The sequence below is a fragment of the Cavia porcellus genome, unplaced genomic scaffold, assembly GCF_034190915.1.
Source record: "Cavia porcellus strain 051 isolate PalLab524CR breed Dunkin Hartley unplaced genomic scaffold, mCavPor4.1 scaffold_4, whole genome shotgun sequence".
In the NCBI taxonomy this organism is placed as follows: Eukaryota; Metazoa; Chordata; class Mammalia; order Rodentia; family Caviidae; genus Cavia; species Cavia porcellus.
In genome coordinates, this window is record NW_026947487.1 from 22,609,268 (window position 1) to 22,681,356 (window position 72,089).

General features: G+C 34.4%; 1 long non-coding RNA gene across 1 annotated transcript; it reads left to right on the top strand.

The window, feature by feature from the left end:
• The first annotated feature begins 8,550 nt into the window (after positions 1-8,550).
• Positions 8,551-47,212, top strand: LOC134475572 (uncharacterized). Its single transcript, XR_010046740.1, has 2 exons — positions 8,551-8,688; positions 46,613-47,212. It is a non-coding gene; the product is annotated as an uncharacterized LOC134475572 (long non-coding RNA).
• The last annotated feature ends 24,877 nt before the right edge of the window (positions 47,213-72,089 follow it).

Here is a 72,089-nt window from a genome sequence, read left to right on the forward strand (position 1 = left end):
ACACAGAATATTGTTGGATTCTGTTTTGTGATGCATTCTGCTAGTCTGTTTCTATTGAGTGCTGAATTGAGAACATTTACATTGATGGTTATAAGTATTCCCTTATATTAGTCAATTTTCCTGTTGTTGGTTCCCTGATTTTTCCCTCTGTTTAATTGCTTGGTATGTGGTGGTTTCCTTTTGTCATTGTTCTTGAAATTGTGGTCATTTTTGTCTCTGTCTAGAATATCTTTTAGCACTTTTATAGGGTTGGTTTTGTGGTCATGAATTTCTTCAATTGTTCTTTGTCATGGAAGTATCTTATTTCTTAGCTAATTTTGAAATATAGTTTTGCAGGGTACATAAATCTGGATTGGAAGTTGTTTTCTTTCATTAAAATTTATTTCCTACCTCTCCTTTCTTTGAAGGTTTACGTTGAGATGTCTGAAATGATTATGATGGGATTTCTTTTATAGATGATTCATCTCTTTCCTCTAACAGCTTTTAATATTGTGTTCTCATGATGAATTTGTGGGATCTTATTATATGTCTGTGTACAGATTTATTTTTAATCATGACTAATTGCAGTTCGATGTGTTTCCCTTACCTGTATGTAAGATTCTGTTCCCATGTTTCAGAAATTTTCTGTTATTATTTCTGCAAGTAGTCTTTTTGTGTCATTTGTGTTAACTTCTGCTATTTCGTTTGTTATTTATCAAACTTTATTGTTTTTCCTTGCATTGTCTTGTGGCTGTTGAATAGTTATTTCTCAATTCTTTGTTATTTTTAAGAGTTCTTTCCTTTTGTGATCACTAGCTGAGATCCTGTCTTCAAGGTCTGAAGACCTTCAGCTTCATTCAAGTGGTTTTGTCAGTTTTCAATGGAATTTTAAATTTCCTAGATGTGTTTTTGAATTCAAGTGTTCTATTTCTTTGTATATTGCTCTTTTACAGTTTCCTTCATTATTCTACCATCCTCTTATTTTTCTCTGTCTCTATTCTAGATTTAATGAGCAGTTCCCTGGCAGTTATTGTGATTTCTTTTTTTTAACCTGAGAGATTATTTCTGATCTGATTTCCTCCATAGCCTCATGGATTTTTTTTTCCTTTAGTTGCTAAGTTGCTATCATTACAGAAATTTCAGGTGTGTGTCTTTCATTTTCTCTATCTCATTGTCTCCTGGACTTTTTCTTGGTGGGCTGGAGTGCTGAGATTACATTTTGTTTCTGTGTCTTGTCATTTTCAGTATCAAAATTTTTGTCTATGTTGATTCTTGAAAGTTTTTGTAGTAGGTAGCTACATCACTATTATCAAGTCCTTTCTAGGAAAAAAATCTGTTCTTCAGGGATATCTTCCATGTGTAGGAGGGCCTTGGCTTGTGTCTGTCCCAAGATCCTACCTTCCCAGTTTATTAAAAGAGAGATGTTGATATTTGTTTGTCTCTGTTCTCAGGACTTTGGTCCTGAGGTGCTTGGTAGAGTGATTTTACCATGTGGTGCAGAAATTTAAGAGGAACAGTAGATAAAACAAAGATAGATGAAAAGAACATTGGAAGTAGGGTTGAATGACAAAGGATGATAATACCTACTTTGAGAAACTAGAGGAGAGGGTAGAGGAGAAAGAATGAAAGAGGAAACAAGGGATTATTCTAATTTGCTCTCTGGGTTTTGGGGATAGGATTGGTTTTCTGTGACTGGAGTTCTCAGCCATTTAGAAAAGAGAAAAGAAAACAGAAAAAGAAAGACAGAAAAAGAGAACAGGTGTGGCCCCACACACCCGTGTGTTTGTCCCCAAACACAACACTGGTTCACCTACCTTACCACCTGTTGGCCCATATTGTTAACTGTTGCTTTGGACTTTTGCATGCTGCTCGTCTCACCTGTCCTGTGTGTCTTAGGTAGAGTCTACTGTGTGGCTGCATTTCTTCTTATCTCTAGGCCTTCCTACCTGGCTCATCCTGGTCATGACCACAGTGAGGGGAGGAACTGTTTTCTGGGCTTTCCCATCCAGGTCACCTGGATTGCAATGGCAGCTATGAGAGGGGCCTCCCTCCACACAATTCACCTGTACTGCAGGACCTGGCAATTAAACCTTCACATATAATGTTAAGATTTAAAACCTTATGCTTCTTATAATCAGATGTGTTTTATATTCATGCTTATTATAAAGAACTAACACTATGTCCAGCCATATATTCTTTAAAAAAAAAAAACTAATATTTTAATGAATATTCTAGTTCACTTCTTAAGAACATTAGGCATTATTAAAATTCTCATAGAGCTGGTATCCTTGGAACAGAGATTGAGGGAGATGGATTTCATGGATGTCTACTTAAGAATGGCTTACCTCTCACTTCTTCGCTATAGTAGGTACCAAGATCTCTTGTATAATGTGAACATCTTTGCGCTATTTTAACAATATACCTGACATGAGCAATTTATAAAGAAGATAAATGTATTTTTTCACAATTGTATGGCTATGAGTCCCAAGATTAGGGCACCAGCAGATTTGGTGAGTGCTTCTTCTTGTTTTGAAGCTAGCATCATGTCCCTGAATTTTCTGGAAGGAGAGAATATTATGTTCTCATATGGTGCATGTAGAAGAGCAGATTAGCTGGATGGTGCAGGAAGCTTCTTGTATAAGGGCCTCAGTTCCATTGTGAGGGGGAAGCTCTCATGACTGATACACATATTTGAGGTCCTATCTTTTGATACCATCACCCAGACCATGAAATTCCATCACCCACATTTTAGAGAGGATACATTCAAACCATAACAGTGGGTAAGATGAGATAACGCAAATGTGAGAAACCAAGGCAGAAAAGGTCGTTAGTGACTAGGTAATGACAGATCTTTCATGCTCTTCTCTGGTTTGGACTCTAGTTAAGTTATGGAGAACAGGCACTGTCAAGGGAAAGAGTCACAAATCTTTTGTCTTTAGAGGTAAAGGAAGAAAAATGACAAGCATAAATATTTCAGAAAATTGAGAATGTGAACATAAAAAGAAAAATTGATCAATTGGAAGTGAAAAACTAAACCTTCATCAAAATTTCAATGAGAGTGAGTCCATGATTTAGATATGGATAAGCTCAGGTTTTTCTCTTTTTACTTTTTGATACAAAGGTCTTGGAAGATTGTTTTGTATGGACTAGAATAAGATAGAAGTTTTGCCAAAGGCAAAATCTAAAGGAAAATGAACCTAAAGCAAAGATTTTTCTGTGCATGGCTGGTCTGCTTTTAACTGCAAAGTTCCTTCAGGAACAATCCATGATGTTTATGTTTAAGTCCGTAGAGCTGTTTCTTTGTGTGCTTACAGTATTTCACAAGAACATTATTTATATGAGAGACAGCATTACTGCTATTAGGCTATTGAGTAATCTGTAACTAAAAGTATTTTTATTCCAGCTGAAAGATGAAAGAGTTAAGCTGTTTACTTTGATTATCTTGCTTACATTTTCAACTCAAGCCACAAATGGTGTTGTTACAGAAAATAAGAATTCAAAACATTATGCTAAGCAAAGCTACTAGTGAGCGGCCTCCTCTTAAAACTTGTTCTCAATTGTAGTGTCTTCACATAGGTTTTACCAACTATAAAGAAGACAAACTTTACAAATGTTTTCTTAGGAAAGAGCATTGTAGCCTCCCAAAGACTGAAATCATACCTGTGTGTTTCTACTTCTTTTGTAGACATGGTCTCATCAAAATATTTTTACATTTGTAGAAATAAGTGTACCCATTTAGTAGCAGAAAAATGTCTTTAGAATTAGATACCAACAATAAATGAAAATGAAGATTTTATATTTGACTTTATGGAAAAAAGAAAGGAATTCTATATTTTCTGAATTATGAAACAAGCAGTTTCTCTGAAAGATATAGTATTTTCTTACATTATTGAACTGAAAAAACTATATTAACAGAAATTTTGTCTATACTGCTTTTATGATTCTAAAATACAGATGTCACTGATTTGTTGTCAAATGCAATGCCCTATTTACTTTTATCACCAATTGAAAGAAAAAAATGCTAAATGTTGTATATTTCCAAAACACAAAGCAGAAAGTACTCATAAAATAATTCATATCACTTACAATTTCTAAAGAACCTGATTTTGCACCTGCCTATTCCTCTAAAAGTGGTATGAGGGGTAGTGTACAAAAATTAACTAGGTTAAAGTAGTTAGAAGATACATCAAAGTTTGAGAAACACCTGTAGTACTGACTTTTACAAATGTCCTCCTCTAAATTTGACATAAATTACAACTTCACCCAGAATGTAGAATACCAGAAATGTGAATTCTTTACAGGTAATACTATGATTGAATCTTACGAGTGATCAAATTCAAGATACTTAGGTAAAAATAACCTAGCACAGTTAAACTGAAAGTAAGTGGAAAAGTAATTTCTATGGTAACCCAGATTTTCTAGGTATTTAGAATTAGGAAATTGAAATCAGCAACAGTTGCTAGGGGACAATCACAATGGTTGAAACCCTTCGCCAAATGGCAAATGAGTGAATGGCTACAATTTGGCACCAAACTGAGATCCCTGCTGCTTTTTCAATGGTGGCCATAAAGTACTTGCTATGAATTTTGAGGTTTCTGTGGTCTGATAAAATATAAAATGTAATCTCAATGTCAGAGAAAAATGGTGTCCAAAATGTCAATATTTGTATTTTAAGAGTCTTCTAAAATCTAGCTAATTTATAATGATCAAGAATTCACAATCATGGCTTACAGTTCAAACACACACACATCTGAAATAGATAATTCATGATCATTAAAATACTATTTAAATTTTTAAAATTTATTTAATTCTAATTATATGTGCATATATATGTTCATAATTAATTATCAATCTGTTGATCTATCTACCTATTATTGCAAATCAGAATTTAACCATAGTGAAAATTAATCCAATTTTATAGAGGTTATTATTTATAGTTTGACTTATGAGTGAAAGTTACAGGCTAAATTAAAACTCACTACGCAAAGGCCAGGATGCTTGAATTAAGCAAATGAGTCTGTTGCTGCTTTAGACATTAAAGGCATTCAAAATTAAAGGAACAAAAAAAGAAATGATTTTCTTTTCATTATGTGGAAGGCATTGTTCTCTAAAATATATATCCCCTTCCAAAGATGCTTTAGTGCTGCTGTTTTCAGCGCTGAAAAAAAACCCACCAGATTTTAACAGCATTGAAATTTGAGTGTCCTTTTGTGTTTCATAATCTTTGGTAAAAATTCATTTGTCAAACTTCGTTGTTGTTTTTTGAGACAAGGTCTCAAAACATAATATTATACTTTAACTTCCTGCAATATCCTTGTCTCAGCCTCACAAGTGTTAAGATTATAGGTCTGCAGTGACTTGTCAAACTTACTTGTGGCCCCACTGTGTGCTGTGTGCTGAAAGATATGCCAGTAATTCAGGGATACAGCAGTCTGTTCAAGGCAAGAACCTTGATGTGTGGCTTTGCCCTTTCGATCTTGAAGCATTTTTTTTTTAAAAAAACAACAGAAAAAAAAAGATAGAAATGATACAGAATTTTAAAAAAACAGTAAGAAATTAACACTAGTTAATATATTGCATATTGTTATCTTAGAAGTAGTTGTTCAGGTTACAAGATTTAGGCACAAAAATAATAGATCAAACAATGACAGCACAAACTATTTTGATGAACTAGCAGAGGTTGATAGTATAGCTAACTATCTTGCATACAAATACATACTTACTTTTATATATGTTTGCCAGCATACACATAATCTTTTCCTTTCTTCCTTTCCACATCCCAGTTGTTCTTTCCTTTTTATCACGTTCTTTCTTTCATTATTACAATATCTATTGTAAATTTTGTATCTTATTACTCTTTCAGCCCCATATTGAAGATTTAAAAATATTGTTACATAAATCAGTCATACTTCTGATACCTTGGCAATATGAGTTTCTCAAAATGTTAATGCTGTCCTTAAAATTTAGTAGGGAGTAAGATCTCCATCCAACTCTTAAAAATTCCTATTTTACCTCCTCTAAGCATGTCTGTCAAAATCTTATTTGCTCTTCAAGGTACATTTCTTTTGCTGAGGTGCTGTGTATTTAGTGTAATAATATCCTTATCACACATGTGAAACACTCACTGATTTAAATACACTCAGAATGATTTGCAATGAAGATTAGAATTACCTTAGCTAATGAATAACTACTTGCCATGTTATGAATGGAATTAGTTTTTAAAACTAAGCTTCCTGGTTAAAAATGGGCAAAAGACTTAAATAAATGTTCCTTAAAAGAAGACATTAAAATGGCCACCAGGTTTATGAAAAGGTGTTCAACATCACTAATTATTAGGAAAGTACAATTAGAATGGCCAAATTGATCACCTTTTTGAGTGATCAAAAGATCAAAGATAACAAGCATTTGAAAAAAGTGTATGCCATTGCTGCTAATGTAAGTTAGTGTAGCCATTATGGAAAACAGTGTAGAGTTTTGTCAAAAAATTAAAAAGGGATTTACCACATGATCAAGCAATCTATCTGCTAGGTAGATATAAATTCAAGGAAAATAAAACCCATATGTTAAAGAGACACACTTATTCCCCTGTTTATTATAGCACTCTTCAAAACAGCCAAGATACAATAACATTTCTACTCACACATTTTCCATCAAAATTTGGTAATAACTTCTTCTAAAATTTTTGAGCTTTCAGTATTATCTCTCTTATTTCCTACAATGCCCTTTCCTTATGTCCTTCTAGTATATCATTTCCTCCTTCAGTGTGAAATCTGTGTCTTATTAGTTTTTGCATTTTCATTACCATAGTAGTGTAACAAATATTTATGGGTCTTTATTTTATTTGATCTTCCAGTGTCCAATGACCTATCTCAAAACTATTGGCTCATCACAAAGTTTTTAGGCTCCTAGCAACTGGCTCTTGACTTCTGATTCTTTGGACCTTGACATTGATTCTTATGGGTTCTAGTTCTGGTTAGGTGAGACTGGTAAGCACATTGTGATTGCTTCTCTCGCTTTCCTGGTGAGACTGTAATCTTACATTTTGCTCAAGTGAGCTCTTTCAAATCCCTTCTTCTGATGAGTATGCTTTGATAGAGAGTAGAATTGAGTGCAATAGGAAGTGGAGGAGATATAAGCCAGAGTCCTCCACAGGATGTTTTTAGGACTCAGTATGAAAGTAGTATTCTTAGATGTGTTGCCACATGATGACATAAGCACCAAGTTACATGTGGCTTTATTATCCTGTACACAAAGTGTCCTGATGCCAGATTCCACTCTTACAGAACATTCACATCACTCAAATGAAATAGTTTTGATTTGGATTTTTTTCATTAGATGGTAGCTAGATGATCTTAACTAATCATTTCAAGTGTAAAAATCGAGATTTTCATTGCAATATCTGTTCAGTTATGTAGTATGCAGTATGCAGTCAATTAGTTGTCATCCAGAATATTACCCATGTAGAATTGCTCCTATCCAACCACAAAGAGAATCTGAAAAAGTCAGTACTAGTAGTAATTCTTCAAGGTCAAGCATAGGAATAGTTTATGTAATTCTTTGTGATTTACCAATAGTTGAAATCAGTCTCCAACCTTATTTCAGATGCATATCGGAAGGTAGGTAGAAAAAGAGCCTCTGGATCCTGTTTCTCAATAGCTAGTGATTCCTCCAAAATTAATGACTCTTCTGCAGCAACAATTGGCAAAGAGAGAAGTACCAAGGGAAGGTGCAATAAATAATGAAACAACAGCCATCTGTTTAAAGAAGGATTGACAGTTACATCCCAAAAAGGAACCACTTAATTCCTGTGCCAAAACTGGTCCTAGCAATGCACAAAAGCAATGTGGATTTTTCCACACATATTAGATACAAAATATTCTTGCACTTTCAGGGCTTCTATACATACAGATCACTTGATAAAACAAGCAATTTTCAGGCAAGCCTTTATATTGGCCATTGTGATTTTGCTTAAGTGTAATCATTTTTATTGATTTAACTGGATTCCATGGTACACAAGCAGAAAGTCTTTCTCAACATGATTTCTTCAATTTACTTTCCTAATACATGCCACATCTCCATTCCATAACCACTTTGATGAAATCTCTGCCAACTCTCACAACTTTTCTTGTAAGCTTCAGGTGATAAATGATACAATGCAGCCTAATAGTCACATGATTCTGAAACATCTTCCTGTTATATCTTACTGGTCTGTCAGCTCAGTTTGAGAACGTGGGCATGTTGAAATACTTTTTCCCATCTAACTAATCTACTCTTTGAATTCCACTCACCAGTGCGTACCTGGCTAGCTTAGTGTTCGAGTGTGGAGATAAATGTGACACAGGGCAGAATGACTTGCTGGATTGTTCAATTGTAACCAAGTCTTTCTGTTCTCTGATTGTGGAGGATTCCAAGTAATAAGCCTTGCTTGTGTTGATGGTTTTATGAGTTCCTACTGGGGATTCCTCAGCTGTATATACCTGAATATAGGGAGTATTTTCTGAAGCTGAATATTTATAATTTCATCTTTAATCTCTGATTTTTCCACTGTTCACCTTTCTTTTCTAGGGATTTCTTCTGAATGGAATTCTTTAGATGATGTCCAGTCTGATTCCTTCTGCTGGGCCTACAGTTGGTGCACAGAACTTTGATTCTCCCATTCCACCCACCAACTTTTGCCATCAGAACAGCTTGTGGATTTAGACCTTTTATGTATGTATTACATATCAACAGTAAGTGCTGTCTTCAAAATGCTAAAAATCACCAAATCAGTCACCAAGAATTTCTTGATGTTCTCCCCCAAACCCTAACATCAACAATTTGGCTTGGTTTGTGGGCAGAACAAACATGATCCTACACCATGGATGTGAAGGAGAAGCTGGAGAAATATGAGAAATACAGTTACTAAAAACTTCCTGTCTTTATATTCTGCAGGATTTTTTCCTCTGAATTCTTTCCTTCTTGTCCATGATTTAGAAGTAGGATTGAGATAATGCCAGAGGGACCAATTTGAGGTCTCTTTCTTTATTGGCTAACTAGAGCTTACAGCATAAATTTTTTAAACTTACAAATGTTAATACTTTTACTTCCTTGCCAAATAATTCATGAAGCTCACCATATTTTAACCCCAGTTACCAAGTTCCCAATTTAGTTTTCCTGCATTTTAATTGTATACATATAATTTTTATACAAACTGTAATAAAGAATTCATTTATCATACCGTACATATTTACTGTTTTCTTTCCTTTATATATCTCATATTTTATATGTGATTTTTTTTGGACCCAAAGAATAATATTTAATAATTTTTGGATGCATTTGTTTCATGTAATACCTTTGTCTTATCTAGCTATAACAGTATGAATTTCCCTTTCACAGGACAAACTATTTGAAAATAAGAAAAATATGAAGAAAATTAAGTGTTCAGAACATATATTTAATAGGTTCATTCATTAAACGTAAAGAATATATTTTGTAAAACATAGCCATAAGTACCTTTAAAAAAGAAACCATTGTCCACTCAACTATTGACAAAATATTGATTATAAATTTTGTTTCTTTTTCAGAAACTGATGAATTTTGGTTTGTAAATGGTATAGTGAATCATAAAACTTAGATGAAAGTTTTCAAAATTATGTTTGTATTTCATTTCTCAAGAAATTAGCACAAAAAAGTTTGATAGAGAAGTGAAACTCATTCATTGTTAATAATTGATAAGTTTAGATTTCTAAAGCATATTATCCAATTAATAGGAGCTTCTGTGAATCTAAAATAGGATTAGACTCAATTTATTTATATAAACTTAGCATCTGACCCTCAAACTATGTGCCCATTGAAAGTAGTGGCTATATCTCATTTTCCTTTGTTGTATCTGCAGTGAGAAATGGCTCTGTCACACAGTATTCAATATATTAATGAAGGATAAGAAAAATAGAATGTTTGGGTTTCCAGTTCAAAATGTAAAATGTGTTGAAGTTGTCAGTCTTGTCCTTGTAATAAAAAAGAATTGTTTTTTAAAAGCTTTGGAAGTCAACAGGCCTTGTTATATCTATCAAAGAATTGAGGGTATAGAGCCACAACTGCCCTGAAAGTGGAGAGATGTCCAAGATTGACAGTTTATTTTAGTAGAAGCCCACTGCTAAAGCCAATATCAGTAGGAGCACTTTAAACTGGAGGCTCAGTATGGACTAACTTGGAAGTTAAAATCTCCTAGGGATTCCAGTCTTAAAGGATCTCTATGCTTTGGAGGGATTCAACCTCTAAGAACCCCCCAAGGTTCTCATTATGAATATTTGAGAAAAATCTTCCCATGCTTTCGGCATGGGGGTAGGAAATGTAACCATTCTGAAATATGTCTGGTGTGTTTTTTTGTCCTTAGAAAAGCCTTCTATCAAGGGAAACTGTTTTACCAGGACACAAACAACTAAGGTATTATCAAAGTCTAACCAATCTAGGAGAAGAGAAATACCCAATTCAGGGTCACTATAAGACTAACAATGCTTCTTTGCCCCTTCACCCTAGCACTGCATAATAGAAGTCTTATGTAGCAGGGGATTACAGTTCAAAGAACTGCAAGCCTTAGACCTTATTTAGGAGTATCTTTGAAAACCCAAAAGCAACAAAAAATCAGGATCCAGAGGAAATTTTAGCCTCTGACACTACAACTGAACCAAACAGGAAACAGAATCCTACTCCTATCCAGAGAAATATAAAGTTTCCTCCTAAAGACTCGTATCTCTCTATTACTTTTACAGAATAGACTGTTCGCTTTCAACAACAAATTATAAAGCATGCTAAAAGGAACATGCAGCTCAAAGAGACATGTGCTGCATAAGATCCAGGTTCAGTAGAAGTTTTAGAATGATCATACTAGGAATTTTAATAACTATAATTATTAAATTTTAATTAATTAATATAATCATTTAATTAATAATAGCTATTTAAATGCTTATTATTTTTGCTATATTTTAAATATTCTAATGGAAAGAGTGGACAATGAAGCAAAGAGGAGTATATAACAGAGGTGGAAACTAAGAAAAATATCAAAAGGAAAAGCCAAAATGAAAAATACTGTAACCAAAATGAATGTCCTTGTTGGTCTCACCATGTATGTGGATGTAGACATCAGATATGAGCAGAGAACCATTGAGTTTAATAATATGTCAATAGTTTAAAAAATTGAGATACAAGGAGAAAAAAAATAATGAAAAAGGAGAAATAGTACCCAAGAATTGTGGCTTAATTATAAAATGCACAACACATACGTAATGGGAATAAAATAGCAAAAAAAGAAAGAAATTGAAAAAAAATTGAAGAAATAATGGCTGAGAATTTACCAAATTTAGCAAGGGATTCGTGAAGCCTGGAGAATAAGCAAGATATATGCCCAAAACACAAAATCTACACCTTACCATATTGTATTTAATTCAGAAAATTAAAGACAATGATACTTTCTTAAAAGATACTAGAAGAAAAAATACCTTACTATATAGAAATAGGATGAAAAAGAGAGAATTTGATACAAGGACTTGATTTCTCCTCAGTAACTATAAAGAGAGAGTAGAGTGAAAGATGTACATCGTTGAAAGAACTATTCCACCAATCTAGAAATATGTATCTAGCAAAATTGACCTTCAAAGGTGAAAGAGAAATCGAGACTTCAACACACAACAAAAATTGATGAATCTAGTTGCCAGAAGACCTGCTTTGCAAGACATAAGAATAAGTCTTCAGAAATAAGGAAAGTGATTTAGCCAGAAACTTAATTCTATATAAAGAAAGGAAGAAGTTAGAAGAGGAATAAATGAAGGTAAAACAAAAGTATTTTCTTTTCCTTATTCTAAACTAATCTAACAGACAGCAATTTCTTTAAAGTAGTAGTTCAGTAATTATTAAGAGCAGAGAAATGAATGGCATTAATGTTATAAAAGATGAGAAAACGCCATTAACACTATGCATTCGTCTTGAGTTATGATGGTGTTACTTCTAAATAAATAAGAAATTTAATATACTTACCCAGTAGGACAGTGTGGAAACACAGTCTATTGTAGAATACTTGTTTACCTGTGTGATTGTGTGGTTGACTAAGAAATGTTCCCTGCTACTTCCCAGTTTCACAAGAGAATATTATACTGCATATTATCAATCTGTAAAGTGATTAAAATCCAAAATTTGACATGCTGTTTCTACTGATTGTCTATTATATTTTCACCATAGTAAGTTGAACCTTTGTAAATTAAGAACTGTCAATATTGTTAGAAGTACTGCTATGATACATGAAGTAGTATGGTGTTATTTGAAAAAGGACTTGGGTTAGATGTAAATATAGATTTTAAACCTAAGAAAAATGACTAATAAACATTAAAAGGAGCATAATTGACATTCTAAGAACACAACAAAGAAATTATATAAAATGCTCAATTAGAATTGCAGAAGTTACGGGCCACGGGATGGAGAACAAGAAGTCAGCCACTTCCAGAACCACACGTTGGCTGCGGGGAGAAGATGCCAGCCCTATCTGGGGTGTGGGCTGGGAGATGAGAAAAGCCAAGGATTGCCCCGCCCCCATAAGCGACTAGCTGATTCAGAGAAACACAGGCTGAGATGATAACTATTGAAGTAAAATACAACTTAATCCTTGTAATGTTTAGTGCTTCACTGACTTTGCAGGTCTAAAGCCAGTAGTCTGATCATCTATTTAGAGGATAACAAGATGCAATATAGCCTTTATAGAGGATCTCCTTCTGAAGATGGTAGCCACTGTTAGTTCCCTATTTTCTTGTTTTAAGGTCCTGTATCATTTTATTTTTTTATTTTTATTTAGAGAAAAAAGCAAAACACAAAAAAGGGTAGAAATAATACAGAGTTTAAGAAAAAATAACAGTAAGAAATCACTAGTTGATAAATTACATAGTTATCTTAGAAGTAGTTGTTTTAACCTGTATCATTTTCATTGTTTTGTTTGGTTTGGTTTTATTCTGTTTTGTCTTGTTTGATTTTATTGTATCTGATGGCATGTGCAGCTATTTCAAAGATAGAAAGATATATTATGGTAGCCATTTTTGACTTACTATTATCTTGTTTTGAAGTATTGCATTCATTGTTTTGTTTTTATTGGTTCTAATCTGTACAGTTTTGTTTGATTTTACTATGTCTGATGATAAGGGCAGCTATTTTGAAGACAGCAAGAGGCATTATGGTAGCCATTGTTGATTTCCTGTTATCTTGTTTTGAAATCCTGTATCACTTATACTGTTTTGTTTTGATTGACTTTATTCTGTTTTATTTTGCTTAGTTTTACTCTCTTTAAAATAAAAAATCACGTAAGTTAAAAAATGAATGGAAGATGCAAAGAAGGAAGGAAGAGAGCTGGGTGGGAGGAAAAAATCAATATAAAAAAGGCAATGAATAGAAAAAAATAACAAATAATATAGATATCAACTCAACTATATCACATACCACTTTAAATATCAGTGTTCTAAATTCACTAATTAACAGAGAATGTCAGAGCAGATAAAAATTCAAGATGTAACTATATGTTGTCTAGGAGAAACCCACTTAAAATATAAAGCCACAGATTAAGTGTTATAATATTAAAGAGAAAGATATATTACGTTGGTACTCAACAAAAGAAACCTGGAGGAGTGATATTAATTTTACACAAAGGCTTTTGAACAAGGAAAAGTATCACAAATAAGCAGGGACTTTAAATAATGATAAAGGGTCAGTCAATTATATGAGAAGACATAACAATCCTTACTGTATATGTACTTAGTAACACACAGTGAAGAAGTTATGTTGCCATCTAGTTCTTCTTAGTTACATCTCTCAAAACTTACATAACAGATAGTGAAAGCTGGACTTCAGGAGACCCTTTCTGGGACAGTTGATTTTATCCTGCTTCATAGCCCCTTCTTATCCTGATAAGAGATTCTAGGCTACTTCTACAGCTTGCCCAGATATTTTACCTTTTATCACTTTATTTATGTTCATTCTAATCTAAAACTGTTCTTATCCAGATTAAAGCTTTTCCCTCCTCCAACCCTAAATTTAGCTCAGAGGGTGTAGGTTTCACAGCATGCATGATTTGCCCACTTAGCCCTTCTCCCTCTGAGGTTATTTGTTCCTTCTCTGTTGGATAGATGGAAAGAGAGGAGAGTAAGATTCAGAAATACCTTGAATTGATATCTGTGATCCAAGACTTGTGCCTGCTAGGTTCAACCTTTATTTTGTTCAGGTGCAGAACAACCTCAGGTTGCTCAAGTGATCCCCAGTGAAAATCTTCTACCTGAGATTGAGTACTATAGCTACTATGCTAGTAGCTACAGTACTCCATAACGTCCTGGATTCCTTTGTATTCTGTTGAGCATCTTCTTGGGCAAGGGTGTTTCTCACTGATCCTAAATTTTCACTTTTCTAAGGTTCAGATCTGACCACAGGAGACATGCTTTGCATTGGGGGGTCACTGGGCAATGCTGGCTTGCAGAGGTACATTTGTAAGCTTCTCCAATCTGTGGATGGGTATCATTACCTCCCAGTGTGTGTGTGGGAGAGATAACCCAATACGTCACAGTGGTCTCTAAAGGGATCCTCTTTATTAATATTCTTTCACAAGCCATACCTCTACGTACACTGGAGGTAGCAATAGTCTTTTGTACACTGGGCTGGATTTGGGATCATCCTTTAGTAAACTGTCCATAAATACTTAGGCTTTTATAAATATGCAGGTATGGAATGAACACTATGTTCTAACTTTAGAGATTCATCCAAAACTAAGACAACAGGATGACCCCCCCCTTTAAACACTGTTTCATTTACAAGGTAAAACACCTCAGAATTCTTGCAAAATTTAGATAATATTATAGGTAGTAATTTTGTTCTTTGTGTATATAGTGATATAATGTATTTTCTATTTTTTAAAATAGTCTTTGTGTTATTTTTCATTTCTTGTACATTCAGTTAAGCTATGAGTTCTTTGAGAGCATGTTCAAGAGATATAATCAATTAGAGTTGAAGGTAATTCAAGTGTGAAAAACTTTTCTATGGTAAATTCTCAAGGAAGGGATCCTCTCCGTCGCTGGCAGGGTAAATAGGCTAATATTCCTCTCTTGTTTATTGTTTCCCTTAGTCCTATTTTCTAGTATCTAGAAAAAATGAATAATACTTTTATGGACACACAATATACTTTTAAAAATTGACATTGTTAGAAGATTTGTAGCAAAAAAAATCAGTGTGAATTTTAAAGTTCATAAGCTCGTTTTAAAAATAAACCCCTCAACATTGAATTGTTAAATAAAAAGCCCAGCTGCAATCTCTTTTCATTTGCATTATAAAAGTTGAACTTAATGAACCACCAGTGGTATAAACACATTAGAAGCTAGGTTGCCAATTAACATCTTTTTTGGCTGTGCAGAAATAACCAAGCATAGAAAAAGTTAAACAAATTTGACTTTAATGTAATTATGTTGGAGACTAATTTCATCAGATATTTATCAGATTTCCCCATGGATCCTCTGAAGCAGCAGCATTAATATTGTTTCCCTAAATATTCACCAGGGCCAATCTTTCCATGGAAATATGCAAAGAACAGCTCCTGCAAAAGTTTCATCCTTGTTTCTCCTATATTCCCACACCCTATAAGCAGAAAACCACTCTACTGGTAATGGTGCTATTTAGGGTAAGTTTATTTGATGTTGATGCCACATTGACCAGCTCAAACTGAGACTGCATTACAGTAACTGTCTTAATTATCCTAGCAAGATTAGGGAATGGTAGATATACCCAGGGGCAACACTAGAAATAAGTCATCAATTGAGGAGCTCCTTGAGTGTTACAAGTAGAAATCTTTTCTCCAATTTGTTCTTCTTCTTACTTTTTCAGCATTTCACAATGGTTTCCTCCACTTACAAATGCAAATGAACTTATTTGCATTTTAAGAAGTTTTTGATCATTAACCAAGCATGATGGTGCATTGCTGTAATTCTAGCACTCTGGGAGGCTGAGGTAGAAGGATCTCAAGTCTGGGCAAAGTACTGATTTATTGAGACACTGATACAAAACAAAAAATACAAAAGGGCTAGGAATACATCTCAGTGCAAAGACCCTTGGGACTGGTACTAACGGAGACCAAAACGAAAATCACCAAACAAACAAAAAACTCGACCATTTTGTTTCTCACCATCTCATCTCATATATGTTAGTATTCATATGAAACACACAAGTCTTCCATGAAATAGAAGAAAAGTTGGATACTTTTTTAAAAATTTTACTTAAAAGGAAAAAGAGAAAAAACAAAACAAAACAATCAGTGTAAGGGTACAAGTAATACAGAACTACAAAAAAAAAAAAAAAAAAGAACAGCAAGAAATCACCGGTTAAAAGATTACATATTATCATCTTAGAGATAGCTGCTCAAATCACAGTATCAAAGCATACAAAGTGGACACTCAAACAGTGAGACTGCAGTTGTGTTCAGTGATCCAACAAAAACATTAATATGGTCAGCTATTTAACACCCTAAACACTCTTGCTGTTGTATCATTTAGAACTCTTTTTTTTCCCCTCTCTTTTTTACAACAAAATTTACACATTTTGGGTTTTATTACTCCTTAGTTCTTATTACTTTTTGGGGGGGGGAGAATAAAGTCAAATATGGCAAAACAAAGCTGTCAGTCAAACCAAGGATAGACATAGCACATGATGTAAAACAGAGTACAAGGTTATCAACAATGGTTATCAACAATGTCTCTTGTTTCCTTAAAAAGAATTGTCTATCTCATTATATATTATAAAGTTGAACAAAACAGTAGAGAACAAGACCAATAAAACTTAAGCATTGTAAACATTACAGGACTTCCAAAGGAGACAATAGTCAAACCAGAATGGGCATCTTAGTGAATCTTACTGCCTTCAAAGTAGTTGCAGATACCCTCAAACTTGATACTATCATACAGAATGGAACAGAGTCTAATCAGTCAAAACAAGATAGTGCGAGTATTACAGGACTTCAAAACAAGTTAATAGGAAATCAAACAAGTTACTATTATATACCCTGCTAATTTTTTAAATTTTCCCCTTAATTAAAAAAAAACATAAAAAATAACTAAATAATTTTTTAATGAATAAGGCAGAGATTGAGATAAAATAGGACATAACAATATAACAATACAGGTTAAAGCATGACTGTTTCAGGAACCTAGTGGTTTACCACCAAATAACCCGACTTAATAGTAGTTACCATAGTGTGTGTCTTTTTCCTTGAAATATTTGAATAAAACTTCATATACTATAGCTTCAAGTATTTCCATATCAAGAAGCCCAGAATAAAGCTTTTCCAATTAATAAGTGAAAACTTTATAAGGCTTCAAGGCCACATAATGGGGAATCATGATTGCCACATATTTTTATATATTTGAATCATTACTTACATTAGGGAAACTATTCGGTATTCATACATGCGAGATTGATTTATTTCACTTATGAGTATGGTCTCAAACTGCGCCCATTTATTCATAAATATCTCAATGTGATCCTTCTTTATAGCTGAATAATACTCCATTGTATAGAAATATCACAACTTTTTTATCCATTCCTCAGTTGATGGACATTTGGGTTGTTTCCAAGATCTGCGATTACAAATTGTGCTGCGATAAACATAGGTGCACATATATCACTGTGGTATGCTGCTTTCAGTTCTTCTGGGAATATGCCTAGAAGTGGAATAGCTGGAATAAATGGGACTTCCAATCCCAGCTTTTTGAGAAATCTCCAGACTGACCTCCACAAAGGCTGCACCAGTCTACACTCCCACCAACAGTGCAGGAGAGTTCCTTTTTCCCCACAGCCTTTCCAGCATTTGTTGTTGGTTTTCTTGATCCTGGCCATTCTATCAGGAGTGAGATGGTATCTCAGTGTGGTTTTAATTTGCATTTCTCTAATGACTAATGATGATGAACATTTTTCATGTATTTATTTGCCATTGCCATTTCTTTTCATCTGAGAAGTGCATATTCATCTCAGATGTCCATTTTTGGATCTTTGAAATTTGGAGGTCTGAGTTTTTTTAATTCTTTATATGTTTTAGACAAGAGGCCCTTGTCTGAGAGAGAGTTCACTAAAATCTTTTCCCAGTTTTTGGGTTTTCTTTTAACCATGCTGGAGATTTGTTTTGACAGGCAGAAACTTTTTAATAAGAAGTGGTCCCAGCTATTGATTCTGGGAAGTATTTCCCATGCGGTTTGAGTCCTGTTCATGAATTCTCTACCTACTCCTATGTCTTCAAGGTTTCTACTCAATTTGTCTTCCAATAGACTTAGTGTTGTGTTTTAATATTCAGATCTTTGACCCATTTAGATTTTAAATTAGTACATGGTGATAGGTATGGGTCTAGCTTTAGTTTTCAGCAAATGGAGAGCCAGTTTTTCCAGCAAAATTTATTAAAGAGACTGTCGTTCTTCCAGTGAACCTGCTTGGCTCCTTTATCAAAGATAAGGTGGTTGAGTGTGTTTGTAGTTGTGGTTGTATCTTCTAATCTATTCCATTGCTATTCGGCTCTGTTTTGATTCCAATACCATGTTGATTTTACTACTGTTGCTTGTAGTATAACTTCAAGTCAGGGATTGTGATGCCTCCTGCTTTGTCTTTGCTGCTTAGAATTGCCTTTGCTATTCTAAGTCTCTTCTGGTTCCAGATGAAATTTAGGAGTGATTTCTCTAGATCTATAAGGTATGTTGATGGTATTTTTATTGGGATTGCATTGAATCTGTACAACAGTTTTGGGAGAATGGCCATTTTCACAATGTTTGTTCTTCCTATCCATGAGCAAGGGATGTCTTTCCATTTTCTGAGATCATCTTCAATTTCTTTTTTCAGTGTATTATAATTTTCACTGTATAAATCTTTCACTTCTTTTGTAAGAGTAATTCCTAAATATTTCATTTTTTTGCTTGCTAATGTGAAGAGTGTAGTTTCTCTTATTTCCCTCTCTGTGATTTTGTTGTTTGTGTATAGGAATGCTATTGATTTCTGAGTATTGATTTTGTATCCAGCTACATTACTGAATTCATTTATTGTATCTAAGAGTCTTTCAATGGAGTTTAGGGGGTCTTCTATGTAGAGTATCATGTCATCTGCAAAGAATGATAATTTAACTTCTTCTTTTCCTATCTTTACCCCTTTTATTTCTCCCTCTTGCCTACTTGCTCTGGCTAGTACTTCCAGTACTATATTAAATAGGAGTGGTGATAAAGGACATCCTTGTCTTGTGCCTGATTTTAAAGTAAAGGCTTTCAATTTTTGGACATTTAGTATGATGCTGGCTGTTGGTTTGTCATAAATGGCCTTTATTATATTGAGTTAAAGACCATCTATTCCAGTTTTCTGTAAAGTTCTTTTCATGAATAAATGTTGGACCTTATTGCAGGCTTTTTCCACATCTATAGAAATGATCATGTGATTCTTACTTTTGGCTTTATTGATATGGTGGATTACATTTATTGATTTACATATGTTGAACCATCCTTGCATTCCTGGGATGAATCCCACTTGGTCATGGTGTATAATCTTCTTGATGATTTGCTGCATCCTATTTGCCAATATTTTATTGAGGATTTTTGCATCTGTGTTCATTAGGGAGATTGGTCTGCAGATTTCTTTTTCAGTTGGGTCTTTCTCAGGTTTTGGTACTAGAGTAATATTTGCTTCCAGGAATGACTTGGGAAGGATTGCTTCCCTTTCAATTTCATTGAATAGTTTGAGGAGTGTCGGCATTAGGTCTTCTTTATATTTCTTGTAGAATTCTGCAATGAATCCATCTGGGCCTGGGCTCTTCTTTGTAGGTAAGGACTTAATTACATTTTCAATTTCATTAACAGAGATTGGGTTATTCAACACTTTTACATCCTCCTGATCTAACTTTGGTACTTCATAAGTTTCTAAGAATCTGTCTATTTCTTCTGTGTTATCCAAGTTTTGAGAGTAGAGGTTTTCGAAATAGGTGTTGATGATCTTCTGTATTTCTATTGCGTCTGTAGTGATTTCTCCTTTTTCATTTCTTATTGCATGAATTTGAGCTTTTGCTTCCCTTTTTTAAATAAGGTTGGCCTGGGGCTTATCAATTTTATTTATTCTTTCAAAGAACCAACTCTTTGATTCGTTGATTCTTTGGATTGTTTTCTTAGTCTCTATTGCATTGATTTCTACTCTGATTTTTATAATTTCCTCTCTTTTTTTGGCTTTGGGCTTGACTTGCTCTTCTTTTTCTAGCTGTTTGAGATGTAGCATCAAGTTATTTATTTGTATTCGTTCTGTTTTCCTGATGTGGGAACTCAGTGCAAAAAATTTTTCTCTGAGGACAGCTTTCATTGCATCCCACAAATTCCGGTAAGTTGTATCTGCATTTTTATTTTCTTTTAGGTATTGTTTAATTTTTTCTTTAATTTCTTCGGTGTTATTCAGTTTCCATGTGTTTGCGAGATTTTTGCTGTATGTTTTATCATTAATTTCTAACTTCAGAGCGCTATGATCTGATAACATGCAAGGGATGATTTCAACTCTTTTGCATTTGTTTAAATATGTTCTGTGAGCTAATATATGGTCTATTTTAGAAAATGATCCATGTACTGCTGAGAAGAATGTGTATTCTGATGTTGTTGGGTGGAACATTCTGTATATGTCTATCAAATCCATTTGTTCGCAGGTATGATTCAGTTCTGTTATTTCTTTGCTCATTTTCTGTCTGGTTGATCTGTCCCTTGGTGTCAATGACGTATTGAGGTCCCCTGTTACAATTGTGTTACTGATAATTTGAGTTTTCATTTCTGTTAATAGTTGTTTTATATAACTGGGTGCTCTGGAGTTTGGTGCGTATATATTTAAGATAGTTATCTCTTCCTCTTGGAGTTTTCCCCTAACGAGTATGTAGTGACCTTCTTTGTCCTTTATGGTCATTGTTGGTTTAAAGTTCACGTTGTCTGCAAACAGAATGGCTACTCCTGCCTTTTTTTGGATTCCTGCTGCATGAAGAATTGTTTTCCATCCTTTGACTTTCAGTCTGTGAGTATCCTTCTTGGTTAGATGGGTTTCCTGTAAACAGCATATGGTTGGATTTTGTTTCTTGATCCATTCTGCTAGTCTGTTTCTTTTGATTGGTGCATTGAGACCATTTACATTAATGGTTATTAATGTTAAATGCTGGTTTATTGTTGACATTTTATCTCTCTGCTGTTGCATCTTTATATTTCTGTTCTGTTTAATTATCTGCTTTGCTTAGTGGTTTTTTCCTCTGTGTATCTAAACGGTGTTTCAATATTTTTTGCAGGGTTGGTTTGGTGTTCATGAAGTTCTTCAGCTGTTCTTTGTCATGGAAGTATCATATTTCCCCATAAATTTTGAATGATAGTTTTGCAGGATACATCAGTCTAGGTTGGAAATCATTTTGCTTTAGGATCTGGAATACTTCACTCCATGCTCTTTTTTGACTGTATTGTTTATGCTGAGAAGTCTGCTGTGATTCTGATAGGTTTTCCCTTGTAAGTGATCTGTCTTTTCTCTCTGACAGCTTTTAATAATCTATTCTTGTGTTGGATTTCTGGGATGGTGATTATTATATGTCTGGGTGTAATTTTATTTTGGTTATGTCTATTTGGAGTTTTATGTGCTTCATTGATCCTGATGTCAGTTTCTGATCTCATGCTTGGGAAATTTCCAACTATTACTTCTCTAAATATCCTCTTGACATCCTTTATGTTGTCTCCTTCTTTTTCATTAATCTGTATCATTCTTATGTTATTTTTCTTTGCATTGTCTTGCAGTTGTTGAATTGTTGTTTCCTGATTCCTTGTTATTTTTAAAAGATCTTTCCTTTCCTGTTCACTAACTGCAATCCTGTATTCAAGGTCTGAAATTCTATCTTCAGTTTCATTAAGGTGGTTTTTACAACTTTCAGTGGAGTTTTTTATTTCCTGTATATCTCTGTGCATCTGCATTATGTATTCTGTTTGTTTCTTATATTGCTCGTCTAGGGATTCTATCTTTTTGTTTAGTTCCTCCAATTTTTTATCTGTTTTCTTTAGATATATTCAGAATCTCTTTCATTTCTTTTATCATTTTTATCTTTTACCTGGGAGATTATTTCAAGTTTGAATTTCTTTAAAGCTTACTGGAGTTGCTTGTTAATTTCAGTAGCTATTGTGTCCGATATTTGAGGTGAATGGCATATATTTTCTTCTATATACATTGCTCCTAGGGTTTCCTGAGATGGGCTCGAGGTTTGAGGTTGTAATTTGCTCTTTCGTTTTGTCATTTTCCTATATTTCTGTGTTTCAAGTGTTATTTGAAAGCTTCCTCAGGGTCTGTTGGAAATCCCCTTCTATGTTTGCAGCTCCTGAGACTCTGGCACCCCGTTACTCCAAGCCTCTGGGCCTGCAGAACCAATGCCCCTCCTCTGCCTGTTCAGAACTCTGCAGTTCCAGATAAGCTGGGCCTCAGGACACTGTGCGCCCACCTGCCCTTTGGATGCTCCACAGCTCTCCACGCGCAGCTGGGATGCAGAGGCGGATGTAGCCACCTCAAACCTGCCTCTCCACTTCACTGCACCCAGAAGCCTGGAGGGTCCCAAACAGTCTGGACTTTGGGCAGAGTGTGCTGAGCACTAACCACTGGCCACGGTGCCTCTGGAACCTGCGATCCTCCTCTGCTTGCTGAGGCATCCACAGTCCTCCAGACACACGGGGAGGCTGATGCAGGTACCCCAGATCCGCCCAGCCCCTCCTCTGCACACTGATGGTGAGGTGCGGAAGTCCCTAACAGGCTGGGCTCAGGGGATAGCGTGTGCCCGCCTACTTGTTGGAAGCTCCACAGTTCTCCAAGTGCAGCTGGGATGGGGAGGCGGATGTAGAGGCCTCAAACCCACTTCTCCACTTCACTGCACCCGGAAGCCTGAAGGTCCCAAACAGTCTGGAATTTGGGCAGAATGTGCTGAGCACTCACCACTGGCCGCGGTGCCTCTGGAACCTGCGATCCTCCCCTGCTTGCTGAGATATCCACGGAAAAGTTAGATACTTTAACTACACAACTTAGGTCATGGTACTGGTTTTACCCTGCTATCAAATTCATTCAAGTTTCTGAAAGTTGTCAACAAAAAATCATTTTATTAATATTTCAATAATTTCAATAATATTGAAATTAACTTTTCAATAATTTATTAAATTATTGAAAATTTAAATATTTTCAACTTTAGCTCTGACTGCAGTGGACCCTAGGTTGCATGAAATAGATTGTTCCCTTGAGCAAGATTTTGTTCTCTTTTTGAAATGGTTCCTACATATATTACAGACCATCTCAACTTCTTTTATTCTGCATCAATGTTTCAACTGAAGACTGTGATAAATACTGTTATTGGGTTCAGTGTTCCAGTCCACAGGCATTTTATACTAGGTTTTGGGGTGTATGGAGATGGATGTTTTGGAGCATCATTCATTTATTAAACTTTAATATAATGGACAAAATGAAATGTTGCCTTGGCTTTGCTTTTTGAAAATAAGCCGAGAGAAGGAAGGAGGGGAGGAAGGCAATCAACCTGCTAATTTCCAGTGATCACATTTTGGAAAGACCATTTCAATGTTAGGTTTTTATTCACTTTTTGCAGATTATTTTAAACACTTGTTCAGTACAGAAAATGGCTTTTAAAACTACTCTTGAGTTTCTAATACAGATTGATGTGTGCTACTGAGTAGGGGAAACAGGATAGGAAAGAATAAGAAATACTGGTTTAGTTGCTACAAATAGCTTCTCACTTATCTCCCAGGATATCATTGACCATCTCACAGTCTGTAGCCGTTGATTACCATTTCACTTTTTTATGTGTGCGAGACAGTTTTTGAGGAAATGGTGTGCTAGGTGACTTAGTTTCATATGTTAAGGGAAATATGAACTGTAATTTATTTCACAAAGACATAAACATGTCTGTTAGAAACAGGTATAGACTCTAATCCATTTGTTCTTGAGTTTTTAAAAAAATTTTCTTTTTTTTGTCTTTTTCATTTTTATTGGTACCAGGGATTGAACTCATGACCGCACACTTGCAAGGTAGGCGCTTAAGCCGCTGCACTAAATCCCCAGCCCCCTAAAAAATTTTCTTAAGTGGTGTTTTGAATTCATAATCACTATATCTGTTACACTGCACTTCTCAGGAAGTTCAAAAAAATCCTACTACTCTCAAGTTAAACATTAAACAAAAAAATCCCATACTTTTCTCTTTCTTCAGATTCCCAATCCTTTGGAGAAAAAATTTTCACATCTTCCACCACTTATTCCCACATTACTATGGAATAACAGCTGTGTTTAGCTTTCTGAATTTCAATAAGATATAACAGATGCTAAAGAGACTTATGTTAATAATAATAATAATAATAAATGACCTATCTAGAATTTCTTTCCTCCAGATACAATTTCAATTCTTAACCATTTGCAATTCAAGAATATGAAGTAAAAATAAAGGATAAATTCCCAACAAGGTGAACTGCTTATTCTCTGCCTAAGGAAAAAGAAACACTATCTATTGCACTGGAGTGTGAGGAATGGTAGAAAAAGAGGACACTGGTTATAAAAGGTTAAAGTAAATCTATCTTATATTCTTCCACAAAGCAAGTAGTGGAATCAGAAAGTATGTAGGTTCCTGGTAGCTGTTCTTTCAATGGCTGTTTGAAAAGTGGGCCAAAGTTTGTGTTGTTAAGGTTTGGAAAGCAGTATTTTAGCAGTGCTTCTTACTGTTCATGAGTTGTCCTAGTGTGCCGGGCTGATTTCCTAGCCACTGACTTACAAATAATCTAGAGAAGTCTCACTCTTTGCCTCCTGGATGGTGTGATTTTCATGGTATTATGTGGTGTAGGGAAGAAGTGATCTGCCCACATGACACAAACTTAGCTCCTAGGAGTTTCTGCCTTTTTTTTTTTTTTTTTTTTTTTTTTTTTTTTGGCTTTTTCCTTTTTATCGGTACCGGGATCGAACTCACTACTGCCTGCGCTTATGCCACTGAGCTAAATCCCCAGCCCGAGTCTCTGCCTCTTAATGCCATCATACTAGTGATACTGGTTAAATCTCAAACAGGAATTTTAGGATAACACATTCACACCAAACCAAAAGATGTCAAAAACTTGTCCAATCAATCACATGACAAAATGCTGAACCATCTAATTTCTAATCTTTCCCTTCTGTTTCCTGGAGGGGAGACTTCACTAGAGTGATATTCAAAGAACCAGCACACAAGATAAAGCTGTCATTATATGCTATTTACAGGTTATAGTTCGCTATTTATGTGTCACAACAGAGTTGTTTGTGTCTTTATTATCTCAGGGTTAATTTGTGAATTTCAGACATTGATTTGTTTCAGTGCCCCAAATGCTTGTCCTTCTTCTCTTAAAAAGTAGAAATAATTTCATGAATTTTGTCATTTTATTTTGCTATTAATGTCATTTTCTGAAATCTGTGAAATATGCAAATTCCTTCAAAGTAAGCATTTTTAAAAAACTAATATACTTATAAATTTTAAGACTGGGTCATCAATGTAGTGATATGTAGGTTTGTTATAATTTTAACTGAGAAATCTATCATGCATTCAAATAACCTCCCAACATATATTTTCCTCAGCTTTTACATTTTCCAAATTTATAAAAGAAACTGCTGCCTAGCTATGAGAACTAACAGTACCAATGTATAACAATGAGTGCATTACCTTATATTAAGAAAATTTTTATTTTACATAGTAATCAAAAAACTAAGGGCCAGACTGGTTCTACGTGTTCACATCTGGAAAGGACAAATACCACACACTTCCATTCAGGGTATCTCAGGACATTTGTTCAGTGACTACTACAACTTCCTTTTCTATTCTGCATCCATTTCATACCAGAAGCCAAAAGTACCTACACTGTTTCAGGCTCCAGCAGAACATAGCTAGTATTAGGGTTCTTATTAGTGACAAATCTGTTAATCGTTTAGTATGTCTTTATTAAAAGATTATTTTCACTTGAAAAGAGAGAAATATCCTTGCTACTTTACAAATTGGTAATTAATGATTAAATATGGATTTTCACATAATTCTTAGAGGCATATCAACGTTAACTTCATATTAACATTAGAAGAATAATGTCTTTTACAGTCCCAGGCTGAAAAGTTCAATTCCTTCTAGAAAACAAATAGGAATGATCTGTTGGGATTCATTTATCCTCTTTTTACTTGAAGGTGTTTACAGTTCAGGATCTCTATGCTTTGGTTTGTTTTCTTTTTTTCCACTTCACCCTATTATTTGGCAACTGCTTTTGAATACCTACGCCCAGTAATATCATATTCTTCACTATTTGAAGTCATACCATGAGTTCAGAGCTCATGTTAGATGCCAATTCATCTCCTACCTCATCTCTTTAAAAAAAAAAAAAAAAAAACATATGAATTCTGTTTTTCTCGCCCAGAACATTTTTATGCCTCTCTGAGAACATTTAATATTTTATTATGTTTAGCAGTCATTTCTGTTCATATTTATCTCCTATGGTAGAATCAAGTTTCTTGGGGTTGTGGTTTGTTTCATCCATCACTCTATTATTTTTAAATTTTTTTTCCAATTTTTTTATTCAAAGAAGGAAAGAAAATTTAAAAAAACAAAAAAGAAAAAATAGAATAATACAGAATTTTAAAAAACCATCATAAAATCTTTAGTTGATACATTAAATATTGTCATCTTAAAAATAATTGTTAAAGTTACAAAATCAAAGTGACTAGATACTCAAACATTGACAGTGCAAACCCTTCTATTAAGTGATTTAACAGAAATGTAGTAATATGGTCATCTGTTTTACATACCACACATAGCATTATATCCTTTAGAGCACTTTACTTCCCTTTCACTGTTACAATATCTGTTATACTTTTTGGATCCCATTATTCTGTCAGTTCTTATTTTTTTATACTAGAGAGACAATTTGGTATTTAGTAATGTGAGTCTTGTGTATTTCACTAATGAGGATATTCTCAAATTGGCTCCATTTACCTATACTGGCCTCACGATCATCCTTTTTATAGCTGAGTAGTTTTCCATTGTATAAAAATACCACATACTTTTATTAAAAGAAAGAAGGAGATTAAGATAAAAGAGGACATAACAACATAATAACACAGGTCAGGACAGAACAATTTAAGCAACATAGTGTTTCACCACAAGATAACCCGACATAACAGTATCTACCATAGTGTCTCTTTCCTTGAAATATTTGAGTGAAATTTCATATATTATAGCATCAAACACTACATGACAGTGTAAAACCATTCAAGAGAATAAAAGTATGACAGGGTATTTAGAATCAACTAAAAGAAAATGAACAATGGTTTCTATATTATCTCTTTGTCTATAAAAATTTTTGTTTATACTATCACATATAATAAAATTCAATAAGATACAACATGATAAACCGATGGAGACAGAAGAACAAAAGCTTCATGGACTTCAAAATAAGATGATATTATATCAGCACTAGCTATTATATTGTCTTGTTTTCTTCAAAATAACTGTTCATATCATTACAGACAATAAAATCAAACAACCCAGAATAAAACCATTCCAATTAATGAATGAAAACATTATAAGGCTTCAAATCAATATAACGGAGAATCATGTTTACCACATACTTTTCTGTATTATTACCATTTCTTACTATTTCGCTTATGAGTATGGTCTCAAGCTGTGCCCATTTATTTATAAATATCTCAATGTGATCATTCTTTATAGCTGAGTAGTACTCCATTGTATAAAAATACCAAAACTTTTTTAATCCATTTCTCAGTTGATGGACACTTAAGTTTCCCGGGCTATTACAAATTGTGCTGCTAATAAACATGGGTGCACATATATCACTGTGGTATGATGTTTTCAGTTCTTATGGGAATATGCCTAGAAGTGGAATAGCTGGAATAAATGGGACTTCCAATACCAACTTTTTGAGAAATCTCCAGACTGACCTCCACAATGGTTGCACCAGTCTACACTCCCACAAACAGTGCAGGAGAGTTCCTTTTCCCCCACACCCTCTCCAGCGTTTGTTGTTGATGGTTTTCTTGATCCTGGCCATTCTTTCAAGAATGAGATGGAATCTCAGTGTGATTTTAATTTCCATTTCTCTAATGAGTAATGATGATGAACATTTTTTATGTATTTATTTGCCATTTATATTTCTTCATCTGATAATTGTGTATTAATCTCAGATGCCCATTTTTGGATTGGATCTTTGAATTTTGGGGCTCTGATTTTTTTTATTCTTTATGTGTTTTAGACAGAAGTCCTTTGAGGGACAGTTCACTAAGATTTTTTTTCCAGTTTGTGGGTTTTCTTTTCACTATGCTGGAAATTTCTTGATGTGCAGAAACTTTTTAATAAGAGACAATACCAGTCATTGGTTCTGGAAAGTATTTCCTGTGCAGTTTGATTCCTATTCATGAATTCTCTATCTACTCCTATGTCTTCAAGGTTTTTACCCAGTTTGTGTTCCAATAGATTGTAGTGATTCTGTTTTAATATTCAGATCTTTGATCCATTTAGATTTTAATTTATGGTGATAGGCATGGGTCTAGTTTTAGTTTTCGGCATGTGGAGAGCCAGGTTTTCCAACACCATTTGTTAAAGAGACTGTCGTTCTCCCAGTGAACATGTTTGGCCCCTTTATCAAAAATAAGGTGGTTGAGTGTGTTTGTAGTTGTGGTTGTATCTTCTAATCTATTCCTTTGATCTTTGGCTCTGTTTTTAATTCCAGGACCATGTTGATTTTACTACGGTTGCTTTGTAGTATAACTTCAAGTTCAGGGATTGTGATGCCTCCTGCCTTGCCTTTGCTGCTTATAACTGTCTTTGCTGGTTCCAGATGAATTTTAGGAGTGATTTCTCTAGATTCATAATGTATGTTGGTTGAAAATACTATATTTTTCATCTACTCTGCTGTTGATGTGCATTTTGGTTGTTTCCAAGATTTAGCTATCACAAATTATGGTGTTATGAACATGGGTGCACATGTATCACTGTGACATGACCTTTTCAAATTTTCTGGGAAATTCCTAGGAGGGGAATAGCTGGATTGAATAAAACTTCCAATTCTAGTTTTTTGAGGAATCTTCATATTGATTTCAACAGTGTTTGCACTAATATGCACTTCCACTGTCAGTGGTGAAGTGTTCCTTTTTCCCCACATCCTCACCAACATCTGATAACAACGTTTGATTTCTTGATGATGGATATTCTTTCCAGAGTGAGTAGAAATTTCAATGCTGTTTTAACTTGCATTTTTCAAATGACCAGTGATGGTGAACATTTCTCCATGTATTTATTTGCCACTTGTATGCCTTCATCTAAGAACTGTGTGTTCATCTCCAGTGCCCAATTTTGGAAAGGGTCTTTGAATTTGGGGGCTTGATATTTTTCAAGTTTTATATGTTTTATTCTTCATATGTCTTTTGTCTGAATGATTATTGGCTAAAATTCTTTCTCATTCTGTGGGTTTTCTTTTCACTTTGTTGATGATTTCTTTTGAAGTGCAAAAACTTTTTAGTAATATGAGATCCCAATTGTTGATTATTTGAAGTATTTCCCATCCAGTTTGCTTTTTATTCATGAATTCTCTGCCTACCCCTATGTCTTCAAGATTTCTACCTACCTTGTCCTCCAGTAGACTTAGTGTTTCTGTTTTAATATTTAGATTCTTGATCCATTTAGACTTTAGTTTTGTGCATGGTGATAGATAAGTGTCTATTTTCAGTCTGGCATGTGGAAAACAAAATTTTCCCACACCATTTATTAAAAAGGCTATCCTTTTCCCAGTGAACATGTTTAGCCCCTTTGTCAAATACCAGATGGCTGAGTGTCTTTGTAGTAGTGTTTGCATCTTCTATGTTCCATTAATCCTCAGGTCCATTTCTTTGCCAGTACCATGCTGATTTTATTACGGTGGTTTTGTAGTATGGTTTCAAGTCAGGAATTGATGCTTCGTGTCTTACCTTCGTTGCCCTGAATTGCCTTTGCTATTCTAGGTTGCTTCTCTTTCCAGATGAATTTTAGGAATATTTCCTCTAAATCTGTAAGTTATGTTAATCGTATTTTGATTGGGATTGCATGGAATCTGTATAACAGTTTTGGGAGTATGGCCATTTTCACAATGTTGGGTCTTCCTAACCAAGAGCAAGGAATATCCTTCCATTTTCTATATACTCTTCAATCTCCTTTTTTAGGGTAGTATAATTTTCAGCATATAGGTCTTACGTAAGTCAACATATAGGTTGATTTTAAGCATTTCATTTTTTTAGATGCCATTGTGAAAGGTGATATTTCCATAATTTCTTTCTCATGGAGTTTTTTGTTTGTGTACAGGATTGCTATGGATTTTTGAATTTTGACTTTGTATCCAACTACACTGCTTAATTTTATTACCTCTAGCAATCTTTTAATGGATTTTTTGGGGGCTTTCTATATGAAGTATCATGTTATCTGCAAATAATGATAATTTAACTTCTTTTTTCCCTATTTTTATTTCTCCTTGTCTCATTGCTGTGGCTAATATTTCCAGATTAATCGTATTATATTGAATAGAAGTGGTGGTAGTGGACATCCTTGTCTTGTTCCTGGTTGTAGACTGAAGGCTTTCAATTTTTTTTCCATTTAGTATAATGTTGGCTGTTGATTTGTCCTAAGTGGCCTTTATCAGATTGAGGTCATGCCATCTATTCCAAGTATCTGTAGGGTTTTTATCATGAACAGACGTTGGCCTTTATCAAAAGCTTTTTCTGCATCTATTGAGATGATTATGTGATTTTTGTTTTTGGCTCTGTTGATGTGGTGTATTGTATTTATTGATTTGCGTATCCCTGCAAATTGACTGAACCATCCCTGCATTCCTGTAATAAATCCCACTTGGTCAAGGTGTACAATCTTCTTGATGATTTGCTGTGAGAATCCTGGCATCAATATTTATTAGTGAGACTGGTCTATAGTTCTCCTTTTTGGTTGAGTCTTTCTCTGGTTTTGGTATCGGAGTGATACTTGCCTCTAAGAATGATTTAGGGAAGACTGCTTCTCTTTCAGTTTCATTAAAGAGTTTATGGAGTATTGGCATTAAATCTTCTCTAAATTTTTTATAGAATTCAGCCATGAATCCATCAGGACCTGGGCTTTTCTTTGTTGGTAAATTTTTAATCACATTTTTGATTTCAGTAGCTGATATTGGGTTATTCAAAATTGCCATATCTTCTTGGTTGAGCTTTGGTAGTTCATATGTTTCTACAAATCTGTCCATTTCTTCTGTGTTTTCCACCCTATGTGAGTACAGATTTTCAAAGCAGGTGTTCATGATCTTTTGAATTTCCATGAGATCTGTAATAATTTCCCTCTTTTTCAGTACTTATTTCCTGGATTTGTGTTTTTCTTTCTTTTGCTTGATAAGGTGGCCAGAGGTTTATCAATGTTGTTTATTCTCTCAAAAAACCAGCTTTTTTATTCATTAATTAATTCTTTGTACTTTTTTAAAAAGTTTCTATTGCATTAATTTCTGTTCTAATCTTTGCAATTTCCTCTCTTCTATGAGCTTTGGATTTGAATTGCTCTTCCTTATCTAGAAGCTTGAGATATAGCATTAGGTTATTTATTTGTGTTCGTTCTGTTTTCTTGATGTGACTATTTATTGCTATATATTTCACTCTTAGGACTGCTTTCATTGCATCCCATAGGTTATGGTATGTTGTATCTACATTTTTAATGTATTGAAGGCATTGTTTTATCTCTACTTTCGTTTATAACCCACTGGTTATTCAGAAGGTTGTTATTTAATTTACATGTATTTATTCAGGTTTTACAGGGATTTTTGCCATTGATTTCCAATTTTAGTGCACTATGGTCAGATATTATGCATGGTATAATTTTGCTGCCTTTCTATTTAGTTAAGAATGATTTATGGGTTAATACATGGCCTATTTTGGAGAATCTTCCATGTGCAGCTGAGATTGTGTATTCTGATGTGGTTGGGTCGAACACTCTGTTAACATCCACTAGTCCATTTGCTCACAGGTATGATTCAGTTCTGTTATTTCTTTGCTGATTTTTTTTTTTGTCTATTTATCTATCTCTTTGTGACAGTCAGGTGTTAAGGTCTCCTACTACAATTGTGTTCTTGTGCTTTTAGTTTTTCATATCCATTGGTATTTGTCTTATATACTTGGATGCTCCTGTATTTGGTACATATATAGTTATAATTGTTAGTCCTTCATCTTGTAGTTTTCCTCTTACAAGTATATAGTGGCCTTCTTTATCTCTTTTAATCATTTTAGATTGAAGTTTACTTTGTCTGCAAACAGAATAGCTAACCTTGCTTTTTCTGGATTCCTGTTGCATTGAATATTGTTTTCTGTCCTTTTACTTTTGATCTCTGAGTTTCTTTTTGGGTCAGATGTTTTTCTTGTATACAGCATGTTATGGGATCCTGTTGCTTGATCCATTCTGTCAATCTGTTTCTTTTGATTGGTGAATTGAGGCCATTTACATTTATGGATATCACTGATATGTACTGGCTTGACTTTGCTATGTTGTGTTCCAGCTGTTGGTTTCCTGTTATGCTCCCTTGTTTAATTTCTTGTCCAGCCTGGTGGTTTCTTTCTGTTATTCTGGAGATTGTGGTCATTTTTATCTCTACCTAGAATGTCTTTCAATAGTCTTTCTAGGGTTGGTTTGGTGGACATGAATTTCTTCAGTTGTTCTTTGTCATGGAAGGATCTTTTTTCTCCATTAAATTTGAAAGACAATTTTTCTGGGTACATTAGTCTAGGTGGAAAGTTGTTTTCTTTTAGGGCTTGAAATACTTCACTCTAAGCTCGTCTTAATCTGAAGGTTTGTGCTGAAAAGTCTGCCATGATTCTAATAGGCTTTCCTTGATATGTGAGTTATGTCTTTTCTCTGACAGCTTTTAGTATTCTGCTTTTATGCTGTATGTCTAGGATCTTAATTATTATATGTCTGGGTGTAGATTTATGTTGGTTGTGACTGTTTGACATTCTGTATGCCTCACTTAATTGTATAGCAGAATTTTTTCCCCATGTTGGGAAGTTTTCTGTTTTTACTTCTGTGAATAGTTTAGTTATGTCATTTACATTGACTCCTGAATCTTTACTGATGCCTACAAGTCTTATATTTTTTCTCTTGGCATCATCTTGAAGCTTCTGGGTTGTCATTTTATGCTGCTTTGTTGGTTTTATAAGTTCTACCCTTTCATGATCACTATCTGTGATCCTGTCCTCAAGGTCTGAAATTTTATCCTAGGCTTCATTTAAATGGTTTTTCCAGCTTTCAATAGAATTTTTTGTTCCTTGGATATCTCTTTGAATTTGTTTCATGGATTCTGCTTGTTTTCTACATTGCTCATTCAAAGTTTCAATCAATTTCCCATGCTTTATATTTTTTATCTATTTCTTCTCTAGCTATGTTGAGCAACTAATTTATTTCTGTCTTTACATAAGACATTATTTATAATTTGATTCCCTCTGTAGCCTCATGAACTTGTTTCTTTACTTTATTTGCTATTTTTTTCAGAGATTTTTGGTGTATGACTTTTAAAGTCTTCTATTTCAATGTTGTCTGTACTTGTTCCTGATGGACTACATGTTTGAGATTGCATTTTGTCTTTTAGTTTTGTTATTTTCACCTTTTGTGTAAATATTTGGTCTTTTAATCCCAACAGTCTCAACTGTCTGTAGTGTGAATTTTAGGATCCTACTCTGTGGTTTATGTATGTCCAATTGCTGGGTACCACAATGAAGAGGAGAGCCAGATACCTGAATTCATCCTGTAGGGCCTGTTGGGTGAATCTTATGTTCTTCCTGGGCTAACTAGCCTAGAAGTATTGATGTAAGTCAACTCTTAGTTCCTGCTGTGGCTATTTCGTCAGGTTGTTGCAGGTCACCAACTCCCCATCAATAGTGTTTGTGTCAGATGAAGCCTTACTGTGACACTGTGTGTCTCATGAGAACTTTTAATTTTCTCCAAGTTGGGGGAGGCCTTATTGGTGCATTCTTCAATCTGTCTGATGTTCTCTGTGTGGAGGAGGGAATTACCCCCTCTCTTGCCAGGTTTGCCAAGCTCTTTCAGTTGGAAGGAGCTTCACTTCCACTCCTATTTACCTGCAGACCTCTATTTTAGGAGCAAACTCCCCACACTGACTGGAGCCTGCTGATGTCTTCTGTTTGGGTGAGGGGTTCTTGAATCTCCCATTGAGCCAGTGTTGTAATCCGTTGTAGTCTAAGGTTCTGGGAGAAGAGATTGGATTCAAAGATAAGTTGCAGTACTAGGTAGCAGAGGCGGCAGGTTTCCCCAAGGGCAGGCCTGCAGTGGTGGTCTGGGTGTCCCAGGTTTCCCAGCCATTACTCTATTATTATGAATAGTACTTTTTCATAAAGATTGCTTCATGCATTGAGTTTGTGTATTACTGCTGTCTTAAGTTTCGGAGTAATTCACCAATTCAGAATACAGACAATCATGTGAAAGGTTTCCAGAACTATCATTTGGACTTGGATGGTAAGCCTGTATTTCAAAGCTCTAATCATAAATTTTCATTTTCTTTTCTTTTTTAAATTTTATTTTAAAGAGATTAAGACAAAACAGGATATAACAAAGCAGATCAGAACAGTACAATGTAAGCAACACAGAATTTCACTAGAAGACAACCCGTAATTAACAGTAACTACCACAATGTCACTTTCTTTGAAACAGTTGAGTATAACTTCATATGCAATAGTATCAAACATAACAAAATTGTATAAAACTACACAGAGCACAGTAGTGACTGTGATTTCCAAAGTCGTCAAAACCAAGTGAATCTTTACTCAATTTTATGACACTCATGGGTAAGAGAGAAGGATTAAGGTTTACTGTGTCAACTTAATTGATTTTGAACACACACAGGATATTGGTAAAGCACATTTCTGTGTGACCCGGACTACTATATCTGTTCCCTCATCCCTTCCGCTCAGGTGCTGCCTCTTGCTTGGCTTTCCAGTCATCATGAACTAGCTAGCTTTGCTCCACCACACCTTTCCTTTTAACTATTTTTGCTTTAGAGCCAATCAATCACATTCTGAACCCCCTGGAAACTATTAGTTACATTAAACTCTTTTCCCTTAGGTTGTGGATATCAGGTATTGTGTCCCAGCAACAGGAAAGCTGGCTAATATAGTAGGATACTAATCCTGTGCAAAACCAGGCAGCTCACAAGTTCCCTTGAGGTGAGGCTAAAGAGAAAGCAGTCGTAACAAAATTTGAAAATGCTCTACTGACCTGGTTCTCTCAAAGTCTTTTTGTACAGGAAGTGTCAAGAAAAATCTACAGTAATATAAGCAACTTTGATTTCTGAATCTTTGCCTTTTCTTTTCTTTTCTTCTTTTACTTTCATTCCTTTTCTCCCTTCTTTACTTTCATCTTTTCTTCTTGTTGGAGATTGAATCCAGAGATTTGCACATTCTAGACAAATGCTCTACCATTTAGCTACATCCCAAGCCCATTAACTTTTATTTGATCAAACTTTCTATTACTGAGTTGTGAATAGCCATGGTATTACACTCTATTTTAATATAATTCCTTCTATCAATAGAATGTGAAAAATATAAAAGATCCACTTCACTAATATATTCCTTTAGAAACATATGAAAAATATGTTAAACAGCATGAGGATGGAGCTCTGGCTCAATAGAGTTGTCTCGCAAATGCATTATGAATATTTAATGGATACTTAAAGTAGCCATGCTTTCATAATAAAAACTTTAAAAGAGTTCAAGAAACTACTCATACTTATATAAGCCCATTTACTGAATAAATATTAGAAGTTTGGAAAGCTACATATATTCCTAATCAGTAAACAAAAACAAATGTAGTATTGCTCAAATGTAAGTCAAACACTTGCCAAGTTTCATTTCAACTATGGTGATGCTTTGGTTGCTGAATAGTTTCAAGTTCTTACTTTTCACTACTCAAATGGCAGAGTTTTACAAAAAAATCTTTCCAGTGTTCATAACTTTGCTTGATAGTCAAACTTAAAATCTGATTTGAAAAATAGCTGTAGATGCCAAGACGGAATCACACCTTGGCCTGGACACAAAGAGGTGATTCTTCCATATAAGTTCCACTCTCACCCACACAACTTAAATAGCGTGTTAAAACATTCGTCACCATTTTCTTTTTTTGATGCTTTATTTGCAGAAAATACTGTGAACATGAAGCCACAGGAAATTAATAACACCAGCAATAAAACTAAGAGAAAAAATGTGAGACCCATTTTAGAGTTAAAGAAATCATTGTAATATTTATTAAAGTTATGGAAAAATGAATTTATAAGTATGATTTTTGGGGCTCAGATCCAATTATTTCGTTTTCCATTATATCTTATTGGAAAAAATATATTCAGTTCTCTAACTTTTCAGTGTTCAAACATGGATTTGGACTGAATTGAGTTTGACAACCCAGGTATCACTGTACTTTCTCACCTGTGTTAATTAATGTTCTGTTGCTGTGACAAAACATCTGATAATAATGATTTAAAGGAGAAAAAACTTACTTTGGCTCATAGTTTTAGAGGTTTCAATCCACACTCAACTGGATCTATTGTCATTAGCCTTTGGTGAGTCAAAAAATTATAGCAGAAAGGATGCGGTGGGGCAGAGCTGCTCATCTAATGGAGGTTAGGAAGCAGAGATGAGGAGAAAACCAGAGTTAAAATGATCTGGAGACAATATATACCTTCTAAAGCATGCCCCAGTGACAAGCTGATGGTACTAAGATGTCTTTTGGAATACGTGCTAAAGACAAGAACCGCAAACATGTTAGTATTTTCTTGAGCTTCATGCTAACTGGAGTGGGGAAAACCTGGGCAGGTGAAAAGTTGTATTTCCATATTTTCTTTTCTAAAATTCTGGTATACTAATATAATATAATATAATATAATATAATATATATAAAATAGATGCAGAAAAAGCTTTTGATGAAGTCCAACACTTGTTTGTGACAAAACCATACAGAAAATCAGAATAGATTCTCTCTCTATCTCAATCTGATAAAAGCCATCTATGACAAATCAACAGCCAATATCATACTAAATGGGCAAAAACTGAAAGCTTACACTCTAAAAACAGGAACAAGACAAGGATTTCCACTATGACCACTCCTATTAAATATAGTTCTGGAAACATTAGCCAGAACTATTAGAAAAGAGAGAAATAAAAGGAATAAGGATAGGAAAGGAAGAAGTTAAATTATCACTGTTTGTAGATAATATGATACTCTACCTAGAAGGCCCCAAAAACTCCATTAAAAAACTACCAGAGTTAATAAGCACATTTAGCAGCATATCTGGATGCAAAGTCAACACTCAGAAATCAATAGCATTCTTTTACAAAAGCCACAATCTTAGTGCAAGAGAAATTATGGGAAATAACACCTTCCACAGTAGCATCCCCAAAAATGAAATCCTTAGGGATCAGTCCAACAAAGGATGTAAAATATCTGTACATTGAAAACTATAACACTCTAAAAAGGGAGATTGAAGAGGATATCAGAAAATGGAAAGATATTTATTGCTTTTGAATAGGAATAACCAGCATAGTGAAAATGGCCATACTCCCAAAACTGTTACATGCATTTAATGAAAAACCAATCAAACTACCCTTAACATAATGCACAGACCTAGAGAAAACATTCTTAAAATTCATTTGGAAACAGAAGAGACCTAGAATAATAAAGACAATCCTTGGAAACAAAGGCAAGGCAGGAGGAATCGTAATCCCTGACCTGAAATTATACTACAAAGCTACTGTGAAAAAAATCAGCTGGCAAAAAAAAAAAAAGAAATAAATAAAACAGACCTGAGGATCAATGGAACAAATTAAAAGATGCAGACACAACTACAAAGACACTCAACCACCTTATCTTTGACAAAAGGGGCAAATATATTCACTGGAAGAAAGATAGCCTCTTCAATAGATGGTGCTGGAAAAATTTGCTTTCTTCATGTTGAAAATTAAAACTAGACCCATGTCTCTCACTATTCACTAAAGTCAAAGTGAATCAAAGATCTAAATATCAAAATAGAAAAACTAAATCTACTGGAAGACAAGTTTGATAGAAATCTTGAAGACATAGGATTAGGTAAAGAGTTCATGAACAAAATGCAAACCATATGAGAAGTACTTCAAAGAATCAACAAATGGGATCTCGTCTTATTAAAAACTTTTTGCACTTCTAAAGAAATCACCAACAGAGTGAAAAGAAAACCCGAGTGGAAAAATTTTTATCCAATCGTCCCTCAGACAAAGGCATTATATCTATATCTATATCTATATCATCTATATCTATATCTAGAACATATAAAGAATTAAAAACATCAGGTCTCCCAGATTCGAAGATCCAATCTAGAAATGGTCATTTAAGTTGAACATGCACTTCTCAGATGAAGAAATACATATGACAAATAAGCACATGAAGAAATGTTCACCATCACTGGTCATTTGAGAAAGGAAAACTAAAACAACACTGAGATCTGAGATCCCATCTCACTCCAGAAAGAATGGCTGCCATCAAGAAATCAACCAATAACAAATGTTGGTGGGGCTGTGAAGAAAACGGAACACTTCTCTACTCTTGGTGTGAGTGTAGCCTGGTACAAACATTGTGGAAATCAGCATGGAGATTCCTCAAAAAATTAGGATTTTAAGTTCCATTCAATACAGCTAATCCCCTTCTGGATATTTTCCCAGAAATATTGAAAATGTCATACTACAGCTATATATGTGCACCTATGTTTATAGCAGCACAATTTATAATAGCTAAATCTTGGAAACAATTCTAATGCCCATCAATCATGGAATATATAAAAAAGATGTGACATTTTTATACAATGGAATACTACTTAGCTATAAGGAAAGATAAATTTGAGTCTTTCATAAATAAATGGCTACAACTTGAAACCATATTCATAAGTGAAATAAATTAAATTCACATGTATAAATGTAGGTACACATGTACAAATATTTTTATGTATATGTATGCAAGATAGATAACTATACTACTATGTGTTAATTTAGAACAGTTTGTGTTGTCACTGATTATTTGATCATTTTTATGCCTAGATCTCGTAACCTAAGCAACTACTTCTAAAATAACAGTATGCAATATATTAGTGTTAATTTTCTACTATTTTAAAACTCTGTATAATTTCTACCCTTTTTTGTTTTGTTTTTAAAATTTAAAGAAGACAGTATATATGGCCTTAGAATAGCTATAAAGTATAATGCACACATATCTTGAATATCATGGAGAATACCTGAGAATTATAATTAGATGCAATCATGATCTCATGATGGAAATGTGCACAAATAAGTCTTCTGCAGTTAGAATATGATTCATGTTTGGTAAAGATATAAACAAATCTTGGGCTGGATAAAAGAAGCAGCTCAGGTAATAACATTATAGAAGGAAATTTTGTATTTTAATTTAAAGGGTAGGATAATTTTGACAGGCAGATATTGAAAGAGACAAATGTTTAGAGATAGAGGAGCACATGTTGTGCTGTACATCGCAAGGCCGTAATGAGGGTCATGTAGATTTGACAAGGAAATGGTTTTGAAAACAGTAGTGTTTGTATTTTGTTTTTTGGAAATTAGAAGCCATCCAAAATGAATAGGAGGGAATAATGTCCTTTTTTTTCAGGGAGGGGGATTTTCTACACAAGTCTTTTGCAGAATAAGATTAAAAATAAATGAAGTTTACAAGTGCAAGGTCTGAATTTTATTCCTGGTACCAAAAATGAATAAATAAACAAATAAACACACAAACAAACTTTGGGAAGATTATTTTGCAATTCATTTTATATTTCATTGCTGGAAACTGAAAGTAAGATCCCCACGTAGGAAGATACTTTGGGGGTCTAATTTTGAAACTTGGGGTTATTACAGTGAGAATTTAAAGGTAGAGACCAATAGGTAAAGACTCAGTTAAGAGCACATAGCCATCAAAGAGACATAAAGAGTGAGAGGAGGGAGGGATCTAGATATTTGCTTAGAGAAAAATTCAGAAGAAAAACCCAAGATGAGGATTTAAGAGAATTTTATACATAATTGTAGGATTTTGCTATATTTTACCTGGGAGAGGAAGGAAAGCTCGGGAATAGAGAGAGAAGGCAAGCTTTTCACTTGAGGCAATGATGTGGTGGAAAAGCTTAGGGATTATTCAGGAAGTCACAGTACAAAACTAAGTGCAGAACTCTGCAGGTTCAGAGAAGGTGCCAAATCCAGCGTGTAAGTCAGAAATCTAGATCCTAGGAGAGAAGGCCGTATATGTGATCCCTGAGCAAAAGGCAGAAATCTGAGGAAAATATTGTCATCAAGTTTCAGCTCACCATTGCAAATATACAGACCTAATTTAAAAGACCAAGACAAGAAACTGGAATTTATATCTCAGGGAGAACTTGAGTAGCTTATATATGGAAACTGCTGGAAAGTGCACTTGGAATTTGGGGGAAAGATGGAGGCTAAAATTAGAGCAAGTCTGTATTCATCTTCATAGATGTAAAGTTATTTTCACAGGAACAATTATATCTTCAAAGGTCTGAAAATATGCAAAAGGCAAAAATGGTACATGATGCAACACTGGTACAATATATTCCAGTATAAATTCAGTAGAGGTGGAATAACAGTGCTAGTGGGTATGAATTTTCCATTCAAATATTAACCAATTTTGTCTTAGAAAAAAATATAGACATTTACTCTTCCATAACTAATTAAGTATCTCAAATTCCCATTTTTTCCCTAAAAGCAAGTAACCATACCATAGCTAATAAATTCCAGGTGATCTCAATCATCTCAGCCTTAGTGGTCAGTTAACTCAGGATTTCTCCATTTGTACCCACATCCGGCAGGCATGTTAGTCCTTGAAGGTGTATGTGAATGCCTCAGCAGTAGCAAAGCAGGAGCCTCTAGTCACTGGCTGTCAGAATGGGCCGAGCTACACCTCCCTTTATCTGATTCTTGTGTACCTAAACAGGGTTCACCATCTGTCCATGCAGGATATAGACCTTTGTTACTACGGGATGTCTGTCCTCTTACCTGACTGCCAATTCTACATGTTTTTTCTCAGCTAACTTCTATTTCTGGAGCAAACAGATGCCTGAAGTGCACAGGGATAATATTTGATGTTGCCCGAGGCTCTCTCTGAGAAGGAACAACCAAAACAGACATCTGTATTCTTGTGTTATTTAGTCAGAATGAAGCCATCCAGGAATCTGATAAGAAGGGAACATAAACCATATCTACTTAAGACTTATTTCAGATTTCTCCTGCAATCCTGTTTGGGTAGCACCTAGTATAATGATGTAAAATACTAACTTAATCAAAGATGCTAAAGGCTGAATAACTTGAAACTTTTTTTATTGATTATAAATTTTATTTCAATGTTATTTAAAATTAACAGATATTTATAGAAATTTAGTTCTGAGCATCTGATTATGATGGATGGCAAACTTTCAATTAAATCCATGCATTAAAAATGAGTTTGGTAATTTAACTGATACATGCAGTGAATTTTTTAGTATATCCTGTGTTTAGACTCTGCTGTGTTTTTTAAAAATCTGAATAGAGTTGCTCAAGCCGTGGAGGTCACAGAAGTGTTGAGGTTACCCACCTTCCTAAGGTCAAGGAAAGATGAACATTTAGCTATTCCTTAGATGAACTGTTCTCAATCTCTCTCATATCCCTATTTTTACAAATAACTAGTGCTTCTACTTCTTTCGAACTTTCTAGGATGGTATGAGGAAAACCATTTTTCACTGTAGGAAGTTGTGGTTCAGAATTGTCACTCTATCATTCCCCTTTAAGTCTCTGTTTTTTACCTTCCAAAAAATGCATTGAAGTCTTTTGTTTGTTTTAATCTTCCCCCTTATCACTGTCTTTATTTAAACTTTTGTAAATCATTTTATATTTTAATTTCCTTAATATCATAATAAGATTTAGGATAGATCATATAAAAACAAACATGTCATATCTAGTTTTTGGTCATATTTATCTTATTCAAGTGATTTATTTCCATAGCATTTGCTAAGTTCCTGAGAACCTGGAATGCTTAGTTAGGTACAATTAAAAGTCACTAAGGCAGTTTAATGGTACATCCAAAGAGCAAATCTATAATAGACAATGGAATTTATAAAGTCAAATAGCAATTAGAGCTATCATGTATGGTGTGCTTACTCTACGCTATATTTTTATTTCCTTACAAATATTAGTTAATCTAACTCATATCTAGATGTTATGCTCTATTTTAAAAATGAGGAAATTAAGAAAGAGGAGTTGTGCAGATTAGAGGTCTCACAGTTTCTAAATGGTAGAGTTGGAATTCAAATCCAAGCTGCTTGACATCTGAAATAGAAGGATACAAATACCTCTACTGGGAATAAGAATGGGGGTGGAAGGGTTAGGATTTGGTAAACCAGGTTGTTGCCTTTCTCTTCTCCACTCAATCTCCTATTCATTTTAAACAATTATTAGTATGCAAGAGCATCACATGGTCCACTAAGTCTAAACTGCCAGCTTCCAGAACTCCAAGGGGCACTTCAGAGCAGTCCATGCTCACTCCTGTCCTAGGGGGACGACACTTGCTCTGTAAGTGACACAGTAGCCCTCCTTATCTGGAGTTTTGTTTATCATAATTTCAAGCACCATAGTCAACTCGCTGTGAAAATAGTCAATGGACAACAAGAATAATTGATTCACAAGTTTTACATTGCACACTGTTCTGAGGAGCATGGTGAATCTCACACCATGTAATCCCATCCCACACTGGACACGAATCATCCCTTTGTCCAGCATAGCCACACTGCGTACGCTCCTTCGTCACTCAGCTGCAATCCCGATTGTCAGAACACTGTCATAGTCCCAGCACTGTTACAATTGTCCTGTTTTATTTTTACTTATTATTGTTAATTTGTTTCAGCACCTCATTTATTAATTAAACTTTCATATAGCTGTGTATATCTGGGATAAAATGCAGTATATGCAGGATTTGGTATTGTCTGCGGTTTTAGGCATCTACTGTGGGTGAAATTTGATCTATTTTCCCCACAGGCAAGTGGAGGTCTCTATACCACTTGTGCAACAAATCACTACAACATCCAGGTACCTGTTTTTGCCTGTGAATTGAAATGATCATACTAAACAGCAACAATAAGAAGCAAATATTATTTCACTTGGCTGTATACTGAAAACTGCAAATATATATATATATATATATGTATATATATATATATACATATATATATATTCATTTAATTATGTTTTAGCTTGAGGAGATATAAATAAGAGAATATGGTTTTGTTTCATCACTTTCTTTTTCAAGAAACTTAAATACAATCAATTTCTTAATTTAGAAGTGCTCTTTCTACTTTTAAGGACCTATACTTTCCCATGTTTGTATTCTAGTCATTCAAAGTTTAGTTCAGTACTCTCTTTCATGAACTCTTTCCTTTTTAATTTATCCAGTCATTACTGATGTCTTTCCCCTCTGCATTAAGGCACTTATACAAGAAGCAATGTGTCTTCCAATAGATTTAGTGTTTCTGTTTTAATATTTAGATCTTTGATCCATTTAGATTTTATTTTAGTACATGGTGATAGGCATGGGTCTAGTTTTAGTTTTCGGCATATGGAGAGCCAGTTTTTCCAACATCATTTATTAAAGAGACTGTCATTCTTCCAGTGAACATGTTTGGCCCTTTTATCAAAGATAAGGTGGTTGAGTGTGTTTGTAGTTGTGGTTGTATCTTCTAATCTATTCCATTGATCTTCGGCTCTGTTTTGGTTCTAGTACCATGTTGATTTTACTACAGTTGCTTTGTAGTGTAACTTCAAGTCAGGGATTGTGATACCTCCTGCCTGGGTAAAAACCTTGAAGACATAGGAGTACATAGAGAATTCATGAACAGGACTCAAACCACATGGGAAATGCTTCCCAGAGTCAATAACTGGGTTCACCTCTTATTAAAAAGTTTCTGCACATCAAAAGAAATCTCTAGCATAGTGAAAAGAAAACTCACAAACTGGGAAAAAATCTTAGTGAACTGCCCCTCAGACAAAGGACTTCTGTCTGAAACATATAAAGAATTAAAAAAAATCAGACCCCCAAAATTCAAAGACCCAGTCCAAAAATGAGCATCTGAGATGAATAAACAATTTTCAGATGAAGAAATACAAACATCAAATAAATATATGAAAAAATGTTCAGCATCATTAGTCATTAGAGAAATGCAAATTAAAACCACACTGAGATTTCATCTCACTCCTGAAAGAATAGCCAGGATCAAGAAAACCACCAACAACAAATGCTGAGAGGCTGTGGGGAAAAAGGAACTCTCCTGCACTGTTGGTGGGAGTGTAGACTAGTGCAACCATTGTGGAGGTCAGTCTGGAGATTTCTCAGAAAGTTGGGACTGGAAGCCCCATTTGACCCAGCTATTCCACTTCTACGCATATTCCCAGAAGAACGGAAAGCATCATACCACAGTGATATATGTGCACCTATGTTTATAGCAGCACAATTTGTAATAGCCAGATCTTGGAAACAACCTAAGTGTCCATCAACTGAAGAATGATAAAAAAGTTGTGGTATTTTTATACAACAGAATACTACTCAGCTATAAAGAATGATCACATTGAGACATTTATAAATAAATGGATGCAGCTTGAGACCATACTCATAAGTGAAATAAACCAAACTCAGATGTATAAATACTGAATAGCTTCCCTAGAGTAAGAAATGATAAGAATACATAAAAGTATGTGGTAATCATGATTCTCAATCATATTGGTTTGAAGGCATATAATGTTTTCACTCATTAACTGCAATGGTTTTAACCTAGGTTGTTCGATTTTAGTATCTGTGATGGTACGAGTAGTTATATTAAAGAAAACAACACATCATAAAAGCTAGTGCTGATTTAATATCATCTTGTTTTGAAGTCCCATCAAGCTGTAGTACATAGGTTTCCACTGGTTTTATCATGTCATATCTTACTATACTTTACTATATGCAATAATATAAACAAAATTTTTTATAGGCAAAGAGATAATATAGAAACTGATGTTCGTTTTCTGTTAACTGGTTCTAAATACCCTGTAATTCTTTCATTCTCTTGAATGGCTTCACACGGTCTTGATATGCTTGATGCTATAATATATGAAGTTAAACTCAAATATTTCAAGGAAAGAGACACTATGGTAACTACTATTATGTTAGATTATCTGGGGGTGAAACACAATGATGCTTAAATTGTTCAGTCCTGACCTGCGTTGTTCTGTTACAATGTCCTCTTTTATCTCAATCTCCTCCCCTTTTTTAATTAATCTATTTTTTCTCATTTTTTAATTAAGGGAAAACTAAATTAAAAAATAGTGGGATATACTATAGTAACTTTTTTTGTTTTCCTATTAACCTGATTTGAACTCCAGTATTGCTCTCCCCATCTCATTCTGTCTGATTATACAATATTCTATTTTGTTTGATAGCATCAAGTTTGAGGGTTTAGGCAACCACTTTGAAGGCAATAAGATTTACGATGATGCCCATTATGGCTTGACTATTATCTTCTTTTGAAGTCCTATAAGGTCTCCAGTGTAGGTTTTATTGGTTCTGTTCTGTACTGTTTTGATCAATTCTATTATTCCTGATGATATAGGCAACTTTTTTTAAAAAAAATAACAAGAGGCATAATGTTAACCATTTTTGATCACCTGATATTCTATTTTTGCATCATGTACTATGCCCATCCTTCTGTTCTAACCGACTCTGTTTTGTTTAGTCAAATTAGGTTTTATTCTCTTCAAAAAATAAAAGTAATCAGAACTGTGGGGATAAAAAAACCCAAAAAGTGTGACTGTTATTGTAAAAATGAGAGGAAAGGAAGGTGGTCTAAGGGATATAACTGCATGTATATTTGAGTGTGTAGGATGGAAAACCATATTAGTGAGCTTTTGTTGGATCATTGAACAGAAGTCTCTGCAATCTCACTGTATGAATGTCCACTTTATATGCTTTAATTTTGTAATTTGGACAACTGTTTCTAGGATGACTGTGTGAGGCCTATTAACTAGTGATTTCTTAATGTATAATTTTTTTTCTTGAAATCTTGTATTATTTGTACACTTTTACTGCTTTGTTTTTTATCTCCTATCTTTTTTCTCCTTAAATAAAAAGAAGCAATGTGTCAATGATTGAATACAAAATAGTGTTCATATCTTCTGTATGTTTGCTTAACTTCTACAGGAAATAATAATCATGTAGAGGGTAAATACAATGTCATGCCCTTATTCTTAAAAAGTTCCTGTGATGATTAACACTTAAAAAGTTTTTGCCACTCACAGAACATCAATACATAAATAAAGATTATTTATTTCTGAGTTTGTCTATGAGCTTTTCCAAACAAAATTAACTTCAAATGTGTCAACTCACCCTTATGGCTTGGCATCATCTAATCAATAAAGGATCTGACAAGAATTGAAGAGAAGGAAGAATAAATGTTTTCATTTTTTTCTTGCCTTACAGCTTGATCTGGGACAGCCATCTCACCTGCTCTTGCCCTTGCACTGCCCTTGAACTGAGATTTATACCATCAGAAACCCTGATCCGCTGGCTTTGGGAGCTGGATTGAACACTGCCCCACTCATCTCAGTTGCCAGCTACCAGATGCCAGATGATGAGACTTCTCAGGCTCCCAAACATCCTGAGCCTGTCTACCTGGAACTAGTGGCTGTCTTAGTAAATAATGTTAGAATACTTGTAGTTTATCAGATCCTATGGCAATTATATGTCTTACAAATGTACTCATTAGTTCTAATACTTAAAACTTTGCTTTGGGTACTAAAATGTAGGGGGAAAGTGGCTTTTCTGGATGAATCAGTCTTTTAGAATTAGTTTTCATTTGGTTTGCAAGTGAGTTCTTTGGTGAAATGAAGTACTTAATTCAGTCTGTCTTTCCAAATGTGTCCATTCCTTCATGAATTGATTGCTATGTTTTCGTCCCTTTTCTAAGTGTTCTTCTTTATATCTTTTATTATAAATCAAATGTATTTTATTTGAACAGTTAATTTATGAGAAATGTATACATGAGGAACTTAAAATATTAAATTGTGTTGTCACATACAACCTGTGTTTGAATCTATATCAAAGCATTTGAATCAGTTCATCTTTTGGCTTCTCTTGATAAAACCCAAAAGTAGTGTCTCTGATTAGCTGTGAAATGGGGGAAACCATGTGGCTATTCCAGGCATGGTAGAGAAGATTCTTAACTTTGTCCTGTAATTCAGTCTTTCAGGAGGACTGTAATTATGTGTTACATTACATAGTTCTCTAGGTCATTACACACTAAAGCATTTTTTTTTATGAATTTGGAAATAACTATAATAACATGAATTTTAATATTTGACAATTATGGGCTAAAATGTAACCATGAACTCATGGCCTTACTTTTGTGTGAAAAAATTTGTGGACTTGGAAATATATTTCTTGGAGTAAATGCTTTTTATTTGCTATTAAAACATAAATAACACCTTATGTTCTCATATGAAAATAAACAGAAACAAAGCACAAAAATAAAAAGAAACCACAAATTTTCTATCAGATAAGCAGTCCTGTTTTGCTAGTCACTTAACTTTGTTGTTATTTTCTTTTGGCTTTATGAGTGCATTCTATAAGGTTGATTTAAAAATAGTCATTATTTTCTTTTATCCCCTTTTCAAGTATATATATATATATATATATATATATATATATAGTAATTTGAAGATTATGTTGCAAAGAAAGTTGATAAACAAATATGTAGTCAGGCTTCCCAAATATAATGATTCAATTTGTTTTGCATTTTCAAATTCGTTGCTTTTATACAGAGCATATGATACACATGATCTGTAATCTGCAATCAGTTCTAGATAACCATTTAGAAGCACTAGTTTGTAATGAGATGTATAAGCAGCAAAACTAGTGGTGTAAAATATACTTAGTATATTTAGTTCAAATTATCAATAGTGTTTATTAAAAGACTGAGTTTTACAGTTATAACCACCATCAAGAAGGCCAGTTTCTTTTGTCTTGTCTTGAGTCTTCAATTCACAATGTTTATTGGATGCCCCATGTAGGCTATAGAACTGCCATCACAGATCTTAACTAAAACCTTCTCCTCTTTAACTTGTCCATGAAGATTAGAGAGACAGTGTTCATTGTTTTCAGAACTTAGTTTGAGAACTACCTGAAAGTATTTTCTAATAAACATATTCTCTTTCAGACAAGTTTAAAATACTAAAATGCCATGTGAGAATAGCATAAAGATTTATTTTATGAGTAATTAAAAAATAAACCTACACCAATTGCTATTGATAGAGGAGGAAAGGGTTTTAAAAAGCTTGGAGAATTCTTAGACATCTTAGCTAATACTCTTGGGCAAGTACTTGGCCAGTACTCTAGTGCTTGGACAATACTGGCTGATACTGTACAGTGAGTATTAGTTTTATAAACACAAAAATCTTAATGTTGAGTAATAGCCACTAAAGCAAAGGAACATCAGCTGAGAAAATGTTCCCTGTTTACTAAGCAAGTGTTTGATCCTTTTTTTATGACAGAGAATATAGGGATATTACTCCATCTAACATAAACTGGTATTTTTCATTGACAAGAACTATAAAATCAGATAGGTATAAAAATATTTTTTTAAAAAAAGTTTTTTAAAAAAAACTTTATAGTAATACCATTACATTTCCACATAAATACAAGTGTCTTTGTGTGAAGACAGTTGCCAATGTTAATAATTTAGTCAACTTTTATGGTTGTATAAGTAATTTGAGAAATATAATCAATAAGTTAAAGAGAAATCAATTATACATAAAAATATAATATATAAATACCTGGATATCTTTATATTAAAATGAAAAATTATGAGAATCTATTGTAACTAAGAAAGACACATAGTTTTAAGTGAAAATCAGTAACTCCATTAAATAATAATACTAACATTCCAGTATGTGAGTCAATTTTTTATAGAAATATATATTGAGTGTTGGAAGAATGATGCATTAGAGTTTTACCCTTGGAGAAATTAAAAATATGATTATTTTTGCAAAGAAATACTTAATAAAATCAAACCTCAATGATTCACAACCTCAAGATTTAGTAGAAAGTAATGTACTAAAAATTTAGAGAATGACGAGAAGCTTATGGATGAGAATCATCTCAAAAGCATATTTCTTCTCTTTTTAGGTAGCAATGATTGGTTTTTTAGAGTCAAGATCTATATTTTATTAGAGTAGAGTATAATGTTTTTCTACTTCTCTTTATGCTTAAAATAATAAGTAATAATAATGTGAAACATACGTCCACATGTCCACTTATATCAATTTAGATCTTATATAAAATAAACTCACTGTGAGAAGTTTTCTTATTTTTCAGAGACTCAAGGCAGAACCTTTTCTTATCTGAGATTTGGTCATCATATTTCAGCGAATCTTTTTGCTCACCTTTGCATGACTAAAAATAATCAGCAGCAACAGATATTGAATTTTATACAAAATTTATTAATACAAAACAAAATGAAAGCAGTAATTACCACAGTGTCACTAATGAGGAAATATTTTTAAGCGCAATGGATTTAATAGCGCACAGGCCTTGGCCGATGCAATTTAAAATGACAGATAAAATTTAGAGACTAATATTTTACATTTATGATCAATAAATTATCAGTAGTTGTGTCACATAGAATCTAATCATTAATATACTCTTAAAAATTTGGCCCTACGACAACAGAATTAACACTTTATACACTTAAAACCGTTTTTTTAGTTAAAAAAATTGTATTCTTATTATGTGCGAATATATAGTTGTGTTTTTGCTTTAAAAAGACTTACCAGTATGAATATATGTTATTCACTTTCCTATGACCCATAGGTACAAACATGCACGAAAATAAATCTATATGCTTGTATACTATCTCCAGAGCGAGAAAATAATTGTTATCATCTATCAAATGCAAAGAACTTAATGTAAATTATTGTGCATGTTCTTACCAGACTCTCTGTGGTAGGTTCAGTCTCTAAAAGTGGAGAGTATTTGTTCTTAAGGAAAATCCCAAATGCTGTTATATATGACATGGTGAAAATAGTAAATAGCAATGTGTTATACATTTTAAAATCTTTAGGAAAGAATGCTTCAAATGATCTCAGTACAAAAGCATAAGTAGCTGACATGATGAGATGATGATTATTGATTTAGTTATTCTACATTGCACTTATAACTATCAGCAATTTTTGACCCATAAAAACATCTATAATTTGTCAATTTGCAATTTAAAAAATTAAAAATAAAACCTTTTTGTTTTAAAAAAACTTAATTACTTCTCTTAAAAAGATACTTTTACATAATTTTTCCTTGGGAGGGGCCAATGTAAAGTTTCACTTCATTAATTGATGTTATAAACAATGCAACTAACCCCTGTCTTCCCACTCATATTCTATGTAACGATGGAAACAGGCCAAACAATCTCTTTAGTCTTAATAGCTCACAATTCTAGCTAATTTGTTCCCTGTGAATGAGGCTATTGCCAGGCACCTATCATCTCTTTCTTATGTTTCCCCTATTCCCATGAAACTTTGTCATCCTGTAATGCCTATCACTTCTGCTAATTAACCTTGTTTTTCTTTGAGTTGGGGGAAAATTGTTTTTGTTGTAGTATTTCACCGTGGCTGTCATATTGCTTACTGTCCTACATATTTACTAGCACACTGTATTTATTATATTACAGTAACCTGATTTCAGTTTAGTTGCCTGGGGGATAGAGACTCGTGTGCTTCTCAACTGGCAAGGACTGAGGAATTCTCATAAGCTATCCACGGTGTAAAGACAGTAACACCAGGTTATATAAATAAACAAGAAAAGATGCATTTTCCAAATAAAATAAAGTGTCAGTGTGCAAAACAGAAAGGCAGAAACATGAGATTAAAAACAATGTGTCAAGATAGATCATGAAAGAAGAATTTGACTACAGTGTGAAATAGAAAATTGTCCTATCTTTAGAACTTTTGTCAGCTTTGTCTATTCAAAATATAAGTTTGGAACAATGTGTAATGCATGTGCCTATAATACATAGCAATTGTTTAATATGAAAATATATACATACATATGTGCAATATATTCTGTTTTGGCTATTATATTAAATTAATGTATTATTATGTAAGTTGATATTATAACATATGCTGGATAACAAAAGTAAATGCATACTAATTTTTAAAAACACTACAAAATTTTTCAGAGAAAGTCTTTTGGAGACATTTACAGAGCTATTTGCTTTAAGAATCAAATGTAGCCACAACAAAAGAAGACTGAAAACAAGTATCTTATATAATAGCATACTGGTCTATAAGCCCCCAGTTATATCAATCAATTCAGAAAACTGATCCAAGCAAAACTGATGCGGTGACAGAAGCAACCAATACATTTTCAAGTAATAAATATATAATCAGTCAATCAAAATAGAATATCAGGTAAGATTAATCACAAAAGCTTCTCCGAATGTATCAAGTTATTACATGAGGTTAGCATGACTTTGTCTCTTTAATATATTGTTGCTAGTTTTTAGGTCTTTTGTCTGTCCTGGATATTGTTGAAGTTTGATTTAACTGTTTAAAGCTTCATTAAGCTGACTGGAGCACTAGTGGCCTAAGCCTTATATTTTATTTCCACAAAACTTGAATTAATATTGAAGGCACAGTTTAAAAGCAGAACACATTAGCACAGCACAATGATTCATGCCTGTAGTCCCACGTATTCAGGAGGCTAAAGCAGGGTGGTGATTTGAGCCCCGAAGCTCGAAACCAGTCTCAGAAACATAGGAAGATCCTGTCTCAAAACAACAAAACAAAACAACCATGAAGTTCTAAGAGTATCTTGTTTAATGCCAGTCAAGTCATGCTTCAGAACCCACTGGAGACAGGACCTCTTTGAGATGTCACATAAAGAATACAGTTAGTCAAGAGATAGAGCAAGAGGGAGGGAGGGGGGGATAGAAAAAGGAATTGAGATGTGCTACAAACACATACCAACTCCCAATAAGGAATGTAAACATCATGTATTGCAAACATGTACTAATAAAATAAGGACATAGTCCAAATTTAAAAACTGTGTTCTGAAACCTTATTTTAAAAACTCCTCCCTGTATAGGAATTTTTCATTGCATGAGAAGATAATGTACCAGTGTAACAGGTGGTTACTAAAATGTCTTCCTTCATATCTGACTTTGTTTCTGGGCATTTCTGTTTTTCTTGTTTCTGTTTTTCTAATGGCTATTATTTTTTGTTGCCTTTTTTATGGTAAGCACCTGGAGATTATATTGTAAATATTCAACCAAACCTTCTTTAATTTAAGTTTCTGCCAGCAATGGGGTATTTCTTCTAGTTGGCTTTTAAAAAGATTTTCCCAGATACATTTCATTTCCTCTTCAACTCCACTGTATCACATTTTTTTTCACACCATAGTACACAAGAGTATAATAAATTGTGGGGATTGTTCCAGGACATCCAGCTGCCCCAGGCCTCTCCTGTCTATTTCAAAGTGTTGAGAGGACTAAAAGTATGAGGTGCTTGTAACTCACCAGTCCTGCTATAGTACTGAGCTTTAGACAGGGAAAGATCTGCCTCGTACAGCTCGCACCAGCTTGTAAGCAGCTGATATCACAAATCTGAGAGGTTTCAGCTCAAAACCGTATCCAATTTCTTTGCTGTCCAACATAATTCACAGTTGCATTTTAATTTAAAGTATGTTTTGATAGTTGGCTCCTGGGTCGTTTCTGTGGATTCTGTTGCTTTCCTTTCTGCCTTGGACCTGACATGTTTTGTTTTTACAGTTTTACTTCATCTTGGCTCTTTTTTACTACAGAAATTGATGTACTAAGCAGCAGTGGCCATGTGTCATGTGACCCAGAAGTAGAAGAGTTTTTGATACTAGAGGCCCTGATGGTGGAGAAAACTCTGTACGTATCTTTAGTAAGCTTTATCAGGGCCTTTTGGTAACTGCCAGAATCTGAAGCAGCATCTGCTCTCTATTGCAGAGAACTAGTCATCTTTTGAAAGCAATTCTTGGAATGCCACTGGGGTCATTTATAGCTGAAGGCCTCACCATGGTAACTAGATGACTAAGAGATCAGAAACACCATCATGATCTAGATGTTAACAAGTCTAACAACTCATGCACTGGACTTCTATTACAGCAGGCCACCATAGGATAGAGGTGATTCATTGAGAATGCATCTTAGTGAGTTTGCAATGCACAGGTAAATTTCAGGAGGATGGTCCCAGACTCCAATGACAACTGTTATAGTTTTGCAGACTCTTTTTCTCATTTTGCACCTGAGGCTTCCCCATAGCCCACTAATAGAAAAGGGACATGTGGGTCTGAGTCATAGATGAGTAATGCTTGACATTTTAAGTCTATTACTACATTATAGCCCAACTTGGAGGTGACCCTAAAGGGCAATTGTGAAGACAAATCCAGTGAATGGAATTGCATGCTGTGAATAACTTGTTCATTTACCTGTGGGAAGATGGATTTGAATGAAGTAGACCTAGGAAGTCAGTTTTTGCAAGAGAAGAATCACTTAGCTGTGGATGGAAGAGAGCAATGCTAGAAGCCTGGAAATGAGCAAGCTTGGGGAAAATGCGTGTGGATGGACAATCGCGAATGGACTCCAAGATTGGGAATATTGATATATTTGTGTTAATGTCTATCAATGATTATCCTTCCCAGAAGACTTGAAAAACCAAAGAGATTATGTCAGTTTGTCCTATAAAAGTCACTGTGTCTCTCTTCTTTGAGACTCAGTGTTTATACCATGGACCTATAAGCAGTGAGGCCATGTGTTCTTGTATTTATTGCCTCTCAACTAAAAATCATTTCTTTTTGTCTTTATAAAAGTATATGATTCCTTTAATTATTATATATTTGCCAGTGGCTCAGTGTTCTGTTTGGTTGGTGTAGGGGATAGGAGAGACAATGCGGGATGAGACAGTGTTCATTGTTTTTGTTTTGTTTTGTTTGTTTTTTTGTACCAGGCATCAAACTGGTGGCCGTGAACTCACTAGGCAGGCACTTATGCCACTCAGCTAAATCCCCTACATTCTTTATCCCATTGTACTGGTTCAGCAGGCTTTCCTATCTTCCTAGCTTTTCCAGGTTTGGTCATGCAGGGCTCCCCACAGCACCCAGTAGGCAACAGTTTCCCTTCTCTCTGGTGATTTTCTAACTCAATATCTTAAGAATGTACCTCTACATGAAGAAAATTTCTCATAATCCTAGAGGATGGATTGCTGGAACGTGTTAGAGGACCAATTCCCAGCAAGTTGTGCCAGTATGATGCCACGATGACTTCACTGCTATCCAGTGAGCCACAGCCTGTCCTTGCCAACAACATCCTGATGTTAACCTTAGGGTCTGCAGGTCTTTGGAGGATCTCCATCTCCCTCTCTCAACCCTACAGGAGGTAGCTATCCCTTTCATCTGCTAGTCCTATATTCTCTAGGATTCTTTATTTCTTTCTAGCCAATCTTTCATTACTCAAATATTCACTTAAACTTGATCATTTTTTACACTAAACTTTTCCCATCTTCACTGATTAGATTCAGACTGTTACAACTTCATAACAGGGCCAGAAGTTGGGCATAAATCTACCTAACTAAATAGGCTCCCTCTTACTAACACTGACCTAACTGTTGGCATTGCCAACAGTCTAACTTCTCACAGTAAAAACCACAACTTATACTTTGTTCTGGCTCCATCCCTTGAGGATTCCAGCCAACCATTTAGTGGCAAGAAGATTTCAAGGAGAAAACTTAACTGTTGCCTAGAGAAAACTGTAAATCACCAATTATGACAGTCATAAGGCCACAAAAGTGAAGATGGCTATAAGCTCCTTCTCTTTATAGATAAAGTCATCTCATCAGTAAGAAAGCAAGATAAATTCATTTAAATGCTGATAAAAGAAAATATAGAAAATGTGGTAGAAGAAAAATATGATTAAGTATTAACAAGAGCATGAAGAGGACATTAGCTAGATCTACCCTTGCATACTTAATTTTCTTTTTAGAGATTGCACACAGTTGCAATGAAGTGTGTGTGTGAAGGTGATAAAAATAGGACATGTAAAAACTTTTTATATACTACCTTTACAAGGGCTGATCAAAAACAGTAAAGTATTATATAAAAAATTATTACAGTACAATTTTTACATTTCCATTAATTCCCTTTAATATATTTCTTCTCCTTCAAGTACATTTATCCCAGCTTTTTTGACATTTTCTGAAGCAATTCTGGAAGTTCTTTTGTGTGACTGTCTTTTGTTGGTTGCTCCATGCCCTGAATCAATTAGACAAATTTACAGCAATTTACATAAAATGAAAAGATCATGGTGTGTCATTATCCACCTTATTGAACAGATCCAACATCATGCAACTTCAGACTCTTCCCAAAAGTCAAAACGACCACTATAGGTATACATTTTGGGTCAAGTCAAAACTTCAAGGCAGACATGATCATGCAACTAAAGACATTTACAAATGGCACTTCCTGAACTGCTCCAGAAAGTGGTAAAAATTATGGGATAGCTGTGTTTGAAGTGAAGGGTAGTAAGAATTAATGGCAATATGAGTTTTACTGTAAATAAATGGGTTTAAACATTTCCCATTTTTTGTATCACATTTCCTCTCTTCTTGGGCTTTCTTGTTCCTGCAGCACCCAGCTGTTCATACGGGTAAATCAAAAGCATTTCCCTTTCATATATCTGTATCTATCCCAAGGCTTCCTTTCTTCTACTATACAAGATATTTATGGAAACATTTACAGTCCTTCTAAACAAGTATAGGTCTGAAAATGCAAGGGAATTAACAATGCAAAGGACACATCTTGTCAGTGGGGGTCAAGAGTTTAAAGATAAACATCCTGTTCCTCTTTCTTAAGGGTCGGGCAACTTTGAGGTATGCTCTGAGTATTTTCCAAAAGGCCCAAGTTGCTGTTGCCCATAATGGTGATGAGCTTAAGAAGCCACACTGGAATTGGTTTCTCTTCTTCTTGTTTGACTTTTCCCAGTCCTCTGCCCCTATTTTTTTGGAATAAGTTATCAAAATAAACTCCCTACACCAAGGCATTGTTTCACGTTCTGGTTTGGGCAGAAGGGGGAGCTATGCTTAGACAGGTCTTTCTTGTGTTTTCTACTGTGTCCTACCAAATTCAGAAGTATTTCCTCTTAAAGAAAGTGCTTGTTAAATTCCTGTAAGAATTTCCTCCGAAAGAAGTTCCTTTCAAATTTTTAAGAATTTAAATTCTGAGGTGTGTTCCTCTAATTGCTGCCAGTCTCAAAGCTGGTCTCCCTGATCTGACTCTCTATTCTCCTGTGTGCAACGTCTTGTACGTTTTCACACAAAACACATAACCTGTCTCTCCTGTCCACTTCACTCTTGCAATCTTCACAACTCACATCTCTTACTCTACTAGAATATCTACATAAATGTTCTAGTGCAAGTTAAATGTAGCATTAGAAGGGACACTGAGCTGCCATTCCTGTTTCCTGTTTAGTGAATGGTATCATGATGCTCTGAGCTGCACAAGTTAGAGAGCTATAAATGCATCACAATATCTCCCTTTCTGTAACTCCTTTCCCCTGGGCAAACAGGAAGCATCCTCCATTTCTTCCTAACTTCCCTTTAAGGCAGCTTCTGGCTTATGGCTAGATATCCCTGTCCCTCTAATTTCTACCTTATAATTAGGAAGGGAGGTCACAAGAGTGAATTTGAGTTGGTGGATGTTCTCTGTGTCAGGGCCAGTACTGAACCTGGAATATCCTAAACACTCAGTAATAATTTTTGAAGAACTACATACATGCTTGACTCATGGAGTAGATGATGCAGTGAAGAAAACACTGCAATTCAAGTAAGTGAGGAAAAGATTTTTACTGAAATCGTTTGGGCTAATCATTTATACCTCTTCAAAGTACTCTCTTGAAGTTGCCTAAAAATGTAAAGATTTTACCAATAGCACAATATTTAGTAACTTTTTACTCTAAATGCTGGTGGTCTGAACTTGAAGTCTTTTATGAGAATATTGGAAGGCAGTTGGTTAATGTTATGATGACATGTTTTATCACATAGACACTAAATTCTGGAGATTTCTGGGATTGGTAGATATAAATATACTTTTGTTTTGGGAGATATGTCATTAATTGAATTTGGAAAGGAGTAAAATATGAATCAACTGTTCTAGGGTACAATTTGGACATATCTATTGTCCTCATTCCTAATTTCTTCTTCAGTTCATATTTTATCTGCACGTATTTTTATGTGTCTTTTAAAGTACTTTTTGGAACAATGCAGGAAGGTCATATTTCCGCTTTAAAACAAAACAAGATTAATTATGTTAGAGAATTGCTTATCATGCAGGAAGCAGGCAAATTATGGTCATGAATCTAATAGAAATAGTAATTTTGTGCTAAGAACAAATTCATTCACATATCATTAATTAACTTATTAAAGTAAGAGTTATAGTTAGACAGATGTTGAATTATTCTCAAGTAACATTGGCTTTAGATGAAATTACCCATTTTCCAAGTGTTAACATTCCTATTTGCAAGACTTTATTGCCTTATAAGTCAATCTCTTTTGTTGAAACTGTTGTCTTTATTAACATTAAATAAACACAAATTTTAAAATATTACAAGGGTATTTTTCTAAAAGAACATTATTACTTCAGCATAACAATGCAGTACAAGTATTACTACAAGTATTGGCAATATTATTTTTTAGCTGCAAAGTTCTAAATGGAACTGAAAATATTATTTTATTTATCCAAAATGTCCTGAATCAACTGGAATATACTTATGTGGCCTAACATATTAAGCTAGTTTTGTTTTGGATGGAGGCCAAACAATAGTAATTGCTTCTATGCATTGCCTCGAAGCAGGTGACTTTGCCATCTGGACGTGTGTCCTCCACTTCGCTGAGCAGGGCTCCTGATGAAATGCTATATTCCTGGCCTCCAGGCAAAGAATAGTAGGGGGAGTAAGCAGCCTTATAGATCCTGGTAATAACTTTCCTTTCCCTGTGAGATTTAGACCCTTCTTGCATTCTGTTAAGTTTTTAAAGAAAAAAGCCTGGGATAGGGGGACTGAAATGTGGCTGTTGTTCAGACATTCGAGCTTTGTTTGCTTTTGAATGTTACAGGATAGTAGTGAGTCTTTATTCTCTGGTCGTAATCCAGAGTTTTCATAGTTATAGCTTCATAAAAAATGCCGGATAGTGTGCTAAATCTACCAGTGTGGACTGTGAATGGAAAAGCTGTGCTGTCCATCTGGGGACTACTTTTCTGGTCAAGTGTAACTCAGTAGTTCCAGTCTATAAACTCGGAGTTGCTCTGCAACCGGATATTCCTCTTTCTATATTTGTCTGAATGGGTTGTTTCCTAAAAATTCTTGCCTTTGTTCTCTCAGATCAAGTAATATTACCCTCTTGATCCCATTTCTCCCTTTCTCTGACTTATATGCCTTTCTTTTTATATGCTATTTCTTCATCCAATTGGTTGGAATCATCCAAAATTCGCAAGCAGAGCAGTCAGTGGTTGTCTCATAGCTATTACTTGACAAGGCTGTAATTAGTTGGACCATTTTACACCTGCTTTCCCAGCTGGGCACTGCTCTTTGCTTCACAGTGATTTGTATCAGAACTGAAAGGGCACTGCTTCAAGAGTGAACTCACAGCTACCAGTGACAATGCGAAATTGTAGAGTCCATATTGTAGAGAATTCACAGCAAAAAAAAAAAAAAAATTCATTCATGTATTTATTCATTTTTTCCTTGCATGTGTCTTTCTTCTATCAATTAACTCTTTTGGTGGTTTTTATCGAAAGAATCTCACAGAGAAACCAGTACTGTCTCCTTCCATGTTGGTGGCTCCTTATAAACTTTTTTTGGAACTGGGAATCAAACTCAGAACCATACACTTACCAGGCAGATCCTGTGCCACTGAGCTATAGCTCAGGCCCTGGTAGCTCCTTGTTTAATATTTCATTGGCTATTTATAGAAAGATGCTTCAGGTAGGGAAAATTTTCATAATAATCGTAACTGTGAACGAATTTCTAATCCATGGAAATATGCCTTTCAAATAATTCAGAGAATATATTTAATGATGCCAAGTGCATAAGTTAATTCTCATGGCAAAATAAACCATTTTTAAATAAGAATACATGAAATATTTTTCACTGTGGTATGATGTTTTTATTGTTGCTTACATCATACTGGCCACAGATAAACACAGTCCAGGAAAATGAGTTTCTTCTTAAAGATTTCATGTGGTCAGTGCAGAATATTTCACATTCCTCTCACTCTAAAATCTACCTTGTTCCCAGTGTTCCATTTCTTGCCCAAATGATGTTTATTGTAGGCTCCTAAAATTAGGTTATTTAATGGTAAATTGATATTTACCTATAAAGTATCTGGAAGAATATCAGGAAAAACTGTAAGCCCCAGTTCATATTCCGTAAAGCTTTGGATTTTGTTTACCAACCTAGCAGGCCATCCTCAGAGCCAGAAGTAGCTGAATACTTTTGTTGACCACAGTGTAGCAACTATTTATCTATCCTCTATTCTTTTACCAAAAATAGTTTAGTGGCCTCTGCAGTGTTAATTTGAACCTTAATTACAGACTCAATAATATCAGACACTTCCTCTCAATTTGTTTCTATTTAGAAGACAAAGTATGTATTTACTGTAGCTTGTTCTTTTAGAAAATTAAAATGCAAGAATCTTGCCCATGATTTAAAATAATTTTTTTCCTTTGGGACTTGATCTGCAGAGTTTTAATCTCTGACTCGATCTCTATCCTTCTGTCTTTTTTCTTTGTCTTTCATCTTGCTCTTTTATTTTCATAAGTTATGAAAACTTTTAAAATAATGCTGATTATTTTCTAATAAGCACCAAGTCCTTGTTACCCTTTGGAATGACTTCCGCTCCTGATTCCCTCCTGTCCAGCTACAGCTGTCGCTTTAGAACCTCAGTCCATCAAGGCCAAATTTTTGTAAAATTTTTGTCTAGCACATTTTTATCCATCGAGATTGTTCCAGTTGTGTGCCAAGATTCATTCCATCTTCTTGCTGTCCTGATGAAAACTCTGTGATAGCAGCCCCTTATCCACTAATTCCTTACATGCTATTCAAGGACCGATCACCTCTGTTCCTAAATTGTTTTTTCAATGGAAATACATTGATCTCCTCTGAATAGTCTCTTCTTGAGCAATATTAGCTTTTTAGATTCCTTCGAATGCATTTAGGTCTTCTCTTTCCTATACCTGGAATCCCCCATTCTTCCTTTCTACTCATTCTACTCAATTCTTGCACCCCCTGTAATAATGTTTTTTTCTATATTCGGCCTTAGCAAGCTCCTGTCTCTGAATAATAAACTTTAATCTGTGAAACTGTGTTTGTGTGTATACTTAATTGTGAATTGTTTTTTGGTTTTGTTTTATTTACTTTACTTTGATTATTTACCTTTATCCCTTGTGTAAATTGACTTATAATCAAGATCAGATTAAACCTGTGATAGTTTTTGTTTTTATATTATTTTGGCTGAAAGGATCAACATTAGTCCACTGAGGTTTTCCATGTTGCCACTTAGATTTCTGCTTTATACAATCAGTTTCTATTTGTTACAGTTGTTGGAGTCCAGGACTTGCACACACTAGGGATATGTGCAAGGACTCCAGTATTCTCGGGCCTTTCATCAACAAGAAAAAGCTACTTTTTCTGTGAGTTACATACCATGTATTTTAATTCCTCTTATTGCTGGTTCTTCTAGATGGAACTCTAAAACCTTTGGGAAGCAGAATCTTACTTTGTTGTACATTCATCTCAGCACTTTGTGTTGAGTAGGTGCTAGATAAAAAGATGGTTTTAATTTACGTGATTAGTTATAATAGTTACTATTTGTTATGTACTTCATATGTTGCAGGTACAACTCTAGCTCAATTGTCAGACTCAGTATGTGTGATGTTTTTATTTACCCACTTGCATGAAGAAGTTAAGAGATGTATTCTAAGTCATGTAATGAGTAGAATCTGACTGATAGTCTAGTCTACCAGCGCCTACAGCTTCCATCATACTAAAGTTTCCATATTTCCTGAAATTATTTTTAAAATTATTTTTCCTCTCTATTATCTAGAGTATCTTATAGTCTTCTATAGTTTGTAACTGTTAGTTGAGCAAAATGTTTAATTAGAGAGTGGTACTGCGTTATGTATGACTTTCTAACTATACCCTAATATTCAGTTTGGGGGGCTGTAATCTCAGCATTTCATTTAAGGCTAAAAGGTGATGAGGACTTGGTCAGATTTTACATATCCAGTAACCTATGGTATAGTGCTTGATACCATATGTTGATTTTCTAAATTATTGGGAAGAAATTAAAGAACTGAACTCAGGGCAACATCACATTTTTTAAAAGATGAAAGTTCTATACACTTACAGTGGAATATATGTTCTGATTGAGGCCAGCATGCTATAATAATGTAATAATAATAATAATTATTATTATTTTCCCAAAACCTTCCTGCCTTTTTAAATGTAATTTAATTCCATCAATCGTATGTATTGCTAGAGAACTGACAATAGAATTGAGTTAGTTTGAGAAGAGACAGGATCAGAGATAATGATTTTGTTTATGCAGATTATAGCAATAGAAATAACAAATTTTATTTTATTTTATTTTAAAGAGGGAAACACAAAACAAGAAAAACAAGGAACAAAAGAGAAAAATAAACAGCAATAACAAAAAACAATATAGGCTTTCAAAACAAGGTGGTAGGAACTTAACAAAGTGTTATTTTGCATAGTTATCTTTAAAAAAGTTACTCAGATTACCAGATATTGTCATGCAAAAATTGATCTAATCTTATGAGTGTTAACTGTTTTGTTTCAAGAACTAATAGAATTAATAGTGCAATCATCTTAGCTATCTTGAGTGTATATATACAAATTTATCTTTTTTCTTTTCCTTCTTTTCTTCTTTTCACTGAGTTATTTTTCCCCATTGAGCAGTTTTTTACCCTTTCACAATATTTATTGAAGATTTTGGATCTTATTTACTCATTCAGTTTCTTATACTAGGAAGGTGATACAGTATTTACACATGTGAGTTTGATTTATTTCACTTATGGGTATGCTTGTTATACCCTGGAGTACTACTTAGCTATAAAGAAGGATCGCACTGAGGCTTTAGTAAGTAAATGGATGCAATCTGATAGCTTACTCATAAGGGAAATGACAAATCTTTTAAACTCTGGCAACTTTTGCATGCTATAGTTCCTTAATCAAGGCAAACTTTTCATGGCAGACCAATTTGCCACTATTTCTGGAAGCTCAAGCTGAGGCTTTCTTTCTTTTATCCTCTTCATAATTGCTTTCCTGTTTAACATCCTGCTTTATATCCCTTAGGCTGAAATCTATAGAAAGTATATTCTGGTTTCTGCAAGTGAATATAAGTAATACAACTGTATCTGATGGTACACTACCTATGTTGGAGTGGGTAGAGTTTGTAATTGTATCATAGGACAGGAAGGTAACAAATCTTTCATTAGCATAAACTACTTTTGGCATTTGTGTTTCTTTCACTAATCATTTCATTACTCCCATAAAAAATAAAAGCTCTAAAATAATATGAATAATTTAGCATTCAGGGTTATTATTTTATTCTATATTCATTTATTGAATACTTACTTTGTGCCAGCAACAGGTCATGGTGAGGACATTACAGTGGATAAAATAAATTTAAAGTCTTCCCCATAAACTTAGAGATGGAATTAACTTTCCATGCATAGTCAGGTTGCCAAATCAATCAAAAATATATCATTAAAAGCTTAAGATATTGATAATAACACATAACAGAGTAATTATTTTAAAATTTACATTACTAATTTAAAAGGTGTCCTGCTTACTAATACATAAAATGGGAATTTATTTTTATTTCTCATAAAGAGGATGATAAGAAAAAATAATCCATTTGGGAAATGATTATGAATCACTTATATGTGGATAAATCAATTTTAAAAATCTATTTGGCTCTATAGTGATGGGAATTATAGTCATTTTTAACTATTAGTACTGGTAATAATATAGAAAATCTATAGAATAATATAGATGAGAGGCAATAAAATCTTTCTCCAACAGTTTGCATTAAGATGAAGTTCAGGTGGTTATTATGCATATAAACCACTTAAATCATCCCTAGTGTGTGCAAGCCTGATAAAAATGGTCTATCAACTGATCTTCAATATGGCCATATTCAAAAAGAATATGAGAATTTTTCTAAATTTTATTAAATTAATTTCAGTCTCCAAAGCAGTAACTCCAAAATGGACTGTACATTCAATTTTGTATGCTTCATTAGAAAAAAGTATATAGATATTTTCAGAATATTTTTAGTTACAAAATAATTGGATTATTATTGTGTATTAGGATGTTTCTCTTTGGAAACTGTCAAGCTTAATATTATTTATTTCAACATAACTACAGGCCAGTATATACATACCTCACTACCAGAATTATATCTCATGTTTATTTTTGTAAAGTAGCAATAGAGACATATGACTCTCAGTCTTTCATAGAGGATGAATATTAATAGAGAATGTTTCATTGCGTATAATTGCTAATGTGAAGAGCAATTAACCTAGTAGTTAATATCCTCATAGTAAAAGACAAAACATTTACAGCTCTAATTAAAGTTTCAGACATGAAACCATGTGCATTTGTATGTTTTTTTCACCTCTAGAAGGGATGGAGGGTGACAAAAAACTAAAGCTAAATTCTCAGTGTAGTAGGAAGGAACAAGATGGCAGTGGTGTGAGGTATATGAGAAAATGGCAGTGCAGATAGGCTGAGAAATCACAAAAATATTTTTTTCCTGGAGTCTCTATTGCAGCCAAAATACAATACCATGCTCAAAATTAATATGACTATAGCTGGCATATAAATGTTTGAGTTATGGAAAAATGATACAGATCTCTTATGGTCAGTTCATGTCTGCTCACCAACTTTTTTTCAATTGATTTTGCATTTTATGAAAATTTGTGCAAGTCAGTGAGTACCTAATGATATACATAGCCTTGACATATAACTTGTATTTGTAATGAATTCTAAATGACTGAGAATTTGACAAAATATTAAGTCTTAGTCCATCCGAAACTGGTGAATATAAAGTAACAGCAGGTCAAAAGGAAGACAAGTTGAGATGCATATTTTTAATTGTTAATAGACACTTCACATTTGTTTAAGAATGCTGAAGAGATTAAATAATTTGCATTTGAAGGTAAAGTACAGCATCATGGGCTTACATATTTTGTACATCTTTGCATTATGACCATAATTATTAAAACACCTGTTTTAGCTCCAATATATATCCTTTTCACCACGTTAGTGTCTAAAGACGAGCTTTTGTAAATGTAGATTTCTACCTGTGTGCTAGATTCCATTACTGACTCTTGCTGTATTTAGTCAGATGGTTCTTTCACAAACCAATTTTTTTCAAATCGAGACATATTCTTAGTCTTTCTAGCCTTTTTAATCTCTCTTACTTCAAAACTGGAGTTTAACCCTTAGGCAAATTTCGACTACCAACTGGGAAAGAACCCTTCCTGAGTGTGTCCAGGATGTCTCTGACACAATCTTGCTGCTCCTGTTTGAGCATCTGCATGCTAGCTGTCTCCTCACTCTCCACTGATACCTGCTCATGTCCACAGTGATATGCTATTCATTTTCTCATGCACATATTCTTTAACCTACAGTGATCCTAAGAGCTGAGCTCCCCTTCTGACATGAAATAATTTCAGAATTAATACATTGGGAAGAAAGTTAAACAAAACATGAGAAAGAGTAGAAAAAGAAGTGCTTGCTCTTTTTCTTTGTATTGCATAGAATGATTGATAAATACTTGTTTAAAATATCATTTTAAATTATATAAAAGGAATCTTTTAATATATTCTTAGAATTCTATTCTACTAATTAAATTAAAATTAATTCTTTCTGGTGGCTCCTCTTGTGGAGGTTCTGTTGTCTTTTTTCCTAAGAGACCAGTGCAATAAATTGTTCCTTACTTAAGTAATAAATTATTTTGTCACTTGAAACTTTTAGATTCTTTTTTGTAGACCTTCAATTTTTTGAGGTGCATTTAATATATTCATTTCATCTGGACTGCTTTTTCATTCCCATTATTTCAAAAAGAGTGAGGAAAAAAGTATTTCTCTGATCACTTGTAATCCAAGGGAAATTCTTCAAGTTGACACAATCTAAAGAAGCTGTCTGTCTCTGCAGTGACCCAACTCATCTTTCTAACGCTGAATTTGCTTAAGAGTTCAATACCCAGTGGGATAAAGGAATGGTATCTAAATGTGACTCCCTTGCTTATATTATCTAGAAAAGGAGTTTGAATTATTTAACTTATTTGACATCTTGGTTTCCCATTTATAATATATTACTTTAAGTTCAAATCACTTCAGTTCTTCGTAGTTGTATTGGATAAATTCAATATATTATCTTCTATTTAAGACATACATTCTTTTGTCTGGCTAATATCCATCAAAGACTACTGTATTACTAGACTAATTTTACTCTTCTGCTTATATTTATGGTTCTATAATTATTTTCAATACATTTTTATTATTCTGATCATAAAATTAATGTATACTCCTGCAGGAAATGTTCAAAGAGAATAAGAAAGAAAAATGTCCTTAAGCTTAGTACTAAGCAATCACCAATGTTAACAAAGACTTTAAATGATGTTTTTAAGCTGTAAAATTCTATTTGAAGGTTGTAAAGATAGACTGACTTTGACTTTCATTTATCCTAAGGCTTATTGACTTTTCTCTTAACCTTACCTTTGAATGTTAATTGTTTCTAATGAGAATACCAAACATCAGTAAAATAAACCATTTAGGTATTAGTTAATTCAGTTTCAACCTGCTTTCCCAATAAATAATGAAGGCTCCTTCCATAACATATATTAAGTACAATTAATGTACATATAAGCTATGTTAAAAAATCTCAAAATTTATAAAACTAAGAATTAGCTTAGTTTTTTTCTTAACTATAACTGTTGCAACTCAACAAGCTGATTTTTCTTTCAGATTTTGTTTCTTTTGATGTTTAGAATTAATATAGGCTTTGCCTCCTTTTTTCACTTTACAGATAAAGAAATTAAGACCTAGCAAATTTAAGTGGTATGTGAATAGTTAAAAGATGATGAGAAACAGAACAAGATTCTATTCATTCCTTGTTTGCCATGCCATAGTCTTTTGGTTATATCATGCAGTGGAAAATTAAATATATTTTAATTTACTTTAAAATGGATTTTCAAGGCTTTTTTTCCCCCTGTAGACTTGCAGTGGAGATTCCTGAGCATATTTTTGTAGGTTAAAGCATGAATTAGGGAGGGAATGAGATGAAATAAAGATAGTGTTTCTTTTTTGAGCCCACAGAAATTTTAGAAAACAGCTTCCCAGCAAGATTAAAGATTCACTCTGAGTAAGTCATGGGAAAATGTAAACATAAGCACTATGGCTTTTGTGAGGATTCTGTTGAACGTGTCCTGGTTTTACCTTTCTCTTCTCCTGTGTTCACTTGTCCCACGCATGGTCGCTCTCTTCCTCACACTTGAGTTGATACGTGGCATGTATGCGTCAGGAGTGGTGAACAGATCATTATTAATTCACACAGAATGATATATAACTGAGGCCCATATTTCTTCCATTGCCTGGCTCCTGTGCAATGTCGTACCATGATTCAGCAACCAAAGAGAGGTAATGTCTCATGGAAGACTAGCGCCAGGACTTTGTCTCAATATAAAGGGTTGTGTTATGCTGTACCACATCACTGTTAGAGAGTTAATAGCACTTTGTATACACCAATATCTACATGTCTCCATTTCCATATACACTTTTAGGAGAAGAGAAATGTGGAAAAGTCAAAAAGCAAGGAAGGAACTTGGAATTTTAGTTTATTTTCTGTTGCTATAATGCAATACCTGAGAGTAGATAAACTGATTGAAAAAGATGGGGTTTTGGGGCTGGGGATTTAGCTCAGCGGTATAAGCACCTGCCTTGCAAGCAGGCAGTCATGAGTTCGATCCCTGGTACCGGTAAAAATGAAAAAGACCAAAAAAAAAAAAAAAAAAAAAAAAAAAAAAAAAAAAAAAGATGGGGTTTTTTTTGGACAACAGTGCTAAAGAGTAATAGAATCTACTCACATTTGATGAGGGCCTCATATTACCTTATCATTGCAGAAAGCAGAAGGTCAAGTAAGCACATGGAGAGACCAAATGCAAAGCGTAAGTATCTTAGTTACTTTTCACCCCTTGCTGAGACAAAACACTTGATGTTCAGTGTTAAAGAGAGGAAAGGTTTATTTAGCTCCCAATTTGTAGAGATTTTAGTTTCTAATCAGGTGGCTCCAAAGCTGTGTGGAATGGACCAGGAGTAACAGTTCATGGCAGCAAAAGACAGCAAAAGCCACAAATGCAAAAAAGGGAGAAGTACAAGCCTCTTTCCTTCCTTGTATGGTATGCAGCCTACCTGTCCTAGGGCAGGTAAAGCACTCACAATGTCTCTGTGCCCTCCTCTTACACAGACATGGTATATTTACAAAGTGAGAATTCTGACCCCCTGTTGAGACACTCAGTTAAGCTTTTCATGATAAAACAACCATCAAACATCTGAAGCCATAAACAGCTGCCCCAGGGCATGTCCTTTACATCTTAAAATGTTAAGCTTCTAAATGTCTCAAATTGACACAATATATCAACCATTACATTAGGTTTGTTTATAATGACTTCTCTAAAGTAACTGGTCCAGTCCCAAGAACGTTGTAATTCAAGAGGGCTCTGTCCCCAAGATCCAACCATCTCCCACTATATTCAACCTCCAGTGTTTCACTGAGAACTAAACCTTGACATAAGTTTTATTGGGGACAAAATCACCAAACCATAGCAGAAAGAAAGGGAACAAAGAATATGATTTTGTATGCTTGTGGGCAACGCAAGGCCTCTTGAAGAATCTTGTTAGAGTATAATATGTGGTTAGGGGTGAGGGCTTTCTCCCACTCTGTGCACGACTGACCCTATTAACATGTTGGTTTTTGCAGGAAAGGTAAGCTGATTAGTGCCTTTCTCCCTATCCCTACCCCTACCCCTAAACCTAACCCTAACCCTAACCCTGAAACAGGCCAACTCATCTTTAGTTAGTCCTAAATTCAGTGAGAGACCAAGGAAGTATATTTTATCCTAGGTGCAGGGCCTAGAATCTCACTATGATCCACCTTTTTTTAGGGACATAAACTGCTACTTGTAAATTATGTCTACTGAATCTATGCTAGAGTTGTCCTGTCATTCTTGACTTTGAGTAACATGTCTTAAAGATGAAACACTGGATACTTTTCAAGACAATTAACTCACTAAAGAACATCTTTAAGTAACTCTAGTGATAATTCTGCCCTGGGTAAAATCAATGTACTTCAGATGTTAAAGATGTGCTTTATTAGAGACCACTGCCAAAGGTGTTATGGCACACAGCAAGAGAAAAAGAAAGAGCAAGAGATAAAATGGTGGTACAGTAGGGATGTGGGATGACCAGTTCACGAGGACCAAAAGGCCATAAGCCAGCCAGATCTTATGACTAGAAAGGGATTGTCAGATAACTCAGAGGGTGATATTGTGCCAAGAAGAATCTTATCATGTAGCGTCTTTAGTCTTAATAATTTTAGTCTTACCTTAGTTTTACTCTTAGTCTTAGTGTTCTTAATCTTAGTAAGTGGAAGAGAATGGCCTACCACTAATGAGATAAAGGGAAATCTCAAAAGGGTGATACCAATAATTTCAGGCCTCCACTCATACCTTGAGGAAGTATGCAAAACTAGCCATTTTGAGTTGTAGCCCCCAATAGTGCTTCACACCTGTTTGCAAATTCCCAGTCAATGCCTGACTATTCAAGTCATACATGTAGAGGTATAATAACACCTACTTCATGTGGCAAGGATTCCAACTCATTGTAGATAAGGGACAGTTTCTTGTATCAAATTGAAATCTCTCTTCTTATGCCAGTCAGTCTTATTTCTTTTTATAGACAGTCTAATTTCTCTCTGTATGGAAATTCTTCAGACAATTGGAGAATGCAGTACTGTGTCCACTGAGTCCTCTCTTGTGGGGAAACACTGCAAATTTCTTCAAGAATTTCACTTATGGTGTGGTTTCCTGAGTCTCCTATATCTAGGTTTCAATGTTTTTTAAAAATCTCTCTTAAAGTATAGTACCAGGAATTTAGACCCACATCACAAAATAGTTCAAAATAGAAACCACTAACTTCTCTATTCTAGTCATTGAATGAAACCTAAAATTACATGGGTTTTATTTCTTTAATGTTTGTAGTAACACAATATTTATTTCATCATATAGTACAAAATGTCACTTAAACTTTGTTTTTTAAATACTATTGATAAATAGTGTCTTGCTCTTTTCCTAAATATTTTTCTTAATTGAAGTTTTTATTTTGAGATAATTATAGTTCAGATGCACTTGGAAAAAATAAGCCAGAAATATTTGTGGATTCACATGCTATGGTAAGAATCATAGCTAGTAAATAATAGATGGCAAAATTTTGCATGTTCTTTATCCAATTTCCTTCAAAGACAAAAATTTGTAATACCACAATCAGGATCTTATATTAAGTAGTGAGAGCACAGGATTTTTTTTAAGGGGCATAATTGTAACACATGATTAGTGATGTTCCTTTTGATGAATTGTTCCATGAGTATAATATATCTTGGACATTTTAATCCCATTATTCTCCACATTCTCTCACACCTCACCGCAGGACTCTTCCCTATCCTCAAAGCCTCTTCCATTCTCCTTAGAGAGATTTTCCACTCTGGCATTAGGTTCACTCAGTAGTCTGCAACCTCAACTATCAGGTGGGTTCAAAAAACGTATTATTTTCATGATTATTCAACTTTTTCTTTTTTGTTGGGATAGGCTCAATATTATAAACTTTTGATTCCTAAGTGGAAATAGAACTCCTCATATGTCATAATCCTTTAAAAACAACACTAAGTAGATAGAAGAAAAAACATAAATTACAAATAAAATTGTAAAATGTTTGTTAATTGACACAAAAGGGATTATGAATAAGCAATCCAAAGAATGAGAGATAATGATTCTTACATCACCAATAGTCAACAAACAACTCATATCCAAAATATATAAAGAAATGCCACAAATTAAATATTAAAAAGAGAAATCCTAAAAGAAAAATTGGCAAGGGTAAACAAGTAATGTATAAATGAGAATATTCAAATAGTTAACAAGCATATTCCTGTTTATTAAGGTGCATAATCTTATTTGTTGTCAGGGAAACACAAAATAAAATCATGGCCAAACACCATTATATATCAGAGAGTTGCTAAAATTAGAAAGACTGTTAACATGAAGTGTAGGGCAGCTTCACATACTGCTATTAGTCATGTGTACTGGTGCAGCCATTTTGAAAAACAGTTTGACATCGTCTACTAGTGTAAATATGTGTTTTATGGCTTATGTCTAGATGTCCCCCCAAAAACTCATGCAATCACAGGTGGAACTTTTTCAGAGATGGCTGACCCTAGAGTCTGTGACTATTTTGTGGTGCAACATTAGGATTAAGGGTGCTAGGATTAAGGATGGGTGATTTCTAAAATATTCCATCTTTTTATTGATTGATTGATTGATTTTTTTGTGATAATGGGGATAGAACTCACAACCGCACGCTTGCCAGTCAGGTACCTATGCTGCTAACCTATATTCCCAGCCCCCACCAGCTGGCTTGACAGTACCCTAATCCCAGTAGCATGGATACATTACAAGTGACAGAAAGAGGCTTGTTTTCTCCTTTCTTGCTTCCTTTTCTGTCCCCTCTGCCAAGCCACTCACCCTGACTTGGGAACAAATGAATTATGGGCTGTCACCTCTACAAGCAGTGAGCTTAAAAAAACCTTTCCCCCTTCAACCCTGGGTGTCAGGTATTTTGTCTCAACAGGAGAAAAGTAACTAAGTCAATGGGCATTCACTATGATTCCTTTCTGTTTCAGTCGCTTGGCATTAGGACAAAATACCTGATTCCTACAATATAAAGGAGTAGAGGTTTGTTTTGTTTTACGTTTTTTAGAGAATTCAGCCTCTGGTCAGCTGGTTCTGAGGCAAAAGGGATGGGTGGAAGGGTCTGGCAGAGGAAGGCTGCTCATGTCATGGTGCCTAGGAAGCAAGAGGAAAAGACAAGGCAGGGGGGAAGATGTGGTGGTCATTCCCCAAGAGACCCACTTCCTCTGTCTAGGCCGCATCTCCATCACCTGCCATATACACGAGAGTTTTGGGAGACATTCTAGACTAAACCATAAAACTCTCTTAGGTAGATAACAAACTTGATGGTATATGCAAGGGTGCAGGAGTCTGTGGGTCTGTGTGTGAATATTTGTGGTAGTACTACTCTTAATAGCCAAACTCTTGAAACAACACAAATGAATCATGTTGAAACGGCAGTAAATTATTGGAAATTCTGCTGGTTGAATGCTAAAGGCAAGGAGAATAAATTATATCTACATTTGATCACAAGGGACTAAATTTTTAAAAAGCTAGACACAAATAAGTATGCATTTTAAAAATCTATCTGTACAACTTTGAAAACAACGCAAAATGAGTGAAGGGTATTTGAAGTCAATAAGAGTTAGCCAGGGACTGAGGTGGGGACTGTGAGTGGATGGTAGCCAGGGACTGAGATGGGGACTGTGAGTGGGTGGAGAGGTGGTGGTCTTTGATGAAAGCAATGGTCTACCCATTGATTTTGCAGTTGGCTGCATGGGTGCTTTCATTTTGTAATTTACTGAGTTGGACAAATGGGTGAATGAAATTTTGGGGAGGCCTTGCTTTTGACATATTTTCGTGAGGTT